Below are 72,089 nucleotides of genomic sequence, written 5' to 3' on the forward strand. Positions count from 1 at the left end.
TTGTGTATTCCCTAATTTGAACACTTACTATTTCTCCTCCTTCTCTAGCTCTTACATGAGTTACTTAATATATTGGTTTCCCTCTTTTTAAAGCATTGGCTTTCTTGGAGATTAAGACATGCCATTATGCTCAAGAGAGATTTTTTCAAGATCCTTCTAGAAGCTCTCCCATATGGTAAACACACACTTTTATGAAAGATTCCCGTCCAAAAAGGACTGCCCAACGTTTGACCTCATTTTTTACCTATTTAGGGACAGAATTAGGAAACGTCGTAAACTAGAAAGTTGTAGATCTTTTCGAGATTTTTCCAACAAGTACAACTGCAAAATTTTTAGACAAGTATGTAAAAGGGTATGGCCATTTTACTAAACTGACCATATTAGCCATTTATTTTATTTTTAGCAACCAAATTCAATCAAATCTCCTCCAAATTTTGGACTCCCAACATGTGTGGACCACATGTTTGGATGCCCAACCCATGTGGCAGAACCACAAATGTGGTTCTCACATGGGCTTTTAGTCCATGGGCTTTTTGGTTCATGGGCTCTTTAGGTTGATGGGCTTTTTAGGGTATATTTTATGGACTTTTTAAATAGAATCAACCATCTTTTCAATCAAATTCGAATTTTTTATTATTGGGCCTAGCCCATATGACATCCAAGGTGGGTCCCATGCACATGGCCGAACAACCCTCTCTTTGGAAAAAATATTTTTGGACTAAGATACCCCTATTTGATCAACACATACCAAAAATGACCAAAATGCCCTCAAACCGGATCGCCTTCAAAGGGAAAGTTAAAAATGTAAAGTCTTCAAGGAAAATCTTCAAAAAATAGCAAGTTTTGAAGTTCACTTCTTTTCGTGGATGATCTCAAACATGATCACTTGGTACCCCCTGAAAATACCCAAAATGCCCTTGACACACAAACATCTCAAGAAAAGTAAAACCCCTGAGAAATTCTAAATTTAGCAAGTTTCCCAAAATTTATGAAATTACTCATGATTTCTCAGACATATTTCGGAGATCAAATGAGACACACTGGAAATGAACCAAATACCCCTGAAGTGCAAAAATAAATGAAATTAGGGAAAACCCTGAGAAACTCCAAAAATAGTAGGTTTCCTAAAATACATGAAATGACTCATGATTTCTTAGACACACTCTGGGGATCAACTCAGACACACTGGAAATGACCAAAATACCCTTAGGTACAAAAATAAAGGAAACCCTGAGAAATTCCAAAAATAGCAGGTTTTCTCACTTGATTGGAAACTTGAATTCTCATATTCCGGAGATTAATTGAACCCCCTAGAGACCTTTAGGATTGCGAATCAAATTTAAAACGCCTAAAATGAGGTGAAATTCACCCTAAAATGCAAGAATACTTAATCTAATGCGGAAGACTGACTTGGGGACTTAACTGACCAACCAAACCTTTCGCCTTTTAAAGCGTAGCAAAATGGGGGTGTTTACATTGGTTCTCGCTCAATTTCCTCATGTATCTCTATTGGAATTTCAGGTTGCTTCTCTAAGCCAAGTGTCACGGACCTTTGGTTTGGGATTGAGGTCCATGCGGCACTTGCGTTGCCTCACAACAAGCAAGTAAGCCTAGCAAGGTTATGAGAATCAAATCTACAAAACAAACACAAATGGAGTGCTAAGTTTCCAAACATACACAAAGCAATAGGGCACGCAAGTAGGCAAATGGTAAGCTTTATTGATGATTCCAAAACAAGTTACAATAGGATCATGCCAAAAGGTCTACAACTCCTAAGGGTCCCCGATCACCCGTTGACTAGAATGGAATCCCTGCTAGGATATGCACTAGCAATGCACCACTCGATGGCCAACCAAGATCTCAGGGTAAAGAGCTTTAGCTACCAACCCCCTTAACCACCAGTGGCGACCAAAGGTGCTATAAACAACGACTTTTGAAGACGCAACGAGACAAGCACGTTTTGGATTTCAATACCAACCACGTCCTCACTACAACATGTACATAGGCATGAGTCTTACATATTACATTGATAGACCAAGTCACGGGCCATAGGCCATGCGAACAGCGCTGGACGAAATGGCCACGTGACACTCCCCCACCCAATCATGTCGACGCCCTCGTCGACATTGCGTCCGTGTAGGTACGTATTTCATCTTCAGTGAGGTGGAGCTTTTCCCTTGGTTCCCAGCTAGCTTCTGAGTCTGGTAGGCCTTTCCACTTGATGAGGTATTCTAGTGTTGGTCTTCGAGAAATTCCTCGCGGCTTGGTGCGTTCAGCCATGATACCCTCAACTTCAGGTGTGAAGGAAGTTGCGTGCGGTTCCTCTCGAACTGATGTGTTTATGGTGTTGTCTTCCTTATCGGCTCGATAGGGCTTCAAACAACTGGCATGAAAGACAGGATGGATTCTGAGCCATGAAGGGAGTTGGACCCGGAAGGAGACGTTACCAACACGCTCAAGGATGGGAAGGGGTCCTTCATATTTTCGAACCAAGCCTTTATGTACTTTGCGGGTAAACTTGAGCTGGCTAGAGTTCAATTTGACTAACACCAAGTCACCAACTTTGAAGTCATCTGGTCTTCTATCCTGATCCGCCCACTTCTTCATCCTCTTTGAAGCTTTCTCCAAATACGCTCTGGCGATGTTTACATTTGTGTGCCACTCTTTTGTCATATGATAAGCAGGGGGCTATTGCCGATATAACCAGCAGCGATGGAATGGGGGGTGGAAGGTTGCCGGCCAGTCGCTAGCTCGAAGGGGCTTTGATTAGATGCAGAGCTCTTTTGTAAGTTGTAGCAAAACTGCGCTACATCGAGTAGGTGAACCCAATTTTGTTGGTTGGCGCTGACAAAGTGTCTCAAGTATTCTTCAAGTAGGGCATTGACCCTTTCTGTCTGTCCGTCGGCTTAGGGGTGTAGGCTGGAGGAGAAGTTTAACTTTGTGCCCAACAACTTAAACAATTCGGTCCACAGGCGGCCTGTGAATCTTGGGTCCCTGTCACTGACAATATTCTGAGGAACGCCCCAATACTTCACAACATGGCGGAAGAATAGTCTAGCTGCCTCCTCTGCACTGCAATATAATGGCGCTGGTATGAAGGTTGCATACTTTGAAAACCTGTCCACGACCACTATGATAGAGCCAAACTCCCCAACTTTGGGTAAGCTCACAATAAAGTCTAGGGAGATACTCTCCCAAGGTCCTTTTGGCACTGGCAACGGGTCTAAGAGTCCCAAGGGCTTGTCCCTTTCCACCTTATCTTGCTGGCAAGTGAGGCACGTCCGAACATACTCTTCCACATCATCGCTCATTCGGGGCCAGTAGTAATTACGTTCGACCAAGGCGAGAGTGCGATGAATCCCAGGGTGCCCTGCCCACAGAGTATCATGGCATTCTCTCAAAAGTTCCTTCCTTAAGTCACCTGATCGCGGAATGTATATTCGACTCCGCTTGGTCAGTAGGAGGCCGTTTTGGGCCCAAAAACGCCGTGATTTCCCCGCCTTCACAAGCTGCATGATAGTTTGGGCAAATGGATCTTTCTCAAGCCCTTCACGAATACGGTCTTGTAGGTTGCTCTTTATTTGACACATGGAGGCATGTTCATCCAATTTCAAGGTGGCCAACTCAGCCTTTCGACTAAGTGCATCGGCTACATGGTTCGATCGGCTCGGCTTGTATTCTAGAACCATGTCAAATTCTGCAAGGAAATCTTGCCATCAAGCTTGTTTTGGTGACAACTTCCTCTGGGTTTGGAAATAGCTTGTGGCTACATTATCGGTCTTGACAACAAACCTGGAGCCAAGAAGGTAATGTCTCCAAACTCGCAAGCAGTGTACTATTGCGGTCATCTCCTTTTCTTGCACGGTGTACTTTCGTTCAGTGTCATTGAGTTTGCGGCTCTCATAAGCAATCGGGTGCCCTTCTTGCATAAGCACACCACCAATAGCATAGTCTGAGGCATCAGTCTGAACTTCAAATGGCAGCGAATGGTTTGGCAGCTGTAGCACTGGCTCCATCTGTAGACACCCCATTTTGACCGTACCTTAAACCTCCCATGTTTGATTGAAACCCCTTCAAATGAATGATTTAGGGTCCCAAACTTCGCCCTAAGCTAGGTTAGAGTTTCGTCTAGGTCCTTACAAAATTTCGTTGGAATCCGAGCTCGTTTGATCAGCAAACGGATTGAATCAATGTCGTAGTTTAAAGCTGTAAGGGGGGGTGGATTATCTGCAGAGGGGGTGTGCCTTTGAGGTGCAAAATTTCGAATTTGCCTTCTGCCAATAGGACAAAGCGGCGGGAGTGCGCTTAGCGAACCGCGCGCTTTATCCATAATTGGAGTGCCAATATCAAAATTTTTTTTTTATATATATAAAAATTTGAGGTTACTGTTAAGAAAAAAAAAATAAAAATCTGAGAAGAGAGAAATCGCAGAGAGAAGAAAAGAGAAGAAGAGAAAGAAGAAATTTGGGTTTTCCATTTTCGCTCAGATTTTCCGATCGAATCTCCCGCAGATCCGGTCATAACCTCCACCATTCCGATCACGTTCGGATCGCCACCTCCTTCTTCTTCTCCGATCTTGCCCCGGTCAAAATCCGGCAAGAATCCGATCGGATCTGTCTGAGATCCACCTTTTCTCCGATCCTCTTCTCCGGCAGCTTGCTGGTTTTGATTTCTTGCAGATCCGGTCATTCCTCTTCTCCTCCGATCAATCCTTCATCTCCGGCCCGGACTCCGGTGAAATTCCATCTTCTCTGGCGAGTTATGCCGGAATCTGGTCAAAAGCTTGGACAAGCTCACCTTCTCCGGCCTTAGCTCCGGTCGTTCCTTTAAACTCCAAGAGAGATCTGAGATCTGAAGAAAGAGTAAGAGATCGGAAAAGATTTAATTTCCAGATCTGAAAAATTCGCAGAGAGAGAGAGGAAGAAAGTTTGTGTTTCACATTTCTGATCATCTTCTCCGATGATATTGCCGTGCTCCGATCATCTCAGATCAATCTTAAGTTTGCAATTGTTTTTGTCTGTTTCTTCTCTTCCTTTTCTTCACCTAGTCTATTTTCATCAATACTCTCTTCTAGCTTTTGAAACCCTAACTCATTTTATGAGATTTATATCTTGATGCCTTAGATCTAAACCCTAGTTTCATTCTTGTAGCTCAAAATCTAATAGATCTGATTTTTCTGGTCAATTTGACCAATCCGAGAGAATCTCATTTTCTAAAAGCAGAGGGAGAGAGATTTGAGAGGGTTTAGAGAAGAAGAATTTGAGAAAAACTAAAAAGAAGAAAGAAATATCTAGAAAAGTAAAGAGAAAGATAGTCGTCTTCTCCTGAGAATCTCACCTAAATCCGGTAGCCATACTTCAAACCTTATCATCATCTACACCGTTCTAGATCTGAAGATCACAAGTAATTCTTGCAACTTGTCGTGCTAGGCTGAATACGAAGACAAGGTAAGTCATTTTATTCCTCTTTCTAGTTTCTTCATTTTGTTCCTTTCATTGCTTAAATTCTAGATTCCTTGTTATTTCCTAAAATTTCATATTTTATTTCTATTTCTCTTTTCATTAATTTCCTTGAGCTTTTCATGATTTCTGCTGTTTCTAATGTTGATATCCTCACTCTCCCTTCGTTTGATTTTTATTTTATTTTTCTCCTTTGATTTTTTTTTTATATATATGATGATTTGTGTAGAATTATCAAGACATTGTTGTACAAGGACATGTTTATGTCATTTAGACAACCTAAGGAATTTGTTTATGATAGGATCTGTGATTTCCCTTTCATAATGAAGATTTTAAATGATGTTGTTCTTTAAGGTTTAAACCAAAGTGCAAAAGTTTTATATTGTGGGTGTGATCCAAATCATTTGCTTTATCATTACAGAGTTATGAGAGAATTTTGTCTTAAAATTATTCATGATGCCCTAGTAGACATGAGCTATTGGCTGCTTTTGATCAAGTATATTCAAAATTTGTATTTTACATTGTGTTAGTTTATAAAGAATACTACTTGTTCATTTATTTACTTTAGCTTAATAGAAGCTTTTATTCAGGTTTAATTAGTTACACTAGTTTAACTTGTCTTTTCTTTTGGTCTACATATTTCACAAGGGTTATTTAAATTTTGCCAATTTGTACAACACTAAAGGATAAAATACGCCATGAAATGGTTTTTCATGAAGTTACCTAACAAATCTCATTTCCATCCTTTTTGCTGGAATTCTTTTACCATTCGGTATTCATTAGAATGAATTCTTCTTTGTCTTTTGAAACTCAAATTGTCCTCCTCTAAGGCAAAATTTACGAGCAAGTAAAAACAAAAATATGACAAATGAGAGCCTGTCTTTACATTTGGTAGAGAATTCTAGCAAAGTCTTAATAATTGCATTTCGATTGTAAATCCTTGAATTGTCATGTTTTGATGTCATAGAAACTGAATTTTTTTGGATGCCTATCTGTATGTGTATGGGATGAAGAAATACACTTATATTTCTATTCCAATTTTTCTAAATTATCTGCATTGACATGTTTTAATACTTGCATGAGCTGATCCTTCAATCCCTAAATTGCACGTAGAACCTTAAATTAGTATGGTATAGAAAGAGCTCATTGAAGGTGTTAGTTTATAAGAAAAGATTTTTAATTTGATTCATATTTGGATCTATATGAAGTTTATTTGTTCTATTTTCTGTGGATACATGTGAAGAAACATTAGTATGATCATTTTAAATGTCCTCAAGCCTGTATAATTTGTTTGGGAGTCATTTTATCTGGCTTATTTTTGGTTAGTATACATGGAATAGTTCCAGAACATCTACACTTTAATATGCATAGGGCTCATTTCATACATATTAAGGGACTTTAGCTTTAGTGTGACGTTTGTAGTAAACTATTTTCCTCTTAGTTGATATATGAGAAATGATATGCTGTTTTGTTCCTTCCCTAATAAAACTGTGATGAATTCTTGATAATCATATGGGAAATATATGATAAATTTGAGATGGCTGTAGTAAGATTATCTCTTGGTTAATTTGTAATGTTAATTCAAACAAACCTATTTAACTGCATGGCTTTACTTTATTTCTTTCTTTCTTTCATTGAATTCTCTGATTTCTTGGGGATTGTAATAGTCTTTAGAGCAGTTATTTGTTTCACATTTATAAAAACTAGAGGAATTGCACATGGGGTAATGTTGTTGTAGTACTAACCCAAATATTTTAAGTTTGCTTTATGTCATTTTATTATGCCAGTATAAATGGGAGTGATGTCTGAATGTGCAGAGATTGTATGAGCCGGATTTCCTTGATTTTGGCATTTGGTTGGAATTGTGTAGTTGTAGTTGATACTCTTGTAGGGTGTCTTATTAGCTGTAATTTGTAGAGATATGTAACAATTTTTATTTTTATTTTGCATTACAACTAGAATTTGTATGTCTAAAAATGCATAGATGCTGTCCATGTTGCTACCCCAGGTTTGCATCCAATCCTGCCCTGTTTTAGCGTAGATGCTGCCCCTGTTTGAGCCCAGCTTTTAGCCCCAAATCTGTCCCATGTTTTAGACCTGCTACTAACATTTCAGCTCAAAAATCTGTCTTTGTTCAGCGCAGTTCATGCATAAATCTGCCTTGTTTTGGCTCATGTTTGGTCAATTTTCTGTACAGATTTCATCTATAAATCTGTCCTCTGTTTAAGCACAGTTTTCCCCTACTTGAGCCCTTTTTGCTTGAGCACAGTTTTTCACCTCATTGCTACCCCTGTTTCAGGGCAAATTCTGTCCCCAGTTCAGTCCATGTGGCTGCCCAGTTTCGCACATATATTCATCCTTGTTGCAGCCCCTATGTTTAGCATAGATTTAGCCCTGTTGATTTCCCCAGTTTTCAACACAGTGTTTACCCACAAATCAGCTTTTATTGAGCCCAGTTTTCACCCATAGTTAGTCCCTGTTATAATCCCCCCTCAGTCAGTCAAGTTATCCCCTAATTCATCACTCTAGTATATGGCTATTCTCTCATGTAACAGGGCAGCAGCATGGTAAGTATGTTTATGTTTGTTTAGGTGTGCTTGATGTTGTTTAAATTGGATCTTTAGATTGAGCATGTTGTAATTATACATAGAGATGTCTTCGTATCTCTCGTTAATCTCATATGAATATATGTAAATCTATTGGCATAAATTATGGAATCCATGAGAAGTTGCTTCAATAGAAAAATTATCTTGAGAATTTAACTTTAAATCAAGGTTTAATTTGTTGCTTTAAGATCTAGAAGTTTATTATATTCGTTTCTCTTTTATTTAAATGAATTATTTAATTGAAGAAGGAAATCATATGACTACTCTATTCGATGTTATCGATATGAGTACTGTTTGATTTCAAGGCGGGATATAGAAATATTATCATGTGTATATGATATCAGATGATTACTTTGGCATCATCTGATTCCATTGGAGTCCCCTTATTGGGGTTTGTGGTTGGCATTGAAGTGTTTGATATTGTTTTTACTTTATTAGGCTATCCAGCGGCTGGTTTGGACTAATTAATGTTGTTTATCATTTTATGATTGCTATTCTTACAGATTGGGCACTCTTTAGTTGTAAATCATACTTTGCTAATACTTGATTTGTTTTTATAATAATTGAATGGAAATTTGAGATTACCTGGTAGCCTTTTTTTTCTCTCTTTGATAGACTAACACAGTCTTATAGATTTCTGTTAAATTTCTTTAGATATTAGGATCCCCCCTCATCGCCAGGGCGATGAAGGCGCTAGCCCAAGCCTATCCTTAGGGGACTTGCTCAGTCCGAGTAGCATACCCCTCCTTTGTATATAGGAGACTTGCCCAGTCTCATTCTCTTGCTAAACCTCCTCTTTGTGCGTCGTTTGGTTTTGGGAGAACACCCTACTCGGCTTGGCAGCATACCCCTACCCTTATGGGTATTGGGTTGCACATTTGTTGCACCCTAGGGCTAGGCAGCTGTCCGGCCCGGCTGGGTATTTTACCTTTGCCAAATATGCACAGGGTCTCTTATTCCTTTTTACGTCATTTGTGTTTCGGAGACAAGCCTTGTCTCATGTAAAGAGTTTCCCCTTTAGGAGGCTTACCTAGCCTCATATTAGAGTGGCCTCCTCTTTTAGAGTGAGTCTTTGACTCGGTAGTGTTATTAGAGAGTCTCTGACTCATTTATTCCCCCCCTTTAGTGTTAGTTCGGAGTTTCTCCTTTAAAGTTGTTGATTACTTCGCTTTGATTAGAGGCTAACTCAGTCTTATTAGAGCTTTGCTTGCTTGGGATCTTGGATCGTTTTCTCTCTTCTTGGGACGCTATCTTTCTTGTTGTGGTTCGTCTCTTTGAGACGCTAGTTGCTTATTCGGGGTTTCCCCTTTTGCTTTAGGGCTTTGCTCTAGTTTGTGGTTGTTCTTGCGTATTCCCTTTAAGATTGAAAACATTTAAAGGTTCAGAGCATTGGAAAAGCTTTAAAATCCAAAAACATTAGTAATTTGAAACTCAAAAATATTTGAAAAAACTCTAAAAATATCAAAAACATTTAAAAAAAAACATTAAAACCTTTAAATCATTTGGAGTGTTTAGTTTTATAGCATATTAGGAGAGTTCGATATTCGAACTACGTTGGCTTGATCCTCTTCCACGAGGTACGTAGTGCAGCTTGGGATCCATATCCCAAGTCCAGCCAAACTTTGTAAATAAATGTTTTACCCATTTTTCTTCAAAACCTTGTTTTCAACAAGATCTTCCTCTAGAGTTAGGACCTTGTCTTAGATGGAGGGTTTTAGAGTTAGGGTTTGTCTTTGATTTGTTGTGTGCTTGTTGTGTGTTTGTATTAGAGTTAGGAGTTTGTCCTAGCTAGGAGCGCCTCCGTCCGGTCAGTTGGCGATTCACATCGCCGACTGATGACTAGGTCTAGGATGTGTTAGTGATCCGATTGTTTTCCTTAGGATGCACAGCCTAGTTACACATAGGTTGTAGGAACCACCTGCATTAGCTTAGGGCTAACTAGCATTTAGTTAGGGCATATAGGGAGTCCTAAAATCTACAATTCACTGGAATTTAAATAATCGTTCAAGAAGCTTTAATAACTAGTCCGGTCTTTTAGATCGAGTCTAAGATAGAGGTCTAGGTGTCTTAGGCATCCTACCTTAGAATAGGCGCGAAGAACTACGTTGCCTTGATTCTCGTGGAGGCGGGGATACGTAGGCTTCTTTGGATGAACATCAGACCATCCGAAGACTCGGGCTAAATCGTTTAGAGTCTTAGGATTTGTTGTGTTGTGTTATATTGTATATTTTGTTGTGTTTTCTTACTTTCTTGTGCAGACCTATACCTTTAGCTGTAGCATGCATGTGTTCGTCCACCAGAACTTAGACCCCCTTTAGGCATGTCACTCATAACCTAGCTATGCTTAGGCAACACATCTTTCATTTTATTTTATGGGTGTTTATTATCTTTGTCCTCAGGAAATGCATGCTTAGGTAGACGACTCCTGAGGATTGTTCCCATTTCACATGATTTTTGCCCAAAACTCTTCGAGGTTAATAATAAATGGCATAAGAGACCAAGTGTTCGCACTCGGGCGAATTGGAGGCGCTCTTCGGACCTTCTCCATTCATCATCAGGCACGGACCTTCTGTATCTCTGGTTATCCATTGCAAACAGAGCATTTGTTTTGGTTCCATGGCGTGTCCATGGATGGCGACTCTGAGTTATTTTTAGGTACATCTTGGTTTCGAGCCCTGGCTCCTGATCAGGATGTATCTCATTCGTTTTGTATCGCCACTCATGCTATGCTGCGAGGGTGGCACCTGTTTCGAGAGTTCCTTGGCAGAGCTCTCCTTCACTTTGTGGAGATCCAGAGGGTGTTAGGGACCTGTTCCCTCACCGTCCTCGGATCGGGGTCCACAGGCTGGCGACTCTGCTGGGGACCTTTTGGAACATTGCCTAACTCTGTTAAAATGCCATTTATTACTAACTTTGAAGAATTTTGGGCTAAAATCATTATAAATGGGAATTTAATCGATTAGAATCCAGGGGTGCCAATTAAATGCGTAAATAAAACAAGGGTTCACACACCACTTTCATCCATGCATATATTATCTGTTTTGTGGTTATTTTCTGCTATGGTTTGCTTTGGATATACTATCAGATGACCTATTCGAGATACTATGAGTAGGAGCCGTGAGGGCTATACCCGCCTTCTAGTGCCACCGCACCAGTAGTATACTCAGCACCTGGACACTTCGTGTGTAAAACGGACATAGTTCGTACACTGGACTCTATGTCACAGTGTACAACTAACTATGCACCCGGCCAGGTGGACCTCGCATCGGTACCTCTTCTATATATTGCATTGTCCTCTTGTTTGCATATAAGGACGAACATGTGTTACTTACACTTGTAGAGCCTAGAGTTAGGGGCCTTATCCTATCTATAGATTAGGGTAGCTCACTTCATGTGGCTACAGACGCAGTTGTAGTACACTCATCAGTCTGTCAAGGGTCAAGATTTTCTTGACTCTGCTAAATTAGACTAGTGATGGTGCCCCTGGTTAGGGTGTATGCATGTATATATATTTATATTTATTGATTATTAGATTAGGGCCTACTTATTTAGTGAGGTTCCTTATTTAATCCAATCAATCATATCAATCATTTTTTTCAGATTTAGACCTAGCCATGTGGTTCTTTCTTTGTCGCCCTTATGACTATGGTCTATCTTTTGATTCTTTCATGGTAAAGTCGATCCTATTAGACTCGAGCCTACTCTTCTTGTGAGGTTTCCTTGTCTAAGTTTATCATTAGTATCAGTTCATCTTTCGGATTTGGACCTGGTCAGTGGATTCTATTTTGACACTATTATGGCCATGGCCTCCATCTTGTTTCGTTGATGATAAATTCAATCTTGGTATTTCTTGATTCTTAGACCAGGACCTACTTCTTAGTAAGAGCTTCTTATCTAAGTTGATCAAATATATCCATCCATCACGCAGATTTTAGATCTGGTCATTGACCTTACTTTGTCATTCTTATGACCATGATCTATCATCCAGTGACTATCCGTTTGATCCATATTTTACCCTTGGATCCTATCGAGATCATTGATGGAAAAGTTTGATCCTGTTTGTATCCTACCTGTATCCTTTGAGCATGTGATTTTTTGTCAATACCTTTCCTTTTGTATCTCAATATTTAGAGTCGACCTCATTCTCATTTTATTTACCTTCCTTGATTATCAGGTGATTTATCATGTCTAATGAAGTGTTGAAAGAGTGGATTTCTGATCGTAGAGGTGGTCGCCTTAGCTTCTCTGGTCATGACTTTTCCCATTTCTACCGTCTTGCTACCCATAAGATTGACTGGAACCTCCTTAAGGCAGCCGCCACTTTTTGGCAGCCGGATGTCCATGTGTTTCGATTCGGCATGCAAGAGGTCTGCCCCATTTTTGACGAGTGGTGTTATCTGATGGACCGTGATCGCTCTGGCCCCTTGGTCAAAATTGATACCAAGTTAGGTTATAATCATGTCTTTGAGCAGCTTATCTCCTCTCAGGTTGTTCCAGTTAAATCCATCTTAGGGGAGAAAGGTGTGTCCATTAAGCAATTGGTCAAATTTTTTGCTCAGCCTGGTAAGCTAACCAAGGAATTCCAAACCAGCCGTAGTCATGCCCTGGTTTTGTGTGTTTATGCCAAATGGTTACTTTCCCAAGATATCCATTATGCTTCCCCTAAACTTTTAGACTTTGTACATCAAATTTCCAAAGGGAGTAATCCGATCCCCACCATGCTTGCAGAAACCCTAAATGGATTGGATGACATTGTCAATGGAGTCCGTACCACTTTTGCTGGATCCCCAGTCCTTCTGTACATTTGGCTCTGTTTAAAACTCCAAATTTATGTACCTTTGCAAAACAAGGACTTTACCTTGTCCAAGTTTGACCAATGGGAACAGAAATTTTTTTCCTATTCTAAGGCTGAATGGATTGAGTGGTTAGCTTCCCGCCAAGCTGATCAAATTGCTTGGTGGTTCCCTGTTTATCATCAGTTCGTGACCCAGACCCGAGCTAGTAGAATTGTTCAATTTCTTGGTCTGGAGAAAACCTCATTCTATATCCCAGACCGTATCTTCCGTCAGTTCGGAGGATTTCAAACTGAATGTTCGCATGGGGATTTTCGAACTGAGTTTTATATCCCAGCACCTGATCGTCCTCTTGTACAATTCAATTGTCATATTGCCGAGGAAATCTGTAGAGATTGGGATCATAAAGTAATGCGATTATCGTGGGGCTTGCGAGGCAAGACTTATTGTGGAGTATCCGAGGGGTATTATCAGTGGTTATTGGAGAACATCGAAAATCGTAAACCTAAGAGGGCTAGGTTGGAAGAAAAAGACGATTGAGAATCTTCATCTATCTTGTCCTGAGCATCCTATTGTTCAGAATTTCACTGTTTTGGCCATGCTATCCTTTCTTTTACCAGTTCAACTGTTGTAATCGCAGTTCAAATTTTATCAATAAAAGTGTGTTTGTTTTCTCTTATCTTTATTTGCTCAAAATGTCTTATTTCACTCATCACTCATTTAATCTAATATGTTAATTTCCATTCAGGATTCTAAAAGAGAGCAACCATCGCTCCATCAAAAGAAAACCAGTCCAAACCTACCTGGTCTAGATCTTCCTCTGTTTCTAGACTTGTCCGTCATTTTGACTCACCTATATCATCCAGAGAATCTTTATCCCCTACCTTTGAGTTATCTAACTCATCTGAGTCTGACCAAATGGCTGATATAACTGATCCCATGATGGTCATTCAAGAAATGTTGAGAAACATGTCTCGAGATATCTCGGGATTGAAAGAAGAAATGGCCGTGCTGAAATCTCAGAATACTGACAAGACCTCTACTTCTAGAGCGCCTGTCATCCAGCCTACTCCTTCTGCATTTCCTGCTCCCAATAGACCTCATGTGCTTGCTGAGGAGATTGACCTCGACGAGGGCCAATATGCTGAAGAGTATTGTGCTCCGCAGACAAATAGGGAGAGTGAGTTATTCAATATGTGTCAGAAGATGGCCAAGGACATTGAAAACATGAAGTTCCAAGGGCCGAAAAGATTCGACATTTCCGAGTACTTTGAGACTCCTACTGTTACTTTGCCGCCGAAGTTCAAAGCGCCGGATTATGATAGGTACGATGGCACTGGATGCCCCAGAAACCATGTCAGATGGTTCATAACCCTCTCTCAGCAGCACGGGTTGAGCCGTGAACAAATGGCTCAGCTATTTCCCATGTCTTTCATAGGAATAGCTAAGAAGTGGTTTATGAGGTTAAAGCCGGAAGAAACAAGATCTTTGGATGATATATCGAACTTGTTTGTTGAACAATTTTCGATGGAGGAGGGGATCGAGATAACAAAGAGAGACCTGAAGCAGCTAAAGCAAGGTCCTCAGGAAACTTTCACGTTGTTTATCAGGCGCTGGAGGCGCAAGTCTGCTCAGTTGAGTCAGAGGATGCCAGAAGAAGATCAGATCAAATTGGTGATCAAAAGTCTGTCTCCACAATACTTCCATTTCATTGCACCCCAGCATTATCCCAGTTTTGATCATTTGATTAAAACTGGCACCCAGACGGAGGATGCTATAGCCAAGGGGCTTAGAGCAAAGGCACTGTCTGATGTGCGGGAAGGCAAGAGGCCTATGGCCCCTCCTAAAGAAGTTCATACAATGAACTATTTCAAGCCGGCTTTCAGACCAGAGGTCAAGGCTGTCGCTGAGGTGGCTAGACCAGTAAGAAAAAATGTTTTCAGACAATTCGATCCCCTCCCTTACCCTTTACCAATGATATTGAAAAAGCTGGTAAGAGACAAAAAGATAAAACTTCCGGATCTGAAACCTGTGCCGAATCCATTACCACCATACTGGAGACTGGATCAGCATTGTGAATATCACAGGAATTCTGGTCATCTAACTGAAAATTGCCTCGCCTTGAAGCATGCAATTCAAAATCTGATTGATAAAGATGAGCTCTCAGTTAAAGGGCGAATATTACTCAGAATCCTCTCCCGAATCATCGTGCTGCTCCTCCTCCTACAGCAAATGCCATCTTTCGTGATGAGCCCATTCTTGATCCATCTACCCTTATATGTGCTATCATGACAGATAACACATATGTTTTGGAGTTTGACGAGGAAGAACTTCAGGATGTGAAAGGGAAGCAGCCCTATATATTGTCATTCAGTGACATAGAAATTGCTGAGTCCTCTTCGTCTCAGTCGTGTACCTCTCATTATGGTGATATGGGGAAAGAAGGGAAAACTCCATATGTTTTGGAAATGGATGATTTCCAGCAAGAAGATGTCAGAATTCCTTACGTTTTGAGTATGGATGACGATGAGCTGTTGCTGCTGGATGATCAATGTGACGAGATGCGTCACATGACCAGAGGAGGGCGAGTCTTTAAACCTCCTGAGTTGAGCGCTGACAATCCGGCAGAGATTGCAAGAGCTGCTGATGGCCAGAGGCAGAATCGGTTCGTGGTGAATGAAGAAGATGATAATCTTCTGAAGCAGTTGAAGAAAACCCAAGCAAATATCTCTGTTTGGGGTCTATTGATGTCATCTTCGAAACACCGGAAAGTGGTGTTGAAAGAGTTGAATTCTGCCCAGGTGTCTGTTGAGATAACTCCTGACGAGCTTGTCAGCGTAGTTTCCGTGGCCAGAACAGCGAAGACTCTTTCGTTCACAGACAGTGATTTGCCCCCAGAAGGGAAGGACCATACAAAGCCGCTCCGAATTTCTGTTGTTTGCAACAAAAAGAAGGTGCCTGAAGTCCTTATCGATAATGGGTCTGCCCTGAACGTATGCCCATTAAGTACAGCAACTACTTTGGGTTTTGGACCTGAGAGCTTCATTCCTTCAGATCAGGGTATTTTGGCCTATGATGGGACTAGGCGTGATGTGATAGGGACCTTAATAACTGAAGTGCAAATAGGTGGAGAGGAATTCGATATTGAGTTCCAAGTTCTTGATATTAAGGCCTCCTTTCTGTTGTTGATCGGTCGCCCATGGTTACATAAGGTTGGAGCTGTCCCATCCACCTTACATCAGAAATTAAAATTCATTTTGAACCATAAGGTGATTACTGTTAAAGGAGACCCGGATTTTGAGGTGGGTCAGATTTCGCAGGAATTGATCCTGGGAAAAGAGGGAGATATTAGTTTGACTGGTTTCTCCTTGGAGGTGGCGACTATAACCGTTAAAGAAGCGATGAATGAAGAAATCTTTTTCTTAAGCAGTACAAATTCCAATGTTGTCAGAATGATCCGTCTGCAAGGTTATATCCCGGGTGCAGGACTGGGCAGATACCATCAGGGTATGACTGAATGCCCAGTATTCAAGACCTTTAATGGTTTGTTTGGGCTTGGGTATGAACCAACCAAGGCAGAGGTCAAAGAAATGAAGCGTTACATGATGAAATGGGCAGAATGTCGCCGCAGAGGTATGGACTTACCGATGGGACCATTTGATCTAAGAATGAATGGGCGTTTCCGTAAGGAAGGAGCAAATTTTCCTTTCTGTGGCTTTACTGAAACCTGGATAGACGAGTCTACTGGGCAGAGACTTCCTGGGTTAGAAATTTTCTTTGATTGTGATTTGGATGATGAGCCGATAAGTTTGTAGACCGCTGAATTAGACTGGGCAGATGCAGTGGGGCCAGATGCACTAAACTCCCTTTTCCATGAGAGTTCGCAGATTGTAGCCGTGATCAGCAAGAACCCTCTCATACTGAATCCCACTCATCTTATTACCCCGGCTGAGAGACCTTTGACTAATTGGACCTCTCAGGTTTTACCTCAGGTTACTTTCCAGTCCTGTCATTCTCCCTCAAAAGAGTCAGTTGTTTATAAGTATGTGTCTTTCTCTGAGTCTAATTCAGGGTCTTCCATTTCTAATGATTCTTTTAATGCAGGTACTGTAGAAGTCAAGTCTATTTCTGAAGTCGGTGATGAGTCCATTTCACCTAGTGAAGTCGAGTTGGAGGCTGTTTCTGCTGATGAGCCTGGCGTTTCTTCTTTACATTTGTTTGAATCGGTTGATACTGATGTCAACCTATCATTTGAGTCTGTAAATACATTTCATGAGTCCATTGTAAAGCCTGATGTGGGCCATTCGTCATTGGATGTATTCAATTCTACTTTCAATGAAATAAAGGAGTTTTCTTCTATGTATATTCCTGTTTCTGTTTCATCTACTGAATCTGCTTTAAAATCTGATAATAATAATGATAATCAAGATTCCCCCTCTGATGAGGATGCCGACGAAACTTCCCCTGAAATCAAACACATGATTCAACAGGAGGAGAGTCGCCGAGCAAAACCACTTGAAGAGGAGATTGAAATTGTGAATATTGGTGATGAAACCTTAATTCGGGAAATAAGGATTGGAAAAACTTTATCTCCTGAAGAGCGCAAAGAATTAATCTCTTTACTTAAAGAGTTCAAGGAGGTCTTTGCTTGGTCTTATGATGACATGCCGGGATTAAGTGAGGAGATTGTTCAGCACAAATTACCCTTAATCCCTGGCATTAATCCAAAGAAGCAAAAACTCCGAAAACTCAAAACTGAATGGGAGTTAAAAGTTTATGAAGAAGTCAAGAAGCTTCTAGAGGTGAAATTCATCCAAGTGGTTGAATACCCTGAATGGCTCGCTAATGTAGTACCAGTGCCCAAGAAGGATGGGAAGGTTCGAATGTGTGTTGATTTTCGAGACCTGAACAAAGCAAGTCCAAAGGACGATTTTCCATTGCCAAACATTGATCTCCTGGTGGATAATACGGCTGGACATGCACTCTTATCCTTTATGGATGGATTCTCCGGGTATAATCAGATTAAGATGGCACCCGAAGACATGATGAAAACAACGTTTATCACTCAGTGGGGTACTTACTGCTACAGAGTAATGCCATTTGGTTTAAAGAATGCTGGTGCGACTTATCAGAGGGCTGCAACTACTCTTCTTCATGATATGATTCACAAAGAAGTCGAAGTCTATGTAGATGATATGATTGTTAAAGCAAAGACTAGACCGGAGCATACAGTTGCCTTGAGAAAATTCTTTGAGAGAATCAAGAAATATCAGCTTCGTTTGAATCCTAACAAATGTGTATTTGGAGTTACATCAGGGAAACTCCTTGGATTTATGGTCAGTGAAAGAGGAATTGAGGTGGATCCTCAAAAGATCAAGGCAATCCAGGAAATGGAACCGCCAAGAACAGAAAGGCAGATCAGAGGTTTCCTTGGGAAAGTTCAATACTTGAGAAGGTTCATATCTCATTTAACTATGAAATGTGAACCAATTTTCAAGCTTTTAAAGAAGAGCTCCTCGAAGAAGTGGAATGATGAATGCCAGGAAGCGTTTGAAAAAGTTAAGCAATGTTTATCTTTGCCTCCTGTCTTATCACCCGTCATTCATGGCCAACCCTTGTTGATGTATTTGTCGATTACAAGTACTGCGATGGGTTGTATGCTTGCTCAGAAAGATCCAGAGTCTAAGCGAGAAAAGCCTATCTATTATATCAGTAAGAAGATGCTAGAATATGAGTTAAAGTACACTATTTTGGAAAAGACTTGTCTAGCATTAGTTTGGGCTACCCAAAGGCTTAGGCACTATCTGTTATCGAACAAGGTATTTTTATTATCACGGATGGATCCGTTAAAGTACTTGTTTGAAAAACCTGCCCTTACAGGAAGAACTGCAAGGTGGTTATTGTTATTGTCTGAGTTTGACATCACTTATGTCACTCAGAAGTCCATCAAAGGACGGGTTATAGCAGAGCAATTGGCTGATGCTCCTGTTGAGGAGAATGCTTTCTGAAGGCTGAGTTTCCTGATGAAGAGATCATGGATATTGAAGAAGAAACTCCGAGTACCAGATGGTCGATGTATTTTGATGGAGCGGTCAATAACCGAGGTCAAGGAGTGGGTGCTGTTTTGATATCTCCAAAGAAAGAGTATATCCCTATATCCATTAAACTGCAGTTTGAGTGCACAAACAACATGGCAGAGTATGAAGCTTGTATTGCAGGGCTTGAGGCAGCTTTAGCTCTTCAAATTCAGGACATAGATGTGTTTGGGGACTCAATGCTCATTATTTGTCAGATCAATGGGAAATGGAAAACTCGAGAGGATAAATTGATTCCTTATAATACATATTTGGAATTTCTGGTTAAAAAATTTAAGAATATCATTTTTACTCACCTGTCGAGAACCAGGAACCACTTTGCTGATGCTTTGGCTACTTTGGCTTCGATGCTTGACATCTCTGCAACTATGGAAGTTCAACCCTTAGCTGTGAGATTACAGTGGGCTCCTGCGCATGTGAATGCGATTGAAATATCAGCCAGGTGTCCAGATGGGAAGCCGTGGTTTATTGATATCAAGAATCTCATTTCTGGTAAAGGACATCCTCCTGAAGCTTCGAGCAAAGAGAGGAAGACTCTTCAAAGATTAGCTGCCAACTTCATCATTTGTGGTGAAGAGCTGTACCGGCGATCTTTTGATGGTATACAACTCCTGTGTGTGGATGAGGACAAAGCTGCAGAGCTTATTGAGCAGACCCATGAAGGAGTCTGTGGCCCTTATATGAATGGGAAGATGTTATCTAGAAAGATTTTGAGACTTGGTTTTTATTGGCCCACAATGGAAGCAGACTGCTTTGCCTTTGTGAAGAAATGTCACAAGTGCCAGGTCTATGCAAATCTCATTCATATTCCTCCTTCAGAGTTGCATTCTTTGTCTTCGCCATGGCCATTCTCAATATGGGGAATAGACATAATTGGGAAGATTTATCCGAAGTCCTCGAGCGGGCATGAGTACATTTTGGTAGCTATCGATTATTTTACAAAGTGGATCGAGGCTGCATCCTATGCTTCCATAACTTCGAACACAGTTGCGAAGTTCATTCGTGCGAATATTATCTGTAGATACGGAGTACCTCATGAGCTGATTTCAGATAATGGATCGCATTTCAAAAAGGAGGTTTTGCACCTGTGTGAAGAGTTCAAAATAAGACATCATAAGTCATCTCCTTACAGACCTCAAACAAACGGGGCTGTAGAGGCAGCGAATAAGAATATCAAAGTCATTATCAGTAAGATGACTGAGACTTATAAAGACTGGTCGAACAAACTTCCATATGCTTTGTGGGCTTATCGGACATCGATCAGATCTTCGACAGGTATGACTCCGTATTCTTTGGTGTACGGAATGGAAGCGGTTTTGCCGGTTGAGCTGAGAATTCCCTCTTTAAGAGTAATGATAGAGGCTAGCTTACCAGAGTCTGAGTGGGCAAGAGCCAGACATGATGAGCTGCAGATGATAGATGAGAAGAGGCTGAGAGCCTTATATCACATTCAGGGATATCAAAGGCGGATTGAGAGAGCTTTCAACAAGAAAGTTCGAGTCCGTGATCTGAAGCCAGGAGATTTGGTTTTGAAGTCCAATAGGGCACCGATATTTGATCCGAGGGGGAAATTCAGGCCAAACTGGTCTGGTCCTTACATTATTGATGAAGTCCTGCCTGGAAAAGCCGTAAGACTCCTAAATGAAAGCGGAGGAAAATTAAATGAACCTACAAACCTGGATCAACTAAAAAAATATTACGCCTGATACACCAGGAGGCCATTTTGATTGATTTGAGCTTTGAGCCAACAACCTATATGTTTAAAACCATTTGCAAACCCTTTGAGCCAATAAAAAATATATTTCCTTTCTTTGACAAACTCAAAACCAGGGGCATCTTTTATGAGTTGCGTCATAAAAGATATTGAACCTGAACTACGTTATGACCTGATCCCTTTTTACGGTACGTAGGTAGCCTGATTAATTCAGGTTTGGTCACATCTTTCGTAATATTTTGAAAATAGAAATTCTTGAAACCCCAAATGGGCGAACTACGCAGACCTGATTCCCATTTTCTTCAGGGATACGTAGGCAGTCTGGAAGGTCCAGATTCGGTTTAAAAACATTCAAACACGCCAATGTTTACCCTGCTTGAACCTAAGCCTACCTGAAAGTCCTTCTGGTGTATTTTAGGCCCAGGTTTGTAGAGAAACAAAAAGAAAAAAAAATGATGGAGTCTTAGACCCGCTAGACCGGAAACCCGCAAGGGCGGTCTAGTCAAAAGTTAGGGTCATTCACCCGCTAAGCTGAAAACCCGAAGGGGCGGCTTAGGCAAAAATTAGGGTGCAGAGCCTGCTGGATGGAAAATCTGCAAGGGCAGACAGTCCAGGCAAAAATTAAGGCATGCGGTCCGCTAAATCGAAAACCTGAAAAGGCGATTTGGTCTTGGCAATGACTTCATGCAGAAAGGGCAATTTCCAAGAGCCAGCTAAACTTTCTTTTTCTTTGGCATTACTTCAATGTCTGAATAAGCGCCAGCAAGGTTTTCTTTGATACTCTCTGAATTAAGGAGATTGAGACTAAGCAATCCAAAGGGATAATAACCATAACTGAAATACTGAAAAGAGGAATGAAACACCTTTAAACGCGGTATTCAAAAGATTCTAAGAGTGTTTGGCTTTTACCATTTTAAAACATTTATCAGTCTAAGAAGCGGATTCAGTTTCTCTTAGTGTAAAAGTCATGTATTGTTAAAGTCTTCGTTTGTTACTTGTCAAAGTCTTTCCTTTGTCGGGTCGAGTTCAAGTTCTGAGGTCTTGTTAGTCAAAGTTCTCCCAAAGCTGGGGTGATAAAAAACCCTCAGAGAAGTAAAGAATTCATGGTTCCCGTGGATAATGTGAGACTGAGCAAAGTTCAGAAAGTGGCAGACTCTTAAACTCTTTTGCAGTATCAGCAGGTGGCGGAAATAAAGAGAATTTTGAGCAGAACAAATTTCTTGTACCCTGTGAAAAGCCTTGTAAATTCAAGTGTTCATGAGAAGAATCTTTTGTAAAACCCAAGTGTTTGATAATGAAAAGCCTTTGGCCTGTTTTTCTTGTTTTGCTTTATAATGAATCTTGTTATGGAAATAATCATACTAGGGGCATCTTTTATAACTTACGTCATAAAAGATGTCAAGCAAGCGATGATGCTTGAGATGGATATTTTCGTCAGATATCGACTAGAGAAGTTCGAGCATGCTCTTTTGAGTCGAGCTCCTCAGTCTAGTTGATCTCCTTTGGAGTCAGGTCTTTTGGAAATTCTTTACCCCAATGGAGTCTAAAATTTATTCTAGCAATTTTCAAACTTCTGTTGAATATTTTTCATTTTTGATAAAGGATTGATACCTGAAAATTTCTTCAAGTTACTTGAGTTCGGTCTTTGATCAGAATCATGCTTTTTAGTCACTCTTTGTGAAAGATGACTAGTCCATCAATAAGAGTCGATCTTTTCCTTCAATTGTTTTTGAGTTTTGACTAGTAAGGAAGAAAGTTATCTGAATCTATGTTTCGTGGCCTGATCATTTTCTTTCATCAATTTGAAAGTTTATAATGTCTTCTCCTTCAATCATCTATTGTTTTGAGTTTCTAATAAGATTAGGCATTGATTGCTCCGTGTTTCACGGGCTGATTTAATTTCATCTTATTGAGGAGTTTCCAATAAAGTTGGAAATTACTGGAGTCTATACTGCGTGGTTTGATTTTTTTCTTTAGTGTTGAAATAAGATTTTTTTGGTTTTATACTCGTTTTGATGAAGTTCTTCATACAAGGATAAAAAAAAAAAAAAAAATCTTTGAGTGTTTGGTTTTGTATCTATATGGAGCTGGTTTATGCGGCAACATATAAATCAAGGTTGATCCGCAATGTGTCGCTACCTAACGAAGTTGGGAGTCAGGCATATCTGCGAAGAGATTCTTGTAGAGCTGGTTTATGCAGCGCTATATAAATCTTAGGTGATTCGCTACCTTGAAAGAGAGGAGTCAGAGTTACCTTGATAGCTAAACAGATGGATTTTCAGCAATGGTCTGTATAGCTATCGCCCCGTTTTTAAACTCTTTGAGTGTTTGGTTTTATGTTTAAGATTCGCATTGGAGCTGGTTTATGCAGCACCACATTTGTTTTGAAAAGTCACATGGAGTTGGTTTATGCAGCACCACATTTGTTTTGAAAAATCATATAGGGCTGGTTTATGCAGTACCGCATTTGTTTTGAAAAATCACATAGGGCTGGTTTATGCAGCACCACATTTGTTTTGAAAAATCATGGAGCTGGTTTATGCAGCACCGCATTTATTTTGAAAAATTGCATGGAGCTGGTTTATGCAACACCATGTTTTTGAAAAAGAAATCTTCGGATGTTTGGTTTTGAAATATCTGTAAAGGATTCATATGGATCTAGTTTTTGAAGAACCGTACGAATCTGGATTTTTATGAAGCTGGTTTATGCAGCATCCCATTTAAAAAAAAAAAAAAAAACTCTTTTAATGTTTGGTTTTATGCTTGTTTTTGAATATCTATGAAAGGTTCATATGGATCTGGTTTGTCCAGAACCATACGAATTTAGATTTTCATGTAGCTGGTTTATGCGACACCATATAAAGAAAAAAAATTCTTTTGTTTAGATTTTATATTTGTTTTGAGAAGGTTTTGATATAAAAATCTTAGAGTGTTTATGATTTGTGTTTGTTTGTTTAGTTGAGTCATGAGCGTTGGAGAGAGGCTATCTCTTTGAGATGTCATGGTTATTTTTTTGTTATAGGGTTAGCGAGAGATCACTTCCCTATTTGCTTTGAATCTTATAGTCTCTTTTTGTTGTTTTACTTTTGTGGATATCATCTTTGAACCGAAAAACTCAAAATTTACTTTGTTTTGTTTTCGGGTCGATCAAAATGAGTTGTCAGTTCGGCTTTGGCATTCACGCGACAAGCACGCTCTGCCAAAGAGGGGCATCTGTAGACACCCCATTTTGACCGTACCTTAAACCTCCCATGTTTGATTGAAACCCCTTCAAATGAATGATTTAGGGTCCCAAACTTCGCCCTAAGCTAGGTTAGAGTTTCGTCTAGGTCCTTACAAAATTTCGTTGGAATCCGAGCTCGTTTGATCAGCAAACGGATTGAATCAATGTCGTAGTTTAAAGCTGTAAGGGGGGGTGGATTATCTGCAGAGGGGGTGCGCCTTTGAGGTGCAAAATTTCGAATTTGCCTTCTGCCAATAGGACAAAGCGGCGGGAGTGCGCTTAGCGAACCGCGCGCTTTATCCATAATTGGAGTGCCAATATCAAAATTTTTTTTTTATATATATAAAAATTTGAGGTTACTGTTAAGAAAAAAAAAATAAAAATCTGAGAAGAGAGAAATCGCAGAGAGAAGAAAAGAGAAGAAGAGAAAGAAGAAATTTGGGTTTTCCATTTTCGCTCAGATTTTCCGATCGAATCTCCCGCAGATCCGGTCATAACCTCCACCATTCCGATCACGTTCGGATCGCCACCTCCTTCTTCTTCTCCGATCTTGCCCCGGTCAAAATCCGGCAAGAATCCGATCGGATCTGTCTGAGATCCACCTTTTCTCCGATCCTCTTCTCCGGCAGCTTGCTGGTTTTGATTTCTTGCAGATCCGGTCATTCCTCTTCTCCTCCGATCAATCCTTCATCTCCGGCCCGGACTCCGGTGAAATTCCATCTTCTCTGGCGAGTTATGCCGGAATCTGGTCAAAAGCTTGGACAAGCTCACCTTCTCCGGCCTTAGCTCCGGTCGTTCCTTTAAACTCCAAGAGAGATCTGCGATCTGAAGAAAGAGTAAGAGATCGGAAAAGATTTAATTTCCAGATCTGAAAAATTCGCAGAGAGAGAGAGGAAGAAAGTTTGTGTTTCACATTTCTGATCATCTTCTCCGATGATATTGCCGTGCTCCGATCATCTCAGATCAATCTTAAGTTTGCAATTGTTTTTGTCTGTTTCTTCTCTTCCTTTTCTTCACCTAGTCTATTTTCATCAATACTCTCTTCTAGCTTTTGAAACCCTAACTCATTTTATGAGATTTATATCTTGATGCCTTAGATCTAAACCCTAGTTTCATTCTTGTAGCTCAAAATCTAATAGATCTGATTTTTCTGGTCAATTTGACCAATCCGAGAGAATCTCATTTTCTAAAAGCAGAGGGAGAGAGATTTGAGAGGGTTTAGAGAAGAAGAATTTGAGAAAAACTAAAAAGAAGAAAGAAATATCTAGAAAAGTAAAGAGAAAGATAGTCGTCTTCTCCTGAGAATCTCACCTAAATCCGGTAGCCATACTTCAAACCTTATCATCATCTACACCGTTCTAGATCTGAAGATCACAAGTAATTCTTGCAACTTGTCGTGCTAGGCTGAATACGAAGACAAGGTAAGTCATTTTATTCCTCTTTCTAGTTTCTTCATTTTGTTCCTTTCATTGCTTAAATTCTAGATTCCTTGTTATTTCCTAAAATTTCATATTTTATTTCTATTTCTCTTTTCATTAATTTCCTTGAGCTTTTCATGATTTCTGCTGTTTCTAATGTTGATATCCTCACTCTCCCTTCGTTTGATTTTTATTTTATTTTTCTCCTTTGATTTTTTTTTTTTATATATATGATGATTTGTGTAGAATTATCAAGACATTGTTGTACAAGGACATGTTTATGTCATTTAGACAACCTAAGGAATTTGTTTATGATAGGATCTGTGATTTCCCTTTCATAATGAAGATTTTAAATGATGTTGTTCTTTAAGGTTTAAACCAAAATGCAAAAGTTTTATATTGTGGGTGTGATCCAAATCATTTGCTTTATCATTACAGAGTTATGAGAGAATTTTGTCTTAAAATTATTCATGATGCCCTAGTAGACATGAGCTATTGGCTGCTTTTGATCAAGTATATTCAAAATTTGTATTTTACATTGTGTTAGTTTATAAAGAATACTACTTGTTCATTTATTTACTTTAGCTTAATAGAAGCTTTTATTCAGGTTTAATTAGTTACACTAGTTTAACTTGTCTTTTCTTTTGGTCTACATATTTCACAAGGGTTATTTAAATTTTGCCAATTTGTACAACACTAAAGGATAAAATACGCCATGAAATGGTTTTTCATGAAGTTACCTAACAAATCTCATTTCCATCCTTTTTGCTGGAATTCTTTTACCATTCGGTATTCATTAGAATGAATTCTTCTTTGTCTTTTGAAACTCAAATTGTCCTCCTCTAAGGCAAAATTTACGAGCAAGTAAAAACAAAAATATGACAAATGAGAGCCTGTCTTTACATTTGGTAGAGAATTCTAGCAAAGTCTTAATAATTGCATTTCGATTGTAAATCCTTGAATTGTCATGTTTTGATGTCATAGAAACTGAATTTTTTTGGATGCCTATCTGTATGTGTATGGGATGAAGAAATACACTTATATTTCTATTCCAATTTTTCTAAATTATCTGCATTGACATGTTTTAATACTTGCATGAGCTGATCCTTCAATCCCTAAATTGCACGTAGAACCTTAAATTAGTATGGTATAGAAAGAGCTCATTGAAGGTGTTAGTTTATAAGAAAAGATTTTTAATTTGATTCATATTTGGATCTATATGAAGTTTATTTGTTCTATTTTCTGTGGATACATGTGAAGAAACATTAGTATGATCATTTTAAATGTCCTCAAGCCTGTATAATTTGTTTGGGAGTCATTTTATCTGGCTTATTTTTGGTTAGTATACATGGAATAGTTCCAGAACATCTACACTTTAATATGCATAGGGCTCATTTCATACATATTAAGGGACTTTAGCTTTAGTGTGACGTTTGTAGTAAACTATTTTCCTCTTAGTTGATATATGAGAAATGATATGCTGTTTTGTTCCTTCCCTAATAAAACTGTGATGAATTCTTGATAATCATATGGGAAATATATGATAAATTTGAGATGGCTGTAGTAAGATTATCTCTTGGTTAATTTGTAATGTTAATTCAAACAAACCTATTTAACTGCATGGCTTTACTTTATTTCTTTCTTTCTTTCATTGAATTCTCTGATTTCTTGGGGATTGTAATAGTCTTTAGAGCAGTTATTTGTTTCACATTTATAAAAACTAGAGGAATTGCACATGGGGTAATGTTGTTGTAGTACTAACCCAAATATTTTAAGTTTGCTTTATGTCATTTTATTATGCCAGTATAAATGGGAGTGATGTCTGAATGTGCAGAGATTGTATGAGCCGGATTTCCTTGATTTTGGCATTTGGTTGGAATTGTGTAGTTGTAGTTGATACTCTTGTAGGGTGTCTTATTAGCTGTAATTTGTAGAGATATGTAACAATTTTTATTTTTATTTTGCATTACAACTAGAATTTGTATGTCTAAAAATGCATAGATGCTGTCCATGTTGCTACCCCAGGTTTGCATCCAATCCTGCCCTGTTTTAGCGTAGATGCTGCCCCTGTTTGAGCCCAGCTTTTAGCCCCAAATCTGTCCCATGTTTTAGACCTGCTACTAACATTTCAGCTCAAAAATCTGTCTTTGTTCAGCGCAGTTCATGCATAAATCTGCCTTGTTTTGGCTCATGTTTGGTCAATTTTCTGTACAGATTTCATCTATAAATCTGTCCTCTGTTTAAGCACAGTTTTCCCCTACTTGAGCCCTTTTTGCTTGAGCACAGTTTTTCACCTCATTGCTACCCCTGTTTCAGGGCAAATTCTGTCCCCAGTTCAGTCCATGTGGCTGCCCAGTTTCGCACATATATTCATCCTTGTTGCAGCCCCTATGTTTAGCATAGATTTAGCCCTGTTGATTTCCCCAGTTTTCAACACAGTGTTTACCCACAAATCAGCTTTTATTGAGCCCAGTTTTCACCCATAGTTAGTCCCTGTTATAATCCCCCCTCAGTCAGTCAAGTTATCCCCTAATTCATCACTCTAGTATATGGCTATTCTCTCATGTAACAGGGCAGCAGCATGGTAAGTATGTTTATGTTTGTTTAGGTGTGCTTGATGTTGTTTAAATTGGATCTTTAGATTGAGCATGTTGTAATTATACATAGAGATGTCTTCGTATCTCTCGTTAATCTCATATGAATATATGTAAATCTATTGGCATAAATTATGGAATCCATGAGAAGTTGCTTCAATAGAAAAATTATCTTGAGAATTTAACTTTAAATCAAGGTTTAATTTGTTGCTTTAAGATCTAGAAGTTTATTATATTCGTTTCTCTTTTATTTAAATGAATTATTTAATTGAAGAAGGAAATCATATGACTACTCTATTCGATGTTATCGATATGAGTACTGTTTGATTTCAAGGCGGGATATAGAAATATTATCATGTGTATATGATATCAGATGATTACTTTGGCATCATCTGATTCCATTGGAGTCCCCTTATTGGGGTTTGTGGTTGGCATTGAAGTGTTTGATATTGTTTTTACTTTATTAGGCTATCCAGCGGCTGGTTTGGACTAATTAATGTTGTTTATCATTTTATGATTGCTATTCTTACAGATTGGGCACTCTTTAGTTGTAAATCATACTTTGCTAATACTTGATTTGTTTTTATAATAATTGAATGGAAATTTGAGATTACCTGGTAGCCTTTTTTTTCTCTCTTTGATAGACTAACACAGTCTTATAGATTTCTGTTAAATTTCTTTAGATATTAGGATCCCCCCTCATCGCCAGGGCGATGAAGGCGCTAGCCCAAGCCTATCCTTAGGGGACTTGCTCAGTCCGAGTAGCATACCCCTCCTTTGTATATAGGAGACTTGCCCAGTCTCATTCTCTTGCTAAACCTCCTCTTTGTGCGTCGTTTGGTTTTGGGAGAACACCCTACTCGGCTTGGCAGCATACCCCTACCCTTATGGGTATTGGGTTGCACATTTGTTGCACCCTAGGGCTAGGCAGCTGTCCGGCCCGGCTGGGTATTTTACCTTTGCCAAATATGCACAGGGTCTCTTATTCCTTTTTACGTCATTTGTGTTTCGGAGACAAGCCTTGTCTCATGTAAAGAGTTTCCCCTTTAGGAGGCTTACCTAGCCTCATATTAGAGTGGCCTCCTCTTTTAGAGTGAGTCTTTGACTCGGTAGTGTTATTAGAGAGTCTCTGACTCATTTATTCCCCCCCTTTAGTGTTAGTTCGGAGTTTCTCCTTTAAAGTTGTTGATTACTTCGCTTTGATTAGAGGCTAACTCAGTCTTATTAGAGCTTTGCTTGCTTGGGATCTTGGATCGTTTTCTCTCTTCTTGGGACGCTATCTTTCTTGTTGTGGTTCGTCTCTTTGAGACGCTAGTTGCTTATTCGGGGTTTCCCCTTTTGCTTTAGGGCTTTGCTCTAGTTTGTGGTTGTTCTTGCGTATTCCCTTTAAGATTGAAAACATTTAAAGGTTCAGAGCATTGGAAAAGCTTTAAAATCCAAAAACATTAGTAATTTGAAACTCAAAAATATTTGAAAAAACTCTAAAAATATCAAAAACATTTAAAAAAAAACATTAAAACCTTTAAATCATTTGGAGTGTTTAGTTTTATAGCATATTAGGAGAGTTCGATATTCGAACTACGTTGGCTTGATCCTCTTCCACGAGGTACGTAGTGCAGCTTGGGATCCATATCCCAAGTCCAGCCAAACTTTGTAAATAAATGTTTTACCCATTTTTCTTCAAAACCTTGTTTTCAACAAGATCTTCCTCTAGAGTTAGGACCTTGTCTTAGATGGAGGGTTTTAGAGTTAGGGTTTGTCTTTGATTTGTTGTGTGCTTGTTGTGTGTTTGTATTAGAGTTAGGAGTTTGTCCTAGCTAGGAGCGCCTCCGTCCGGTCAGTTGGCGATTCACATCGCCGACTGATGACTAGGTCTAGGATGTGTTAGTGATCCGATTGTTTTCCTTAGGATGCACAGCCTAGTTACACATAGGTTGTAGGAACCACCTGCATTAGCTTAGGGCTAACTAGCATTTAGTTAGGGCATATAGGGAGTCCTAAAATCTACAATTCACTGGAATTTAAATAATCGTTCAAGAAGCTTTAATAACTAGTCCGGTCTTTTAGATCGAGTCTAAGATAGAGGTCTAGGTGTCTTAGGCATCCTACCTTAGAATAGGCGCGAAGAACTACGTTGCCTTGATTCTCGTGGAGGCGGGGATACGTAGGCTTCTTTGGATGAACATCAGACCATCCGAAGACTCGGGCTAAATCGTTTAGAGTCTTAGGATTTGTTGTGTTGTGTTATATTGTATATTTTGTTGTGTTTTCTTACTTTCTTGTGCAGACCTATACCTTTAGCTGTAGCATGCATGTGTTCGTCCACCAGAACTTAGACCCCCTTTAGGCATGTCACTCATAACCTAGCTATGCTTAGGCAACACATCTTTCATTTTATTTTATGGGTGTTTATTATCTTTGTCCTCAGGAAATGCATGCTTAGGTAGACGACTCCTGAGGATTGTTCCCATTTCACATGATTTTTGCCCAAAACTCTTCGAGGTTAATAATAAATGGCATAAGAGACCAAGTGTTCGCACTCGGGCGAATTGGAGGCGCTCTTCGGACCTTCTCCATTCATCATCAGGCACGGACCTTCTGTATCTCTGGTTATCCATTGCAAACAGAGCATTTGTTTTGGTTCCATGGCGTGTCCATGGATGGCGACTCTGAGTTATTTTTAGGTACATCTTGGTTTCGAGCCCTGGCTCCTGATCAGGATGTATCTCATTCGTTTTGTATCGCCACTCATGCTATGCTGCGAGGGTGGCACCTGTTTCGAGAGTTCCTTGGCAGAGCTCTCCTTCACTTTGTGGAGATCCAGAGGGTGTTAGGGACCTGTTCCCTCACCGTCCTCGGATCGGGGTCCACACCATCATAACAATATCCTTGAGATTCTGAAAGGCAGTATTACATTTTTCGGACCATGACCACGGGCGATCTTTCTTCAACAAGTCTATCAAGGGAGCCGCTCGATTTGAGTATCCTGATATGAACCGCCAATAGTAGTTAACAAGCCCGAGGAATGACCGGAGTTCTCCCACCTTGGTTGGAATTTGCCACTCTTGGATGGCACGGACCTTCTCATTGTCCATGCGGATTTCTCCTCCACCCACTTCGTGACCCAAGAACATAATACGCTCCTGAGCAAAAGAGCACTTCTCTAGCTTCACATAGAGTTGGTTGTTTCTGAGTACCCCAAGGACCTTCTTTAAATGGTCGCCGTGCTCTTCGAGAGTGTTGCTATATACTACAATGTCATCGAGGTAGACCACTACAAACTTATCTAGAAACTCATGAAACAAACCATTCATCAAAGTACAAAAGGTTGCAGGGGCATTAGTAAGGCCAAATGGCATCACCAAGAATTCAAAGGCACCATACCTTGTTACACAGGTTGTCTTGGCCTCATCTCCTTCTGCAATTCGCACTTGGTAATAGCCTGATCACAAATCCAGCTTGGAGAAGTATCTGGCTCCTCCCAGTTGGTCAAACAAGTCGGCAATTAGGGGGATAGGATACTTATTCTTCACAGTCAGCTTGTTGAGGGCCCTGTAGTCAATACACAATCGTAGACTCCCATCATGCTTCTTTTGGAATAGAACTGGGGCACCAAAGGGGGCCTTTGAAGGCCTAAGAAATCCTGCTTCTAGTACCTCGTTGAGTTGTCTCCTAAGCTCTGCTAACTCTGGAGGGGCCATTCTGTAGGGGGCACGGGCTGGGGGTATGCTGCCAGGCTCTAGCTCAATTTTATGGTCCACTGCCCTCCTTGGCGGCAGCTTCTTGGGTAGCTTCTCAGGCATGACATCTTTAAATTCTTCTATAACATCTTTGATGCTCGGGGGAATGAGGATCTCCCCCACCAGTGCCTCTCCCATTTTTAAGGTTGCCACGAAGGTGGGTTCCCCTTTCTTTAAACCCTTCTTCAGCTGAAGGGCCGTTAAGTGTTCGACGTCTTTCCTCTCTTGTCTAGTGGCAGGAATCATACAAGGTGCTTTTTCTCCAAATATGCATAAGGAGTTTAAGTAGGGCATTGGGACAGCTTTGGCTTGGTTCAAGAATTCTATCCCCAAGATGATATGAAAATCATCTAAGGGTACTGCCATGAGATTGGTTGTTCCAGACCATGCCCCAATCTTGATTGGTACACTCCTTGCTTTTCCAGTGACGGGGCGGGCCTCTGAGTTTACTGCCTTCATTTTCCAGTCATCTTTTTCGAGCTTCAACGCCAAACGTTTTGCCTCTTGTTCCGAGACAAAGTTGTGTGTAGCACCTGTATCGATCATAGCTCGAGTCATCTTTCCATTGATGCATGCTTCAATGTACATCAAGCCTTTGGATGGGACTCCTTTAGAAAGAATTTTCTTGGCACCTTGCCCCTTGATAGCACTGCACAGGCTTAGAGCTGTCATCTTTGGTTCCTCCTCATCTTCTTCCTCTTCGCTCTGAGCGTGGGGTGAGGAAGTTGAACCTAGCAAAGCATTGACAGTCCCTTTTTTTGGGCAAAACCGAGTATAATGTGGACCGGTGCATAGGAAGCACGACCCCTGTGATGCAGAAGTTGGTGCCTCATTGTATTGTCTGGACCCCTCTCTGTGATAGGTTCTCCTATCGCCCCCTGAACCCTAGATTCTTCCTCTTGTGCTACTAAAAGACCGACTAGAGGTATTCATGTTGCTGGGAGGCCTGTTGAAGCTGCTAGATGGCTTGTTGTTGAAGTCTTTCTTCCTGTTTGTTGCGTCATCCCCCACATGATCAAATAACTTTTCTGCTTCGATCATTGCCGTGGCAAGGTTCCGAACTCCTCTTCTTCGGAGCTCTGTCTGAGACCAAGGCTTTAGTCCCTCCATAAATTGAAATAGCTTGTCCTCCTCTGACATGCTCTTTATATCAAGCATGAGAGTCGAAAATTTCTTCACATATTCTCGAATCGACCCGGTTTGTTGAAGGCACCGTAGGTTCTTTCGAGCAATAAACTCTACATTCTCAGGCATGAATTGTGCCTTAAGTTCTCGCTTCATGTCTTCCCAACTATCAATAATACATCGTCCCGCTTCAATCTCTTCATAACGGGTTCGCCACCACAATTTGGCATAATCACTGAGGTACATGCTGGCCGTAGTGACTTTGGCCTCCTCATTAAGATGTGTTGCACGGAAAAATTGTTCTATATCGAACAAGAAGTTTTGTAACTCCTTAGCATCACGGGCACTGGCGTAGCATCGTGGTTCAGGCACTCGAACCCTGCTACCCTGTCCATCTCCGTGACCACCTATGCCATTACCGATGGTCCTCATGAGTAAATTCACCTGGCCAGTGAGGGTCTCAACTTGCTTTCGAAGATCCTCCATCGCGGCCTGATTCAACAACTCAGCAAGAGCATGGACTCGCTCTTCTACCTCTTCTATCATGCCCTTGGTCTCCACACCAAGGCCTTCTGTCAATTCGGCAAGATTGAACTGTGGTTGCTCTACCGCTGTCACCCTTTCCTCAACACCAGCAATCCGTTCTCTTGTACTTCGCACCGGTATTGGGTCTTGCTCATCATGGACCTGACTAGACTCCGGAGGAAGTGTTTGGGTAGCATTCTTCTTCGCCATTTCTGAATGTAGGTAGGAACTTCTGCTCTGATACCAGCTGTCACGGACCTTTGGTTTGGGATTGAGGTCGGTGCGGCACTTGCGTTGCCTCACAACAAGCAAGTAAGCCTAGCAAGGTTATGAGAATCAAACCTACAAAACAAACACAAATAGAGTGCTAAGTTTCCAAACACACACAAAGCAATAGGGCACGCAAGTAGGCAAATGGTAAGCTTTATTGATGATTCCAAAACAAGTTACAATAGGATCATGCCAAAAGGTCTACAACTCCTAAGGGTCCCCGATCACCCGTTAACTAGAATGGAATTCTTGCTAGGATATGCACTAGCAATGCACCACTCGATGGCCAACCAAGATCTCAGGGTAAAGAGCTTTAGCTACCAACCCCCTTAACCACCAGTGGCGACCAAAGGTGCTATAAACAACGACTTTTGAAGACGCAACGAGACAAGCACGTTTTGGATTTTAATACCAACCACGTCCTCACTACAACATGTACATAGGCATGAGTCTTACATATTACATTGATAGACCAAGTCACGGGCCATAGGCCATGCGAACAGCGCTGGACGAAATGGCCACGTGACACAAGCCTCTCCTTGTCACTTGCATTTTGGATGAACTCTTCTTCAGAAAATACGGCATTCCGGCTTTCAAAAACAATTTTGTTCGCCAGGGTTGTAAAACCATTAACCCTTCGTTTCCTTAGGATACCCAATAAAGAGACACCTTTTGGTTCGTTTCTCCAACTTATCAGCACTTATCTTTTTAACATGGGTAGGACAACCCCATATCCCCATGTGATTCGATGAGGGTTTTCTGCTCATCCATAAATCATATGGAGTCCTTGGTACTGACTTTGTTGGGACTCTTTTAAGGATACAAAACGTTGTTTCTAAGGCATACCCCCAAAGAAACAGTGACGCTTGGGCAAAACTCATCATAGATCGAATCATATCTAACAGAGTTCGATTTCTCATTTCTGACACACCATTCAACTCTAGCGCGGCAGGTGGAGTCCATTGAGACGTTATTCCATGTTCTTTTAAGTAGTCCTTAAACTCATCCGAGAGATACTCTCCTCCCCTATCTGAGCGAAGAGTTTTAATTTTATTATTCAACTGGTTTTCTACTTCATTCATGAACTCTTTAAACTTTTCAAAAGTCTTAGACTTATGTCGCATTAGGTACATGTAACCGTACCTTGAATGGTCATATGTAAAAGTCACGAAGTAGACAAACCCTCCTCTCGCAGGATGAGAAAGAGGTCCACAAACATCTGTATGTATCAATTCCAATACATTTTCGCTTCTTACACTCTTGCTCTTAAAGGGAATTTTAGTCATTTTTGCCTTGGAGACATGGTTCACAAGTTGGAAAAGGCTCCACATGGATAGAATCCAATAGACCATCTTTCACTAACCTTGTAATCCTCTCTTGGCCAATATGAGTATATGACCTAATCAAAGATGCTAAAGGTGTGTTGGAATTACCGTGTCTCTTGCCCTTTTGAGGTTTGGAACATCAACACTTGGAACACTCTCAATATTACTTACATTCTCTTTGGTGTTAATTAGATACAAACCATTTATCAATGCACCTTCCACAATCAAAGAATTTCCCTTTTTAATAAAAACTGATCTTTTATTGAATTCTACCAAATATCCATTAGAAATAAGTTTGGAAACTGAAATCAAATTCCTTCTTATAGAAGGTACATAGAGACATTCTTTTAAATGCAAGTATCACCTAGAATTGTAATCACCCACAGCTTGGACTACAACAGTTGCATCAGTTTACACTTGTAGGCAGAGCTCACCCACAGTCACCCTTCTGCTTATCCTGAACCCATGCAAAACATTGCAGATATGTGAAGTCACACCAGTATCAACACACCAGGAAAAAGCATGACCAATCATATTGGTTTCGGCAACAAACACTTGCAACATACCTTGAGAAGGCTTGTCGCCCTGCTTGCTAGCTAAGTAGTCCTGTAGTTCCGCTTCCAATGTCCAGGCTTGCACAATAGAAGCATGCATCATTGCTTTTGGTTGACTGTTTCTTGAAGGCTTTCTTGTTCTTAACCTCTGGAGCCTTTTTCTTGGAGACTTGGCCTTATCCATTTCTTTTTCCCTTGGCTTTAGGTTTAGAGTTTGAAGGTACATTAATACCTTCTACTAAGAAAGCACTTTTCTTATTTGTTTTTTGTAAATCGTCTGTTGACTAAATTGGTTTAACAACTCAGTTAACGTCATCGATAACTTGTTCATATGATAGGTCATCACAAATTCTTTGAATGACCCAGGGAGGGAAGATAGAACAATGTCAATTTGCGTCTCTGCATCTATGATGTCCCCCAAGATATCAAGTTCATTTAGAAAATCCATCATCTTTAGCATATGGTCCCTGACCGGGGTTCCTTCAATCATCTTAGTAGATACAAGGCCCTTAATCGCAATCAGTCTAGCTGTGCGATTATTCTCTTCAAATAATTCTTTTAAATTCAGCATTATTTCCGCAGCTGTCACCATTCCAATATGTTGTTGCAGCACATTGGACATAGAGCGAAGGATATAACACCTAGCCACTTCATTATCCTCAGTTCAGTTCTGCCTTCTGTCCCTTTCAGCCTGTGGGGCATTGGTAGCAGGCTCTTTAGCTTAATTTGTGGTTAGAACCCAATAAACTTTCACAGCCGTCAGAACCAGTATCAAGTTTCTTTTTCAGTATATGTATTTGGGCCAGTTAACTTATTATCATCTAGGAGTCTAGCTAGTGAGTTGAAAGAAGCCATTAATCTACATGAAATGAGAAAAAAGAAAACATTAGCAACATTAACCATATTAATTTTATGACATATGTCCATCAGATTCGGGTTTTCGATCTACGATGGTCTCACCCATTGTACGTCTCATTCACGGGTCCCTTTACCTCGTGAATCAAGAGAAATCAATGATTCTCCAATGGGTATCAGAAACTTATCCAAAAATAATAAGTGAATTCTTCTAATCCATCATATCTAACATACTTTTTGATTTGCTTTTTGGCTTCCAAGCATCGTGGTATATTTATCCCTTGGGCATCAATACGCTTTGCTTGGTTAAGTTAGACCCATTGCCTGAGAAACTTATGCAAATCTACAAAGGCTTCTGCTTTGGCATGTGACCTTTGCATTTTTACACATGACTCTTATCCTCATGGGAATCTAACGGTTACTCTAATCAAGAAAATAGAGTAGGCTTTTGCTTTGGCATGTGACCTTTCTATTCTCTTAACTAGCCAACCACTAGATGGCTATGGAAGGCCTTGAAGTTCAAGTTCTTTCAACTGGAACTCCAATTAACAAATTAATATTATTAAGAGGGAATTTACATTATGGGAGTATCCAATTATAGCTAGCATGTTTTACATCAGGATCCATAACATGGGACAAAAAGATACATAAAAGCTATATTAAGATGCATCCATCACATGAGCACATTCAACCAAAACATGGAAATAAACCATACACATATCCATAGACTCAATTTGATATCTTGGATTGTAGGAATCCTCCGACTAACTTTATTTAAATAAGGGATCCTCACAACACCATATTATCAAATCGAGGGTGAATTTTGGGAAACTTTGTGTTTTCGTGCTAGCTAAAACACAAAGTTTTGATGCTAGCAAAGGGTTCCCATGGGTTCAATCATTCACCTTTACCTTCTTGTTTTGATGCTAGCAAAGCTAAATTGATTAGTTTTTATGGATTAATGTGTTGTCTTTGAGTGTTGTGTCTTAGACAGGAAAGTCATATGTCATATCGCCATTACACAACTCATCACAACACATGGCTTGAGGATCAACATGCACAATGGACCAAAGAGCTTGCACCTACATTGGAGACATCATCCTTGGAAGATGTTCAAGTCGAAGAGCTCAAGTTGAAGATCCCACAAGTTGCCTAGCAAGTGCCAGTAGAAGCTCGGAGTTGAACAAGCATTGGTAACACCTCATGTACCTCAACATGATTTGAAGAATGGAGGAAGTCACATGACCTGAAGCAAGTTGAAGCGTTCACTCACAAGTCAGAGTTGTCCAAGAAAGTGAGGAGGAGCCAAGCAATCCAAGAAGACTCAAGGGTATACATTTTTAGATTGTATTTGGAGTTCTCTTGTTATTTGTATATGCACTTTCAAAAAGGTTTTCAAATAGTTTTTATAAATAAATTTAACATCTTTAAAAAACCATCCACACTCCCCAAAATATCCTTGAAAACCTTGGACAAAAGCCCAAAGACCATGGCCCAAGTCCCTGAATTTTATTAGTTATGAAATTTGAAGCAGGGCCTGTCGACCGGGGTTCCTCGAAAAACCGCGGTAAGGTGGCTGGAAATCCAGTAGCTACCGGATTTTAGCGGCCCGGTAAACTTGGGATTCCCGGGCGACCGCGGATGTGTTTCTGAAAACTCAGAATCCAGCATGGTTGGGCCGGTTGACCGCCATAGGGCCGGGCGACCACGGATAGGGAACTGGACAAAAATATAAAAGTCCAGGTTGCTCATGCCGGGCGACCGCGCCGGTTTGAAATTTGAAAATAAAAAGAGAGCGCCTGATAGGGTGGGCGACCGCGACGGTATCGAAAAGTAGCGGTTGGGGCTTGCGCAGTTTAACTTTTTCAACTCCGTTTTTTACGGTTTTGCCCTCAAATGGTCATATTTCCTCATAGGCTATTTAAGCCCTATCCTAGACCAACTAATCAACCTTTTTGGAGCATAACTTTCAAATCTCTTTGAACTTACACCTTCAAATCTAAGGTTTTTAGTTTTCCTCTTCATGCTTTGATTTGTGAATCTACATTCAACAAGAGGATCTCCATAGGGTTTTTATTTACATTATCTTTTGGAGAGATTGTAAGCTTCTATTATTGTAATATGCCTATCAAGAGGCTTGCGAGTTCTTCATTTTACTTCTTTATTGTAAAGAGGGTTCTATGCTTCAACCCTATAGAAGAAGAAGCTTGATTGGGGAGAGGGATTTTCGCTTCGGCCTTAAGGAGAAGCTTGATTGTAGAGGGTCTCCGATTCAGCCCGTTAAGAAAGGAGAATCCGGAGCAAAGAGGGTTTGTTCCCTCGGAGGTGGAGAAGGCGTTTGTAACCGAGGGCTCATTGATCCGGCCGGTTAAGAGTGGATGATCGCTTAGTGAAGCTTCAAAAAGGTCTTGAAGAGTGGACGTAGGGCTTAGTCCCGAACCACTATAAAATTATTGTGTACCTTCTATTGTCTCTTCCTCACTCTATCTCTCTCTCCATTGGTGCTTGGTAAATTCTAACCCTCTTGTGAGTTTGCGTTTAATTGAACAAGGGTTAGTAAATACATGATAGTAATATCCAAACCCTAAATTGATTGTCTTACTTATTTAAACAATGGTTAGATTAATTAGTGTTTAATTAATAAATTGATTTTTAATAATCCACCTAATTAAGCCAAAAGTTTTAATTGATCAATTCATGCCCCCTCTTGGGTTGCCACACTTGAATTTCAATTCGAACCATCTGTCGGTCTCCAAGTGAGCGATCTCATCCTCAATTTGTCTTGTACAAATATGAAATAAACTACCCTGGTGTCCTACACTAGCCTAGGTAATTTATATATCATGATAAAATCTCCATGGGAAACCAGTTGTTTGCCCAACTGCTTGGAGGGAGTACAACCATCAAATGAATTTTTAAAAAATACACTGTGGACATTAAGTGGGAAAAATCATGTATGATAAAATTAGTAACATACATATCAGCCCATCCACATAAAAATTAACCGATGCTTTAATTGCACAAGTTGAGGTCCAATATCCCTTTTTGCCTAATATTCACCAACAACGATTATTTTGCACAAATAATGAGTTGATTAATTTTTTATTTAACCAACCAAGGATCTGATATCTTTGAAAACATGTTAGAAAATATTTTTAGCATAAGAGAAATCACCACAAAAAATTTCGTGTGAAACAGATTTCGTTTGGTTGAGAAAATCATAAAACAGTCCTTATCCGGGAACATTGTCCAGGAAGCATGACCTTACGAGCGAATTTGAGTGGGATTTGACCGCTCGGATGAACTTTGAAAGTTCTGATCATCCTGAGATCTACCCAAAACAATGTTTGAAAGATCTACACCTGGGTTATAGACTTTCCTAACTTGTTTGGGTCCCACAGGAAAAACCCGTTTCAATTTTCGTACTGAAAAATCAGCAACTCAGCATTAACTTCAAAAAATCATATCTCTCAATCCGTCAATCAGATTTTGATGACTCTTGATGTGTTGGATTCATATTCGAGTCTACTTTCCAACGATATATAGAAACCATCATAAAAAATCCAGCAAGCAGATCGATTCTGCTGATCTTTACACAAAGGTATCTATGTCTATTAAACATGCAAATAGCTAGGAAGATAGCCGAGATGAACATCCGGACTCACCGCGGGTAACCGATGTTGGAATGGTTTTCACCACAAGGTGAAATCGCTATGCCAGCGGAACTAGAAATGGCATAAAACAAAAATTTGCTCATCGATTTCGCCTGCTAACCCAGGCACCTAGAGACTAGATGATTTGATGGTGATTCAAATAAAAATATAAGACATGAAAATACCTTTGTGACTGACTGTAATATCAGCCTCTGCTTGATCTACTCCTCGAACGATGTAGACACCCCAATTTTTCTATGCCTTAATTGATAATATTACAAGAATTATTCGTGTAAAATTCATTAGTTTTACTCAAGAAATGACGAAAAATGACGTTTGATAACTCAAGTGTACTAAATCGTGTGAGAGATCCTCGAACATGATTTTGTACACTTATTGTGGTCAAAACACTAATCCAACTGCACCAATCTTCAATCGGGTCAAAATTAGCTAGGGTTGCTTTTCGGTCGAACATCCGAAAACCTACGAAATTCTGTTTTCGAAAGGACCTTAAATCAAACGCTAAAATAATTGAGAAATTTCCATCGGTTTCCAAGGTTGTTAGGTTAGTACCAAGGACACTAGAATCATGGTTGGGACTCAATTAAAGGCTAGTCCGATCGAATCGGATGTTCATTGCATGGATTGATCAAGGCCACTCAAAAGAGATCAAATCATGGTGGCTTGATCTAAGCCATTCAATTCAAACAAAAAAGGTGTTGTGTGGCAAGCTCATCCAAAGAGCGCCAACCACAAAGCAACACCACCTCCTTGATCGAATCTTCTCCTCAACCACCCAAGATCAACCCTTGGATCATAACCAAATCAATCATAGCCCTATAACCCAACCCTTTTAGCTTATCCCAAAAATCCCTCTCCTAAGCCTATAAAAAGCCACCCTTGCCTCTCATTTAAACACAAAAACAAAAAAAAGCTACAGCCCCTCACTAAAATTCGTCCCCCTAGCTCCTTTCCCAAGCCACACGGCCAATAAGGCTCAACCATTAGCTCTCCTTCTCCTATTTGCAGCCCACACACCCACTACCTCCACCAAACAGCAACATTCCATCAACTTTCCAGCTTTTCTGCAACCAAACAACATCTTTTCATCCCTTTTCCAGGCTCCCTACAACTAAACAGTACCTTCCTAGGTTTCCCTACGACCAAACAGTACCTTCCGAGGCTTCTCAGTAACCAAACAACAACTTTCCATCATTTTCCTAGGCTCTCTGCAACCAAACATCACCTTTCCAGCAACTTCCGGAGCTTCCCTGCAACCAATCAAACTTATTTTTTGGGGATTTCAGCAGCCAAACACCCTTTTCAGGCCTTGTAAAAGGTTGCATCATATTAGATCTCGCAATTGGGAGAATTCAATGGGTAGTCGAATATGGGTTTCTTGGAGTTTTTTATAATTTTGCATAAACCTGTTCCAAAGTTGAACAAAAGAATAGCCATAGCAACTCTAATGTTGGTTTGCCTTCCAAACTAAAATCATAGACGGGCATCTCATTGAATGTCAAAAATGGCAAGTACACTTGGCCAACTACTGAGTTATTTCCTATGGAAATTAAGCTACCTCACAACATGATGTCATGCCCATCTAAGCACACATGCAACATATCAATATTAATGTAATTAATTGGGCCTTTGTCTCCTCTAGTAGACCCCACAAATGGTGAACGAATTTGGGAGTTTTCTTCAAGTGACCGAAACGTCATACCATCTGATGAGGCATAAATACGGCGCCACTCCCAAATCTCGCCACGTGTCGCCCATGCACCAATAAAGCCCCATCATCATGTAGGAAGGCGCGGGGAAACGGCAAGGCCGTGCGATTACGACACGTATCACCTTCTCGCCGTCCAAACCTCATCATCACGAATTATGGAAGGGATTATCCGGCGAAACTACGCGCGCTGTCCAGGCAGAGGGACGGCCCAATCCCGCCAAGGAAGATTTTCTCTGGCGAAACCACGCGCGCCGTCTAGACAGAGGGACGGCCCAATCCCGCCAAGGAAGATTTTCTCTCCATAATGATGAAAAGGTCCGCGCGCCATCCTTTAAAAAGGAGGAGAGGGGAAGAAGAAGAGGATCGATCCTTTTTCTCAGCTCCCGCAAAGCAACCGGAAAAAGAGGCAAGACAGCAACAGAGGAGACTAGGAGCTTAATCCCACTCTCCCTGTTAGTCCCTTCCGACCTATCCACCCACACGCTCAGAAAAGAATCTGCGCCTTGGTCCTGGTAAACTTGATCGAACCATCTCCTCTTCTCGCTGTCCTTTATATTGATTGGTCGAAGGATCTGACTTGGGTATCGAAGTGGTCGTCCGGGACCCACCCTGAACCCCCTGACTCCCTGATCTCCTTCTGTTTATGATTGCAGACCCCGCGGAGGCCCTCTACCGACCGCGCGATCGCAGACCCGGATTCAGACGCCATCATATTGGCGCCATCCGCGGGACTCGTCGAGTACTGAACGCCTCATGGTGATGAGAAACCACACCCAACAGCAAGAAATAGGAAAACTTTCACTTAGATTGAATTCAAACAAATTAAGAAAATCAAGATACACATTTAGGAATTACACTGAAATTAGATCTTAGGATGCATGTCATGTAGTTCGCACATTAATATAGAGTTAAATGAGCCATTTAAAATAAATTCAAAAGAGTTAAGTTTTGGAATTGAAGACCGATTATCGGGCAGGAATGGTGCATGTGGTGGTAACTCCCCATACCTTCCATTCTCGCAACCAGGTAACGAGTCTAGATTTCTGGTCAATTATGGGTCCTAGATCCCTCATCTAGGTGGCGACTCTGTCACTCTCTTTTGTGTGGAATTCGGATTGCCTTAGTGATCCCAAGTTCACGGAAAAGATGAATTAAATCACACCTTACTAGGCTCGGCGGCTTACCCCTGCCGTTATGGGTACTGGGTTGCACGTTTATTTGCACCCTATGGCTTGGTTGGGTAATTAAAATCAATAATAAAAAGTACATGCCATTCGCGTGGGTACGAGAGACTAAGAGAGAGTGTAGAGCCTCGCGCGCTCGCGACCCTATCGCGGGATCGGGTCCCACAAAATCCAATGGCATGAATAATTGGGAATCCAATATTATAAAGCCCTATATATGATGTTATTTCATACCATTGATTTTAATCAACAATCTTTCTCCTTCCCCATGGTTTCATTTAAACCCTAACTAAATAGGATTTAGTTACTCATGGAGAAAGGAAAAGAAACAAAGAAAATAAAGAAAAACAAGGCCATCTAAAAACTTAAAAAGGGAAAAGAAACAAAAATAACTCTTCTTTAATTGGAATTATAACAAAAGTACATCGAATTGGAATTGAAATAAAGAGCAAAATAAGAAAAACATAGTCTTTTTCTCCTCCGTCAATGGTTGAATCCTTGTCCTTCAAATCTTGATGTCACCTTGGATTGAATCTTAGACTGTCGGATCAAGCCTCTTGATGGAAGATGAGAGCGGGTACGATGAGATGATGAGATGAGATTAAAGATTGAATAAGAAATAGTGTAAGAAAAGTATGTAGGTGTAGTAAGAGAACAAATGATAAAATTTTGCACGAAAATTAGGGAAGAGAAGAGTGTTGGACGAAAATTAGGGAAGAGAAAGAGAGAAAAAAAAAACTTAACCCTAAAGACGCGACGAGATGAGATGAACACTTTCGAAAATTCAAGAAAGATAAAGAGTTATATAGGATTTAGGTGAGAAGGGTTGCTAAATTTCTTAATGTTAAAAATATGTAGGGTGGAGATTGTTTGAATAGATTAGGTAATAAAGGGATGGATGAGATTAAAGCTTGAATGAGCTTTCTTCTAAAAAGAACGTGGGTTACTTTCCCTATTTATTCTCTTTCCAAAGTTGTGTACAAAACCTTCCAATTATATCCTCAAGCAACTTTCTCAATGTTAGAAAGAAAATAATAGAAAGTTTCCAAGTTAAGGGATATGTGCATGTGATTGCATCTCAACCATTCAAAATAAGAAATTAATTTCCAACGAAAAGAGGAAGAGAGGGACGAATTAGGGTGTGAGAGAAAATTAGAAATATTGCTATTTTGGTGGAAAAGGGGAGACGAAATAGGGAGTGGAAAGAGAGAGAGAGGCTTTTTATACGTGGGCCCACTATTAAAAAACGTGTAATAAAATAACGTCCAAGGGAGAGAGAGCTAAAACATTTGGGTTTTTCTCTTCCTTGCATTATGAAACGACTAAGTTATCCCTACCCTTTGAATGAATTGCAATCATGCCACAATTATTTGCAAATGGCTAATCTACCCCTCCATGTATTATACATAAACAATTATATTTGCCTCTCTTTTATATCATTTTCGTGAAACCATCCGAGCCATCCAATTGACGGTCCATCATGTAAATTAATTGCACCCTGAACTATTCCAATCAGATGATCTGAACCGTTCAATTAATTGACTGATGTGAATATTTGGGCTTTACCAATGATCACACCCCTTGAATCAATTTTGTGGGCTGATCTTAACCATTCAATCAATGGGCCAAAATACAAATTGGTTGCACTCCGTAAAAATTATTTCCCAAGGCTTATCTGAGCCAACCAATTGGTGGACCATAAGATGATCTAACCGTCCAATTGATGGAAAATTCTTTAGTCTTCAACCTTCTTAGCTCCATTTTTCATGAAAATTCAAGAATAACCCTGAAACACAAAAAACAAACAAAATACCTTAGTAGTACCGCTCTAGACATAAAATATGCATGCTTTTCCTACCTACAATTCACACATAAATGTGCTCATTACTGGGAAATAAATGTAAATTTACCAGAAGAGCGCTTGTCGGGAAACTGACGGCGTAACGACGCTGATTGGACGGAAGGGCTTTTGGTTTACTGAGATTTCGGCAGAACAATGGCGCTATGTGGACAATAGAGCCTTGTGTTCCTTGAAAATTTGGTAGAGTAACGGCGTTGTTTGGACGAAGGGGCTTCGAGTTTGCCAAGATTTTGGCAGAACAATGTTGCTATTATTGAAAAATAACCAAATAGTTCTCCGAAATTCGGCAGAACAACGACGCTATTTGGAGGATGTTGCTCTGAGTCTTCGAAAATTCGATAGAGTGCAGACGCCTGATGAGCACATTTATGTGTGAATTGTAGGTAGGAAAAGCATTCATTTTTCTCATTTAAAGCGGTACTACTAAGGTATTTTGTGTTTTTTGTGTTTCAGGGTTCTAATTAGAGTTTTGAAGGAATTGAAGCTAAAAGATGAAGTATTGAAGAGAAACAACCAATTTTTAATGTTGGCCGAATTTCATAACAGACCAAGAGGGTGGAAATTTTGAATATATATGATGATCCAGACCATTCGTTCGGTAACCCAAACGTTGGATTTGTTGTTATATCCGGACAAGGAAAGCTCCCACTAATATTTTTGCACTGCTCATTGTGGCTTATCAATTGTAGAGTTTGGATTGTCTCACAGCTGTGATGTTGTCATATGGAAGCAATGTTTTAGGCTACGACCAATTTACATTGCCACTCATCAATTGGATGATTCAGATCATATTATTGGAATTGTTCAAAGGGTGCAATCAACATTTATATTGTGGCCCATTGAAGTGAACGGTTTGGATCGGCCTTGGGAGATGATTTGAGGGGCATTATTAATTTACATTCATCAAAAATAGAACGTCGGATAGTGTAATGGAGATGAATTAGAAGGGCAACTCATTTATGTTGATAGTCCATCATTTGAATGGTTTGGATTACTCTATGGAGGAGTACAATTAATTTAATTGTGGCCCATTGAATGGATGGTTGGGATTACAGCAAGGTGCCAACTCTCTCTTGTTAAAAATGCATTAACGTCCAACCATTTTTTTTTTTCAATGGAAACAAAATACTATTTTTTTATACTATTGCTTTGGATGGATCTGATTATAAAAAGGCATACATCCATGTGCATGGGAAGGTGACAACAAGGACTTTTGTTTTGATAGAAACTTGCCTTTTATGGTAGCTTGATGGGGCCTACTATATATATACATGCCAAGTGACAGCAAACAATATTGGCATCTCATTATTCACGCCCACATGCATGCCTCCCTCTCGTCGGTTTAAATTGTAATATGTAAATGATTGAAATATAAAATAACCGCAAGTGCACGGATCGTGTAAATACGGGTCAAACTCAGGGAAGAGAAATCTGGTTGTCAATCCTATTCTTGTACCGATTAGAATACTAGCTATGATATAATGTTGCCTAGCAAAATCTCAGGATTTCAATGGACTTGACCTCGGAGCCAACACTATATATAAGCGTATATTCTATTCAATCTAAGAATCGAATTCAACTAAGATCTTTTCGATTTAAAATCCTAATTTAGGCAAAGTGTACCAAATTTTAAGAGAATTGATTAATTATCTAAAATCTAAAATCTAATTAGAAAAGCTAAACTAAACTAACTTGCAAAAGAAAATTGATTAGAAAGGGACTTGATTCAAATTGGAAAACTACTTGGGATCAAGAATCCACCATGGGTTGTGGGTTAGATTGTTGATTAAATTTGAAAATATTGCTTTGGCTTGTTATATAACCAATAAACATGGTCTATGGAGGATAAGATGCAAAGATGTCATTATCCATGAGAGTTCATCGATTATATAATCAAGTTGTATCTTATATATATATGATATATAATTTACCCATCAACAATCAATCATACGAAAGGGGAAAGCCGATGGCATGATTGATTGGGACCGAGCAAATATATATATATATATATATATATATATATATATATATATATATATATATATATATATATATATATATATATATATATATATATAGAGGAAACTGTTGGTGAGCTTAAGCTCACCAAACTTATGGTGAGCTAGCTTGCCCAATCACATGGGGGCCCACTTTGTTAGGATGACCCAAAGCATTCATTTGAAAGTCCCTTACATAGATGGGGGGTGTACCAAAAATCAGCTCCATAGGATCATCCTAACCCCTCCATTTGTGGAGGACAAAAATGGACAGACACAAATCTGCCCCATTTTTGTCCTCCACAAATGGAGGGGTTAGGATGATCCTACGGAGCTGATTTTTGGTACACCCCCTATCTATGATAAAGCCTTGCAAATGAATGGTTTGGATCACTCCCCAAAATGTGGGACCCATGTGATTGGGCAAGCTAGCTCACCAACAGTTTCCTCATATGTATATATATAACAAGCCAAAGCAATATTTTCAATGTACATTATATTTGCGAAAAAATATTTTTTAATCAATATCCTTCCCCTTTCCCATGGGTTCATCTAAACCCTAAGTAATTAGAATTTAGTTATGCATAGAAAATGAGAGAAAAAAAAAAAAGAGGGGAAAAGAAAGGCTATATAGAATTTGAACAACCAAAAGAAAAAATATTCTCTTTAATATTGAAATTGAAAATAAGAGTACATCAAATTTTAACTTAGAATTAAATTGAAAATAAAGAACAAAAATAAAATAAACTTATTCTTTTTCTCCTCCGAATAATGGTTGAATCCTTGATTGCCCTCCTTCTTTCCTTGGTGTCGCCTTGGATTAGGATCTCGGACGGTTGGATCGTTCCTTGATTGCCCGCCTTCTTTCCTTGGTGTCGCCTTGGATTAGGATCTCGGACGGTTGGATCGGTTCTTGATTGAGAGAAAGAAAAGAAAAAGAGCTTGAAAAGAGAGCAAGAAAGAATAAGAAAGAGTAGAAAAAAAGAGAGAACAAGCAAAATCATAGAGAGAGAGCAAGAGTTTGGTAGAGAAGTAGAGAGAGGAGAGAATGGGAGAGAAAAGAACTTTTAGAGAGAAGAGGGCATAGGGAGAGAGTGAGAGAGAGTAAGGTAGTAAAAAGAGAGAGTAGAGAGTATATCACAAAAAGCTTATAAAAGAAAAACAAAGGGACGAATTTTCCAAGAAGAAGCCAATTGCCGATTTTCTCTTCCATTTAAATTGTTTTTTTTTTTTTTTTGTGTTGCCCAAAAACGTGACCTGCTTACCTTGGATTTCCAACCATCATATTAAGAAACCTCTTATTCCAATTAAGATTATTGCCGTTGTCACAAATTGGAACATGGCTCAATGGCAACTACGCCGTGGTCAATCAAAGATAGAATTTCCATACTGGAAATAAGCCAACACCATATTGAATAAACTCCAAAATCATCAAGGTTTCTATTCATATGGGCACTTGCAAATGTCCATTTAAAACCTTCTATTTCTGCCATTATATGCTTCAAAACAACAAGTTCAAATCTCCTTATGGCAATTTCCAATTGAGCTTAAGTTGACCGAACCAACTTTTGGAAAGAGAACTCAAAATTCCTAATAAAATCATGGGTCCCACTTGCATGTGCCGAGTAGGTATTTTTTTCCCAAACTAATAGCTTGTACTGAATATATATCTTTTCACCTCAAGTTGGTAACTCCACCCTCACGTGAGAATAACTGCTGTAAATATAATGTTATTGCATTGATTGGTAGTCCAAGTGGGTCCCACATTCATTGCATGTGTTTGCAATACATTTAAGTAGAAATTACTATTTCCAGGAGAAAGCATGCATGCTTTGACGTGAATAGGCAAGATGCAAAAGCTTCCAAAAGTAATGCAAATGGGTCCCACGTTTTGCTCCTTGTTGCCACCTTTACGTTTATGCATGCCGTTTCCTGTAGGTGATCAAAACCGTTCATTTGAAAACCCATTGTGTAAGTTAAAGCATGAGCATATGATTTTGTAATATTGCCAACTTCCTAGTTTCATTTCGTAAGAGCCCAAATTGCCAATTCAATAAAAAACGATACTTGCCTCTCTCTTTTTTTTCTTTTTCTTTTTCTTTTTTATTTATTTTTATTTTTATGGCAACTCCACACTTGACTTGGTCAATTTTCCAAATAAATATGCCCACATCCAATAAATTCCAAAAAAAAAACACTAAGGCAGCCCTCTACTTTAGCAATGACCGAACCAAATTTTGGAATAGGCGTCATAATGTTTTAAACATGGGGCCCGCATTTGTTGGACACATAGTGATGCAAAATTTTGGATTATCCCAGCCGTCCAATTAATAGCCCATTATGTAAATTGAGTGCACTCCAAAACTATTTCAATAATATGATCTGGACCATTGAAATTGTGGATCTCAATGTGACTTGGTCGTGGCCCCGATCATTTCCATGGTCTGATCTGAACTACCCAATTAGTGGGCTGCAATATAGATAATATGCGTCTTCTTATTAACTCCATGGAATATTCCAAACTATTCAAATGATGGGCCCACCAATGTAAATTAATTGTGTCTCCAAATCATTCAATGAGATGATCTGAACCTTTCAAAATTATGAGCCTTGATGGAATTGGATGTACCCCTCGAATAATTTTCCAAGGTTATTCCGAGCCAACCAATTAGTGAACCATAGATGATCTAAACCCAATGATGGGCTACAAAGGTGGTGTTCTTGTATTTAATATTTTCTTCGGAATTTCATCTCTTTAGCTTCATTTTCCATGAAAACCCATAAATAACCCTGAAACACCAAAAACAAGGAAAATACATTAGTAGCACCACTTTAAATGAGAGAATTACATGATTTTCCTACCTACAATTCACACATAAATGTGCTCATCAGTAAACATGTGGGATCCACTTGGACATGGGAGAAAAATAGCATGCAAGCAGCCACGTTTTTGGATATGTAAAACGATAGCAATTTCCTATATGCAATGGTGGGACCCACTTGGAATTATAAACTTTATGCCTGATTCTATAATCAGCAACTATTCCCACATATTTTTTAGGAAAGATATATATATATATATATATATATATATATATATATATAGCTTAAAATAGAGTGGGGGCCCACATTGTTTGGGTGATCCAAACCATTCATTTGAATGGTCCTCACATAGATAGGGTGTCCACAAAAAATCAGATCCATAGGATCATCCTAACCATTCAAACTATGGAGGCAAAAAATGGACTAATTTGTGAAGGTTTATACACGTCCATTTTACCTCCACAAATCGTAGGGTTGGGATGATCCTATGGATCCGATTTTTTGTGGACACCCTATCTCTGTGAGGACCATTCAAATGAATGGTTTGGATCACCCAAACAATGTGGGCCCCCACTGTATTTTAAGCTAGTGTGTAGGTAACTTATCTACACAAGTGTGTAGGAAACCTTTTCTCTCTCACTGTGTGTAGGTAACTTATCTACACAAGTGTGTAGGAAACCTTTTCTCTCTCACTATATATATATATATATATATATATATATATATATATATATATATATATATATATATATATAGAGAGAGAGAGAGAGAGAGAGAGAGAGAGAGAGAACGGTTCCTACACACATGTGTAGATAAGTTATCTACACACTAGCCTAAAATACAGTGGGGGCCACATTATTTGGGTGATCCAAACCATTCATTTTTAAGGCCCTCACATAGATAGGGTGTTCACAAAAAATCAGATCCAGAGGATGATTGTAACCATTCGAACTGTGGAGGCAAAAATTGGACTAATTTGTGAAGGTTTAAAGACATCCATTTTACCTCCACAAATGATAGGGTTGGGATGATCCTATGGATCTGATTTTTTGTAGACACCCTATCTATGTGAGGACCTTTAAAATGGATGGCTTGGATCACCCAAACAATGTGGGCCCCACTGTATTTTAAGCTAGTGTGTAAAGAACTCTCTACACATGTGTATGAACCGTTTTCTCATATATATATATATATATATATATATATATATATATATATATATATATATATATATATGTATATATTAACATATTTTTTGTCTTGTTGCCAAATCAAATTCATGCCCACATAAGGACGAGAAGAAAAGGTTACCCGAAAGTGAGTCAAAGTTACCAACAAAAGGTTTAAAGTTGGTGAAATTGTGAGAAAAGAAAGGACGAAGTTTGCCAAACCAACAAGTACTGGAAGTTCATAAATTGCCAACTACAGGTGCTGGTTTCCAAAAATACAAGACACTTGCCAAGTTTGTGTCTTTTCTTGGGTTTTAAAAATAGAAGGGGATGTCTTCTATAGATTGAAGTGAAGAATATGATTCAAGGCTCTCACTCTCTAGTCTTTACATGCTCTCTTTTCTCTCTACCACTATCTTTTCTCTCTACCACTCTCTCAAGCTCTCTCACTCTCTCTGGGTAATTTCGGTCCTCTCTCTTCTCTTGCTTTTGTTTGTTCTCTTTTGATCTCTCTAAAAATTTTTAGTTTTTATTTGCAGCCCATTGTTTTGCTATTTCTTCACTTTCTTACAAATTCTATGCTCTCTTGCTTTTATCTTTCAACTCTCTTGTTCTCTTTTTCTTTACCAATTGTGTGAGGTGTTTGGTGCACTCTTTCCTTCAAGCTAATAGTCAAGGTTCAAACCAAGGGTGAAAAGCAAAGCATTAAAGAAGGGGACCAAGATAATCAACAGTAGGAAGGAGAGCGATCAAAGCTTCAACCATTGTTTGAAGGAGAAGAAAAAGAATAAGTTTTCATTTTATTTTGTTATATTTTCTAGTTCCAAAGTGATGTATTTTTGGTTTAATTTAAACTAGTGGAGAGTTTATTTTTCTTTTAGTTTTTCTTTTCAAGTAATTATATGGCATCTCCTTTATTTTCTATCCCTTTTATGTTTTCCTTCGTCATGAACAACTAAACCCACTTACTTGGGGTTTAGATGAAACCATGGGGAAGGGGAAAGAATTCTGATTAAAATTCTTTTATGTTGCAAATATAACGTACGTATATATAGGTTGTATAAGTGCTCTATCCCAATCATTCATGCCATCGGATTTCCTCGTTCGTATGATTGATTGTTTGAGTCTTCTCGAACGTTCTCTACCCGTCTTGTATTCCGGTATTGATAGTTTGGGTCTTCTCAAACATTCTCTACCCGTCTTGTATTCCGGTATTGATAGTTTGAGTCTTCTCAAACCTTCTCTACCCGTCTTGTATTCCGGTATTGATAGTTTGAGTCTCCTCAAACGTTCTCTACCCGTCCTGTATTCCGGTATTGATAGTTTGAGTCTCCTCAAACGTTCTCTACCCGTCTTGTATTCCGTATTGATAATTTGAGTCTTTTCAAATATTTTCCACCCGTCTTGTATTCCGGTATTGATAGTTTGAGTTTTCTCAAACGTTCTTTGCCCGTCTTGTAGTCCGGTATTGAAAGTGTGAGTTTTCTCAAATACTTCTTTACCCGTTTTGGTAATTTCATAATCCGGTTTTGAGTATTCTCAAGTATTCTTTACTCGTTGTAGCACCCGATGATTAGCCAAGTGATTCTTGGTTTAAATTGTCAATCAAAATCTTCATTCTTCACTGCAAGCACCGAGTTAAGAGTCGGTGAGAGGTTATCTCCCTTTTGTTTTCAGTCTTTGAGTCTCGTAGTGTTATTCTGTTGTTTCACCCTTGTGAATACCATTTTAAAATCAAAACCCAAAAATTTGCTTTTTCTTATTTTCGGGCCGGCCAAAATGTGTTGTCTTGTCAGCTTTGCCATTCGTGTGACAAGCACACTCTGCCAAAGAGGGGCATCTGTAGACACCCCATTTTGACCGTGCCCTGCACCTCCTTGTTTTGTGCATAACCTTTTTCAAATCAGTGTGTATGGACCCCAAATTACACCCTAGGCTAGCTTAGGGTCTCACCAAGGTCCCTACGAAATTTCATCAAGGTTCGTACACGTCTGCCTAGCGAACGAGTTAGGGCAGTGTCATGGTGCAAGTTCAGAGGGGCAGAGGTGAAATATGTCATTTCCCGTATACAAGAGGGCATTCTTGGAAATTCCTATTGCTTCCTCTACAAGCAATGAGTGAGGGCCATTAGATCAAATTAGAGGCCTAGGATTAGAGGAGAAAAAGAAATATTTGCCCCCTGTTTTCTGTTTGCCCCCCTGCTTGTATGAAAAATTATTGAAATCCATTAGAAGAGGGGCTGTCCTTTGGAAAAGAGGGGGGTCGAATTTATCTTTCCCCTTATAAAAAAAAAAAAGCTGATCGATTAGGGCTAGAGGGGGGAGGGGATTTCGGGATTTTTTCTTCGCTCAGCAAGAGGAGCCGGATTGAGGGCAGCCACCAAGGGAGACAACAGAGGGGAGGAGGTTGGGAGGGCTGCAACTTCTCCAGCCATCACCCTCCACCTTCGACCCATCTTCCCCATCACCGGCCCCACCTCGCCGCCACCATCTGCACCTTGGCACCACCACCTCCATTAACAGCCACCTCCGTCCATCACCATCAGTTTTCATCTCCACCTCCACCTCAAAACCCCTACCCATTAAACCCCTGAATCACCTCCATCTACCCCATCCACCATCTCATCTTCTTCTCTCCTCATCCGCTGATCCGCTGGCCATCTCCATTGCCGCTCGACCCCCACCTTGTCTCCGGCCTCTATAACCTATCATCTCCGGTAACCCCATCGGAAATCCCTCCACCATCCAACTCCTTTCGTTTGCAGAGAGAGGATTAGAAGAAGAAGAAGAAATTAGAAGAGGGTTTGGTGTCTTCATCCCCATTTGCGGCTTGCGGCTCCCAACAGGGAGAGCGGAAGGAAAAGAGAAAGAGAGGAGGTAGGAATCCGATCGAATCCTTCCCACCGGTTGACCCCACCACCGCCATCAGCCTCCATTTTCGTCCCTTTCATAAACCCAAACCCACCTCCATCTCCTCTGCCATCTCTTTCTCAGCCCAAACCCATTTTCATTTTCATCTTCCCCAATCACCACCACCATGCTCCGGCCGATACCCCATTAACTCCGGCCGGCCATCTCCATTCAAACCCACTCTCCCATCCTCTCTACTTGCCTCAATCTCAGCCATTGTTTCCACCTTCTACCTCCATCTCCACCGTAAGCCACCACCATCTCTATCAAACCCACTTCAAAATCCATCAAACCCACTTCGATTTTTCTCCCATTTACAGCCATCACCACCTCTACACCATATTTGCCCCTCATCTTCTCTAACAATTGCCATCGCCTCCACCGTTTCCCACCATCACATACCCTAGAACATATCCCCTGTTGTGTTCTAAAATCTAAACTCCATCTCTACAGCCATCCCTGAAATTTCCGACCATTACCCCAATCATCTTCATCAGCTAGCTATCATGGAAGCTCTCCATATCTTAAGGGTTTGGTAGAAAAAGGCAAAGATCAGAGAATCCTCTTGGGGTCGGTAGGTTGTGAAGAGTAGAAAGAAGGAAAAAGATAAGGGTTTGAATAGTCCGACCACAAGCGTCATCGTCGGCAAATTCACCGGTAGCCCCGTCAAATCCCTGCCCCATCTACTATGAATTTCAGAAATTCCAAAATCCGAAAGAGAGAAGTAGAAATCAGAAATTGACTTGGGTCTTCTCTCATTTGGAGCTAAATTGAAGGAATAGGGGAGGAGATAAGTTGTTGGATTAGTGTGGAGAAGGAGCTGGAGATTTATTAAATTTTGGATTCGGAGATAAAAGAAGGAATTCAACCTGAAGTGCTGTTATAGGAGACTCGCAAGGTTGGTCGTCCTCTCTTCAAATGCAACTCGATAGTAAGCCTGCTCTTTTATGCTTGATTTGAATGATTCTAGATTTCCAGAGCTATTTCTTTCGCTTTTATTTTTGATGTTTTGGCGATGCTTGCATTTTACTTGGATTAGTGTCAATGTGACTATAGTGGTTAGCATGATCAATGTGAGACAAGCTGAGCTTGTTCATTTTCTAAGGATTAGGGAGCCCCCTGTTGCTATTCCCTTTGTATCATTTTTACATGGCATGGTTCCAATAATACATTAGATCAGTTCTATTAGGTTGATCATTTCTTATCACTTTGGGTCTGTTCTTTAAGTTTTGTGGATGGCATTGAGATACCCATATATGTTTTTAGGCTTAGAAGTTCATGAAGTTTAAGTTGGTTTTGTTTAGCCGGTCCCCTGGTCTCCACTCCTTGGTTCATCGATTTCGGATTATTGAGGTTCATTCCCTGCTTTCTTTCTCTATTCACATCTTTTCCCCAACATTTATAATGTGATTGTGATTGTGATTTTCATTTTAGCGCCTGGGTTCAAGCCATTGGGGTATTTTGAAAATTAAATGAAGCTTTCTATTTGGAAATTGTCTGAGATTCTTCCTTTTGTGTTCTCGGGTAGATAGCTTAGGGAGTATTTCTTCCTGGTGTTTGACAAGTTCAAGTGGCTCAGAACTCTTACAAGGTTGCCATATTGTTGTTGTCAAAAAAATAAAATTAAAAAAAAAATATATACTCGGGTTGTGCCAATACCCCTTGCCCTTTTCCCCCTTCATTTCGAGTCCTCTAGAGGGTTAAGGGCTTCCTTTTATGATCGAGGTTTCCTTTCATTTCAAGTTTTCTTTCGAAATTCCATCGATTTTTTGGAGCTTTCTGTCAGGTTGGGCGATGAAGGCGCTAGCCCAAGCCCATCCTTAGGGGACTTGCTCAGTCCAAGTAGCATACCCCTCCTTTGTATATAGGAGACTTGCCCAGTCTCATCAGATGTTTACATCATTTGCGTCTCGGAGACAAGCATTGTCTCATATAGAGAATTTCCCCTTTAGGAGGCTTACCTAGCCTCATGTTAGAGCGGCCTCCTCTTTTAGAGCGAGTCCGCCTTTAGAGTTGTTGTCATTCATCCTCGTTCAAGACTAAATCAGTCATATAGAGCCTTCCCTGCTTAGGATCTTAGATTGTTTTCTCTGTTCTTGGGGCACTATCTTTCTTGTTGTGGTTTGTCTCTTTGAGACGCCAGTTTCCTGTTGTGGATCGTCTCTTTGAGACCTTTGTTGCTTGTTTGGGGTTTCCCCTTTTTACTTTAAGGCTTTGCCCTAGTTTGTGGTCTTACTTGCGTGTTCCCTTTAAGATTGAAAACATTTAAAGGTTCAGAGCATTGGAAAAACTTTAAAATCCAAAAACATTAGAAATTTGAAACTCAAAAACATTTGAAAACTTTAAAAATATCAAAAACATTTGAAAAACATTAAAAAACCTTAAAAAAATCTAAAGTGTTGAGTGTTTTTAGTAGCGTAGTTGGAAAGTTCGTTTCGAACTACGTTGGCTTGATCCTCTCTCACGAGGTACGTAGTGCAGCTTGGGATTCTTATCCCAGGTCCAACCAAACCTTTGTAAATAAATCATTCAAACTCTTTAGAAAAGTACAGCAATATTTCATAAACCTGTTTTCGAAAAATCTTCCTCTAGAGTTAGGACTTTGTCATAGAAGGAAAGTTTTAGAGTTAGGGGTTTGTGTTTGTTTTAGTATTTGATTTGTTATGTGCTTGTTTACGTTTGTTTTAGGGTTAAGAGTTTCGTCCTTGGTGTGTTGTTTGATTGTTGTGTGTTTTGTTTGTGTTTGTGTCATAGTTAGGAGTCTGTTACGCCTCCGTCCGGTCAGTTGGCGATTCACATCGCCGACTGATGACTAGGTCTTGGATACGTTAGCAATCCTATTGTTTTCCTTAGGGCACAGCCTAGTTACACATAGGTTGTAGGAACCACCTGCATTAGCTTAGGGCTAACCTGCATTTAGTTAGGGCATATAGGGTGTCCTAAAATCTACAATTCACTGGAATTTAAATAATCGTTCAAGAAGCTTTAATAATTAGTCCGGTCTTTTAGATCGAGTCTAAGACAGAGGTCTAGGTGTCTTAGGCATCCTAGCTTAGAATAGGTGCGAAGAACTACGTTGCCTTGATTCTCGTGGAGGCGGGGATACGTAGGCTTCTTTGGATGAATACCAGACCATCCGAGGACTCGGGCTTAATCATTTAGAGTCTTAGGATTTGTTGTGTTATATTGTATATTTTGTTGTGTTTTCTTACTTTCTTGTGCAGACCTATACCTTTAGCTGTAGCATGCATGTGTTCGTCCATCAGAACTTAGGCACCAGTTAGGTATGTCACTCATAACCTAGTTGTCATTAGGTGACACATCTTTCATTTTATTTTATGGGTGTTTATTGTCTTTATCCTCAGGAAATGCATGCTTAGGTAGACGACTCCTGAGGATTGTTCCCATTTCACATGATTTTTGCCCAAAATTCTTCGAAGTTAATAAATAAATGGCATAAGAGACCAAGTGTTCGCACTCGGGCGAATTGGGGGCGCTCTTCGGACCTTCTCCATTCGTCATCAGGCACGGACCTTTTGTATCTCTGGTTATCCATTGCAAACAGAGCATTTGTTTTTGGTTCCATGGCGTGTCCATGGATGGCGACTCTGAGTTATTTTCAGATATATCTCGGTTTCGAGCCCTGGCTCCGGATCAGGATGTATCTCTTTCTTTTTATATCGCCACTCATGCTATGCTGTGAGGGTGGCATCCGTTTCGAGAGTTCCTTGGCAGAGCTCTCCTTCACGTTGTGGAGATCTTTGAGGATTGCAGGTGGGATCTCGCGTCCCTCGGCACCGTCCTCGGATCGGGTTCCACAGACCCCTATAACTTTCTGGTTTTTCCAATTTTGGTCTCGAAAAATGTGATTTCCGTCTCTTTTTACGGATTTTCGATGAGTTTTGGCGAACCGTAACTCCTCTGTTTGGACTCCGAATCACACGCGGTCAAAGCTATTGGATTCCTCGTTCTGAGGAGATTCCAACGAACCTAATATCGATGGTTTTTGGAACACGAAGTGTTTTTGGGTAAAAACAAATGTTTTTTACTCAAAGCTAACTTCTTGGTTGAAACACCGTGTGAAAAAGGGTTTTTTGGTTGTACCGTAAAAGGCAGGATGCCGTGTAAAGACAGGCTTTTGTTACAACTTTGTGGTAAAGTTCATTTTTGAGGAATTCCATTAGTTTCATAACCTAGAGAGAGACTAAGAGAAAGCCAACAGGTGCTTTGGGACTCATCATGAGACTCTTCCTCGCGACAACTTATCATTCGTTCCACCTTGACAAAATTGGGTGTCTTCAGATGCCCCACTTTAGTAGAGGGTGCAAAGTGCCTGAATCCCAAAGTAAGGAGACAATAAAATTTTGTCATTGGGGACTAATGATAGGTTTGCAAGATTCACATCTGGTCCTTAGGTGTATAGTCTTTACCAAGGAATCGTGTTGTCACATCCTTGAGTGGAAACCTCTCGCTGATGGTTTTTGAGTTTTGAAAAATACGACTGTTGGAACAAGTCTTGGGTGAACGTCGTTTCCAATAGCCAGGTGGGTCATCTAAAGTCAGGTCTGGCACCTGACTTGGGGAGGGACCTCGAGGGACGTCTTTCTGACATCCAGTGTTGACACTGATAAAGGAGATGCCGAAGTGGCATCTGGTGATTGGTACAACAGATTGTACGCAAGATTTGATTTGAGTAGAGCAGATGCATGACTGTCATTTGTTCTTTGGTTTGGTTAAGTGATTTCATGTGATGTAATACTGTATTTAAATAGTCTTGATCTTGAGAAGATGCTTCTTTGACATCTAGAGTTGATTTGTCTTAAGAGTTGGCCAATAGACTAGCGCTGGTACGGATATGAACACTTACAAGGGTGAGACATTTTTATAACACCTCATCCATGGTTTTTGAAGGGTTATTAATTTTAGGGAGCTACCGCGTAGAAACGGATTTACTCTGGAAGAGCTACTGTGTGGTAACGGGTTTACTCTGAGGTGCTACCGTGTCGTAATGGTTTTGCCATGATTTGGAGGGTTACCACATAGTAACGGACTTACCATGAAGAGCTACCATGTGGTAATGGATTTGCTCTGATTTGGAGGGCTACCGTGTAGAAACTGACTAACCCTGAAGAGCTACCGTGTGATAATGGTTTCACTCTGATTTGGAGGGTTACAGCGTAGAAAAAGACTTACCCTGAAGAGCTACCGCGTGGTGACACGTTTGCTCTAATTTGGAGGGCTACCTCATAGAAAGAAACTTACCCTGAAAGCTACCGCGTGGTGACAGGTTTGCTCTGATTTGGAGGGTTACCGCGTAGAAACGGACTTACCCTGAAGAGCTACCGCGTGGTGATGGGTTTGTTCTACTTTGGAGGGTTGCCTCGTAGAAACAGACTTACCCTGAAGAGCTACCGTGTGGTCACGGGTTTTGCTTTGATTTGGATTGCTTAAGTGAGCTTCCATAGTTTGAAAGACTCTGGGCAGATGCTCTCATGGAGACTTTTGGGTGTTTGCTCAAGGCAGGTGCTCTGAGGGAGACTTTGGTTGTTTAGAATGCCTCAGGGAACTCACATTGAATTAGATAATTCAAGGGATTCACACTGGTCGGATGCCTCGAGGGACTCACACCAATTTAGATGCCTCAGAGGACTCACACTGGTTTAGATACCTCAGGGGACTCACACTGGTTGGATGCCTCAGGGGACTCACACAGATTTAGATGCCTCATGGGACTCACACTGGTTGGATGCCTCAGGGGACTCATACTGGTTTAGATGCCTAAGGGAACTCACACTAGTTGGAGGCCTCAGGGGACTCACACCGATTTAGATGCCTCAAGGGACTCACACTGGTTGGATGCCTCAGGGGACTCACACCGATATAGATGCCTCAGGGGACACACTGGATGGATGCCTCAGGGGACTCACACTAATTGGATGCCTCAGGGGACTAACACCGACTTAGATGTTATGAAAGTAATTTCTGAATGACTCCACCGGGGATTGGTTATACTATGTTAGAGGTTTTGGGAGCGCGCATTCTCTGGTGAGAATTGGACGCGGACGACTCTCTGAAAACATGAATATTTGAAATGATGGGATCTGTGATGTCATGTCCTGGTTTGTTGATGGAAGATGGATCCTTGACATGGGATCCGAGGGATTTCCTGATTTGATTGACGAGGTATCTTTGCTGGCGATCTGGTCTTGATGACCAGGCTCTCAACAAAGTATTTAGGAAGTGGGGGCGAGTCCCCTGACTCTCTTCGAGAGATACTCGGTTGTCTGGCAACCTTTTGGAGACATCATGTTGTCTTGACTCTCGTGGGGAAGACCGTAAGAGCTAACACAGCTGGTAGGGTCCTTTGACTGCCTCAAATCCGCTTAGAGCCAATCAGAGTTGATTCTGTTAGAGGGGGTCCGACAATGCCTGGGAGTCGATGTTCTATCGATAGTGTGGAGAATTGACTTTGAAGGGGATAGTGGACGTCCGCCTATTGGTTTGAGCAATTATTAGAATGATAAGTTTGTTGACTGCAGGATTGTACAGACAAGGGTCCTTATCAAGGAATGATTGAGAGGAATTTGCCCACCTTGACTCTACTGGGGAGAAAAGATCAACCATTTGATTTTGCGAAACATAAAATGGAGTTTACCAATCTTTTGGGTGCATGTTATGATGACAAGGACTCTTTCGAGAGTCTCGGAGTAACTTTGGAGACTATTTTTGGGCTCTGCTGGAGAGGCTTAAGGTGGCACTAAGTTGCCTTGAAGTAGACCCATTGGTGAGTGAATGCTGATACACTCAGCTGGGGAAATGTTGAGGCGATCATGTGCCTTGGGTTAACTTTCCCATGATAGGAGACTCCTTTGGAGTAATTGAGCTTTACCGGGGATGACTGACAAGGCCTTGTGTTACCCCAAAGATCCTATTGGAAAAGCTTCATTGAAAGGCATTGGCTTCCTTTGATGTTGGTAAGGATAAACAATCCTTGACAATCCTTGACTTTGAAGAGTTTTGACTTTGCAGAGAGGGGACCAAAGAGTTGCGCAGGGAAGCTTTGGGAAGTGCCCAAAGAGCCACTTGATCCAATGTTTGAAGATTTCGAGAATCCGCGGAAGGAATGACGGTGAAACGGGACAAAAATAGCGAGAAAATGACGGCAATGAGGTTGAAAGCCCAAAATTTCGCGGTCTGCAAAATTTTCGAACGGATATATATATCCGCACGACATTATTTTTATTCATTCTCATCTTTCTTCGTCCGTTTTTGCTCTGAGATTTTGAGTTCTTATTTGCGCCTTTTCCGCTTTTTTCAGTTTTCTTCTACTCTTAGTCATTATGGTACAACCCCACCTACGAAAGGAGGAGGGATGCTGGGCGGGAGTCCTCTGGGGACGAGGGGCATGATCGCGCCCCTTGGTATCGAGGGACGCTTCTCACGCGTGCCACGGTACATATCTCGTAGCACTTCCGCGACAGAGAGGTATGTCCTTTGGACTTCGTTTATGATTCTTAGATTTTAGGATTGCTTTTAGTTTTGAATTTTTCTCCCATTCGGAAAATGTTTTGATTGTTTTCTTGGATGTTTTTTGCACAGGGTCTTCCTGCTATGACCACGAGAGGGTCACTGAGAGATCTTCAGGCGAGGTGGAGGACTTTGCCTGCAAGAGTGAATCCCAATAAGGGCAACCAAGAGAAGGGGGGGGGGTGAATTGGTTGGCTATTAAAAAATTTATCCTTTTAAAAACTTTTGCAAGATTAGTTTTCAAAAGTTTAAATGAATATCCTCTTTTAGACCTTTTGACAAACACTTATTAAGTGACTTTTGAATACCCTAGTTGATTATTTCCTTTTAATCTTTTTATCAAAACACTTAGTGGATGATTGAAGATTACAAATAATGGCCGGCCGGAGTTTGGCTAGATTCCGATGAGATCTCACCGGAGAAGATGAACAACAACCCTCTTTTATCTCTCTAGCTCTCTCTCTCTCTCTAAAAGAGATTAAAAACCCTTATCTTCCATAAAATGAGCTCAAATCATCTATTTATAGAGTTTCTTGGAATAATTTTTAGCCCCTGACACCCCTCATAGATGTATTGAAGCTATTGTTTTGTATAAAAGGGTGGTCCCGAAAAAACAAATAAGTGAATACTTAAAAAGAACTTTGCTTTTCTTTAATTCCACATTACACCTCCTATTGTTCTAATTCATCCCTCTTTTCCCTTTTTAAGCAACCATTTTTCCTCCTGGGCCACCTCTTATCGGATAATTTGCTCCCCTTCTACCTAATGCAAAGATATGACAATGGGGCAAACTTGGCTCGTCTTATTAGGTAATTTTTATCCGATTTTTCTGAAATTTTGCAGGGACCTACTTGAGATCTTAAACTATCATAGGATTTATTTTAAGACTCTAATTCACTAATTTGAGGGATTTGTATTCACACAAGCTCATTTAGGGTTCGGTCAAAATGGGGTGTCTACATCTTCGAAATTGAAAAATTCAATTGACATGACAATGACATGTCAGTGTCAGGTAGGCAACATTTTGAAAAATGTGATTTTTCATCTTTTTTGGTCTCGAAAAAATGTGATCTTTCGTCTCTTTTGACGGGTTTTTGGGAATTTTGGCAGACCGTAACTCCTCTGTTTGGATTCCGAATCGCACGCGGTTGGATCCGTTGGATTCCTCGTTCCGAGGAGATTCTAGCGAACCTAATATCGATGGGTTTTGGAACATGAAGTGTCTTTGGGTAAAAACGAATGTTTTTTACTCAAAGCTAACTTCTCGGTTGAAACACCGTGTGAAAATGAGTTTTTTAGTTGTGCCGTACAAGGAAGGATGCTGTGTAAAGACAGGCTTTTGTTACACCTTTGGGGTAAAGTTCATTTTTGAGAAATTCCCTTAGTTTCATAACCTAGAGAGATTGAGAGAAAGACAACAGGTGCTCTGGCACTCGTCATGAGACTCTTTCTCGCGACAACCTACCATTAGTTCCACCTTGATAAAATTAGGTGTCTACAAAAGTACACATGTCCGACCTACATGATTGTGTGGGGTAACGCACTGGATAAGGCTAAAGGTTCCCTTAGCACGAATCTACGACATACTCCACCAGTGCCTGGGTAGAAGTACATCAACAGATCCGTTTTGCACCACAAAGGTACTAGGCTAAGAGTGGGATGTTTCTCCGACACAGTACGACTGGCCCTACTATGGCCCAGAAAATACGTACCCCTAGGACAAATAGGTATGTGTGTGCAAGTGACATGCAATGGTATAGTTGCAAGTGATGTAAGTGTGTGCAATTTGGGAATCCGCATCTATTGCCCTCAAGTCCTTTAATTACTCTTTTAATAATTTGGGTGATTACATTTTATGAGCATGCATTATTGTTTCCACTTTGCCATTTTTTTCTCATGCAGTCAAACATTTGTCCTTTAGCAAGCAACATCTTTTGGTCCTTTACATCTTATGGATATGCAAGATTGATTCTTTTGATTATCTTCAAATTTAGTTCAAGCAAGCAAAATATTCTTGTTATTTAAGTTTCAACCTTAGAGTTATGTGTTTTAAGATTTGCAATAATATTAAGAATAAACTGCATAAAAGTAAATCATCAAGCAAGAGCATTCACAAGAAGAGAATCCAACTAGCAAGTAAATCATGAACCAAATTTTACAATCCTTTTGATTAATATATAAATAAATAAGACCATTGAAATTTAATAAAGCTAGGTGGTCCCCAGCAGAGTCGCCAAACTGTGATACAGTATCAGGAGGGTATCCCTACGAGCCCACGACTAGTGGTGTCGGGTTTGATATTTCTGAGAGTAAGCCTTCTTTTCCGTGAACTTGGGACTACGGAATAATCTGAATTTCACGCAAAAGAACGATGACCAGAGTCGCCACCTAGGTAAGGGACCTAGGACCCATAAATGACATTGTAAAGTAATCTATGATCCCAGAGAGTTAGGTCCGTTACCTGATTACGAGAAGGGATAGTGTTAGGCGCCCTTCTCGCCCGGTAAAACTGGTCTTTAATTCCAAGAGTCTTCTTTATTTAAATTTAATCAAAAGGATTAGGAAATTCTTTGAGAGGTGTGATCTACGAGATATGCAACCTAAATGATATAATTAGATGCAAGGCCTAGTATTTTGTTTGGTTTATTTTATTTACACAAAAGAAAGCAATCAATAATATATGCAAACGAGCAAGAAACTAGAGGGGACAAAAAAGAAAAGAAATGAGTGCGTCTGAACTTAGAGGCCACCCAAGTTGCCTACGTACCCGAACCACTGAGGATCAAGTCGCTCGTAGTTCAACGTCCTATGGTGTCTAAACTACATGCTTAAATGCCTAACTTATGGGTCTGGGACTGTGATTGGTGATTGACTTTGTGTGCTTAAGGGTTCCATCTAGGATCTCTACATGCAACTAATGCAAAGGACCTAACCTTCTATGTGCGACTAGGCTTGACCTGAGGAATTGAAGGTTCACTAAGGTTCAACTAGCTTAATGACTAAGATTTTCTAAGAGGCTCTAAGGGTTCCTAAAGGGATTTCGAATCCAAGAGCTCTTAGGAATTTCGGATTTCTTTTGGGTTTGTTGAGTCTTTATTGTTTTCTTGAAGTTTTTAATTATCTTGGAGTATTTAATGTGTTTGGTATTTTTTAATTGTTTTGACCTTTTTTTTATTCATGAAATTTTCTCAGAGCCTTTTGCTGATTTTGTTATTATAGGCTTTTGAATTATTTTAGTCTTTTCGGTTAGTTTCAAAATTTTGATTATTGGGAGTTTTTAGTTAATCGGTAATTTTATTTGTTGTTGTTGTCCTTTACTTATTATTTTATTTGCTATTTTATTTATTGTTTTGTTTATCCATTGTTTCTACCTTTTATTTTGTTAGTTTTTGTTTAGGGTTAGGTGTTTTATACAATCAGAATTGGTATTGAATTTATACCATCAGAACGCACATTTTGTACATGTGGGTTTGTAAGTGCCCTGAATTTGGGATTCTTGAAATTTGAGTAACTTGTATTGTTTCCAACAATCGAGTGCCCTGTGTAGTGGAGGCATCAAATGGTATATCGAGGTAGGTTTTGTTGGAAAATTTGTTGAGGGTACTGTTGATGATAGAAAACAGAAACTTGTTGCTTCAAGGCGTGATATCACTTTCCTTAAGACAAGATTCGCCCCCACTAGTAGTGTGCAAAGGGGATCCGCGAATTGCCTCCAAGATACAATGAAGCCTAGTAGGGAAGCCCTACTAATGTTTGATGACGCGTAGCACTAGCGGAATCAAACCCGAAATGCCCTTCCGAAATTTCAAGCCTTAGAGAAATCTCTAGATTCTGTTTCTGCAGAAAAACAGTATCTAGAACAGTAAATAAAAGAAAAAACAGTATGTAGAAATACTTGGGGATTTTTGTAGGAGTGTAGAAGAGAGTGTAAAATCAGTCAGAATTGCCAATTCGATTTCTGTCTGAAATGACTGAAGTTTGCACAATTTTTATAGACCATCTGGTGTCTTTTCAGTGTGAAAAACACCTCTACAGGGCACCTTTCCAGAATGTTTGAAATCTGACCGTTAGATCGCACCCATTGATATTGAACGGTCTTGATCGATCCTAGATGTGACTGTTGGCTTGAGTAAAACCTCTCTCCAACCCAGTCATCGTTAGATCAACCATCTATGGTGTGGATCGCACCCCCTTGGCACATGACCGTTGGGGAAAGGGACACAACCCATTTGATCACACCCTTTGACCGTTGGAGTCATGGGCCCGTTGGGCCGACCGTTAGGCCCGAACCGAAGCCCAACCCAACTGAACCATTCGGCTTGATGGGCCTGCGAACCATTTGACCCACCCATCCGACCGGTCCACCTTCATCTTGATCCAACGGTGCAGATCAAATCTGGAAAAATTAAAGGCTCCAATCGCTCCTCGCGACGTTGCGTACGTGCGAAGTGCACTCCCCCCTAAAAAAGCGCCAATAAAGCGCCACTATGCGCCCTATAGCCCATTGCCCACGCCGCGCGCGCGCGTGCGCGTGCGCGTGTGCGAACGGTGCGTTGCACCGTCCCGCGGGTCCAACCATGGGTTCAACCCAATGTGCAATCAACAAGAGTTAGAAAAGGTAGTGCTTTATAAGCCCTTCTCTTTCTTTTCTCTCATCCTATGTGGAACTATCTTTTCAACTACACTTCTACATCCTTTTGTAAAAGCAAATATTTCCAAGAAAACATTTTCTTTTTCCCAAACGCTTTTGATAAAACATTTTCCAAAACACTAAAACATGTAATATACATGATTTTGAAAATGCAAAATCACTAACAGGTTTGATGAATATGTGCGAAGATGAAGTGGGTTTGAAAAATCCGAGTGAAGTGTGTTTTGGTAATTAAAGTGGGCTATGTTTCTCTTTTTTTTATGATTCAAATCATTAATACTTCTATCCTCGACAATTTCTTCAATGAAAACTTGTCTTTTATGATTCTCATATATCAAGAACACCCATTCTTCACAACAATTTTCACCATTAAAATAAGTTTTCAATGGTTTTAAAAGATCAAAATCATTTGTTTTTATGTTAACCCAGCAGGAAACAACTACTCTTGACGCTTTCACTCAAATAAATTTTTTTGATGTTTTTCAAATATTAAAACATCTTCCTTCATTGATTCTTTAAACAATTAATACTTTATTATAATAAGAATTCAGCTTTTAGGATTTTTTATTTATATTAGGATTTTTTTTTTACCAAAAGAATCCAAAGTTTCCATAAGGACTAGCATCCGAAACCCCAAAGAAGAACCTATACCTAAATTTTAACTAGTTGAACGAAATTATAAACATGATATATGAAATTAACATTATTACTAGAACAATAAAACTGTGCAAAGCCAGAATTAAAAAAACGACAAACATACCCTATAGAGGAACCCAACCAAACTTAAATCAAAAGACATTCAGCGCTAAAAAAGTCCAGCGATAAGGAAAACCCCTCCAAGGAGTCTTAGTTTTGTATGCGGGGAAAAGACGGCCAAATTGTGAAAGATCCCAGTTGAAAGAATGGATCAAAATCCAATATCAGATAGAGAGGGAGTGTTGTTTTTGTTAGCAGTGGAATGAAAGAGATTGCCAAACAGTGTAGTGAGAAAAATTGTCGAAACCGAAGCCGCAACCCGAGAGAGAGAAATATCAAATCTTTATTAAAAAGATAATAAGAGGGTGGTTCTAATGAAAGAGAGAGGGGGGCTTGGTTTCTTTCCTCGGGAGTGGTGAGAGAGGGTGATGAAAACCAAAGTTGATAGAGAATGGGCTGCACGAGTGAAAGGATGATATCTTGAAGTGTGGTGAAGCAGTTGTCGATCCATCTAGTGAGGAGTCTTATGGAGAGGCTTACATGGGTTTAAATAAAGAACTCTCACGGCAATTCTTGGGAAGGAGAGAGAAAAAGAGTAGCAAGTTTCATCAAATAGGAAGCCTTGCTTTTCTTTTTTACCAAACGTGATGATAGGGTCCGGACTCAGCACTGAGGGAATCCGGACTCAGCAATCCGGACTCAGCACTGAGGGGTCCGAACTCAGCATCCAATTAGCTTCTGGCACGTGGCCCTCACAAGGACCGTTGGAAGGCCAACACCTGTCTCCACTAGGTGTGACACCTGGACCAATCAGGGACCTCCACCTGCCCTCCTTAGGTATGAAACCTGGTCCATACAGAGGCCACCACCTGGCTCAAAACTACCACCTGTCCTAGACAGGTGGCTCAGAATCACTATAAATAGCCTTCACTTGTGCTAAGGTGAGGGTCCTGAAAATCTGAGAACCAAAACTCTAAGCTTTTTGCTCTGACATTGCTCTACACTCCTGCTCATACTGACTTGAGTGTCGAAGCGCCCGTCCGGAGTATCACTCCGGGTTGGTCCTCTGACCCTTTTCTTTCTTGTCTGTACTCTGTGCAGCGCAGGACTCAACCAGCCATTCAGCCGTGGCTCGTTAGCCCGGACCACCCAGCCCTACCATAACCTGTTACCGATTTTTGGCCTAACAGATTTGGCGCCATCCGTGGGACCGCGCAACAAAAAGCTGTTCGAAATCTCACCCAGATAAAAATGGTAGGACAGACCGGCAAGCGAGCACCTCCGACTTCTCGGGCTACTCGGGCTACAGCCCCCCGTGAAGGACGAAGTGAGCGTCTGGCCTCACAGGTGGAGGTCGGGGCGGCCGTGGAGCGGACTTCGCCCCACTCGGACCGTTCAGATCCCACCCCGACCCCGAGGGAAATGAGGGCTCTCTTTCAGGAAATGACCGCGGTAGTTGCGCAGTTCAGGAATGCGGCTCCCGCACTCCAGCACCACCCCGTCGAGGTTTCTCGACCTGTTCAGAGGGGAGAAAGCTCCCGCAGAGAACGCGCGTCTCCACCCCGCGACCAAACTCGTCACTCCACCCGAAGAGACCACCAGTCGCGGGACAGGAGCGTGCGTCCTGAGCCTCGTCGACAGCATCACCGGTCACGATCTCCCTCCGTGCAGAAGCGGGGCAGCAAGAGAGACCCTATGCACGGAGAGGGATCGCGGCACCGGCGAAGGAGTCCCCTCAGCCAGTCCGGATCCGCAAGGAGCCCATCAGCCGTAAGGAGTAGACCTGCCCGCCTGGCCGAACAGAGGGATGATCCGATGTTGCTAAGAATCCAGAAGATCGATAACAGAATCGAGGAGCTGGCTAGAGATCATGGCCGCCCTGCTTCAAGGATCTTTAGTAGCAATCCCCCTTTCACAGATCGTGTACTCGGTGCGGCAGTCCCCTTGGGCTTCAAGATGCCGCAGATCCCGCAGTATGATGGGACCACCGATCCCGTGGATCATCTGCAGACCTTCAGGACCACGATGCTTCTCCACGGGGCGTCGGACGGGTTCCTTTGCAGGGCACTCCCCACCACATTAACCGGAGCCGCAAGAGACTGGTACTCACGGCTCAAGCCCAAGTCCGTTGACAATTTCGACGACTTCGGGGACGACTTGGCCCGGCATTTCATGAGCAGCAGAAGGCCTCGAAAGACGACGGCTTCACTGATGGCCCTGAGGCAGGAAGACGGTGAGGCCTTAAAAGCGTTCGTTGGCCGGTTCAATAGGGAGGCCCTTCAGGTACCCAACCTGGATCCCTCCGCGGCAACGAATGCTCTTCTGGCCGGAGCTCGGTCCACCGACTTCCGAAGAGCAGTCGCCCGGCGAAATCCGCAGTCCTTGGCAGATCTGATGACCGGGGCGGAAGAGTACATCTCCGTCGAGGAGACTCTCGCTGCCCTGGATTCCGTCAGCAAGAGAAGACCAGAGGAGAAGAACCCCGCCAAGCAGCGTAGGGATGACAGACCTCAGAGGAAGGAGAGCAGTCCGTCCCGGAAGGAAAGGAGCTCCCCCCGGCCTCGAAAGGAGAGTAGCCCCCCGACGAGGGAGCGCTACACGCCCCTCACCGCGTCTAGGGCTCAAATTTTGGCAGCCATCCGGAAAGAAGACTTCATCCGGTGGCCGAAGAAGCAGACGTCGGAGGCAGGCACCCAAGACATGTCCAGGTATTGCCGGTTCCATAAGAGCCACGGCCACGACACCAACGCCTGCATTCATCTCAAGGAGGAAATCGAGCAGCTGATAAGCAGAGGGTACCTCGGGAGGTACTTAAAAAATAACGACAACAGAAGGGAGCGCCAGGACAACCCGAGACCCAGAGACAGAAGTCCTCGAGACGCCCAACCCCTGGGCGACCGCATCCAGGCTCCAGCCCCGGCCGTTCTCCCTCCTCAGGTACCTCAACCTCAACTCCAACCTCATGGTGTTATTGGTACCATTTCAGGAGGGCCGACCGCGGGAGGGACCTCTTCATCGGCCCGCAGAACCTATGCCCGGCAGGTCAACGCCGTCCATGCCTGCAGCAAGAGGGCCGAGCCAGAAAATGAGATATCCTTTTCGGAGGCAGATCTGGACGGTCTGATCCTCCCGCACGATGATGCCCTGGTCGTCACAATGCTAGTGGCGAACTGGGAAATGAAGAAGATCCTGGTCGACAACGGGAGCTCCGCCGACATCCTCTACTACCACGCCTTCGAACAGATGATGATCGGAGCTGACCGTCTGAAGCCGGCCAACTCAGATCTGTTCGGATTCTCGGGAGAAGTTGTCAAGGTCGAAGGGCAGATTGAGCTTCCAGTTCTGATCGGGGAGCCGCCCTGCCAGTCCTTCGCAATGGTGACCTTCCTGGTGGTTAAGGCCAAGTCGGCCTATAACGCCATTCTAGGACGCCCCGGCCAGAACCTCCTCCGAGCGATTCCCTCCGCTTATCACCAGAAGATGAAGTTCATTACGCCAGGAGGCGTAGGTGAAGTCAGAGGGGATCAGCCCCAATCAAGACAATGCTATGCGGCAGCACTGAGAGGGAAGAATGCGTCTGAGTCTCTTCCAATCGAGCTGTACGATCTGAGAGACGAAGCGCAGGTCACAGTCCACCAGCCCGCGGAGGACCTCATCTCTATTCAATTGAACATCGATGATGAACAGAGGGTTGTCCAGATCGGCTCTGCCCTGCCAGAGGCCGCGCAGCAGGATCTCGCTCAGTTCCTCAGGGCCAATGCAGATGTCTTTGCCTGGACCCCTTCAGACATGCCCGGCATTGACCCGTCGATTAGCACCCACGAGCTCGGTGTCGATCAGACCTGCAAGCCCGTGAAGCAGAAGCGTAGACACTTTGCACCGGAGAGACGGAGAGCCATCAGAGAAGAGGTGGAGAGGCTTTTGAAGGCCGATTTCATTCGTGAGATCCAGTATCCGGACTGGCTCGCGAATGTGGTAATGGTAAAAAAGTCCAACGGGAAGTGGAGGACCTGTATAGACTTCACAGACCTAAACAAGGCTTGCCCAAAAGACAGCTACCCACTTCCAAAAATAGACCAGCTCATTGACGCTACAGCAGGTCACGAGCTGCTCAGTTTCATGGATGCCTTCTCGGGATACAATCAAATCAGAATGTACGAGTCAGACATCCCGAAGACATCATTCGTTACCGACCAGGGGACTTATTGCTATCGGGTGATGCCTTTCGGACTGAAGAATGCGGGAGCCACTTACCAGCGTCTCGTCAACAAGCTGTTCAGAAATCAGATCGGCCGGAACATGGAGGTCTACGTTGATGATATGCTAGTGAAGAGTAGAAGCGCTTCCAACCACGTCTCCGACCTCGAAGAGGCCTTCCAAGTCTTGAGGGAACACAACATGAAGCTTAATCCGACCAAATGTACGTTTGGTGTCGGAGCAGGCAAGTTCCTGGGCTTCATGGTAAGCCAGAGAGGAATAGAGGCGAATCCGGAGAAGATCAAGGCGGTAATGGAGCTGACTCCTCCCAGCACTATCAGAGAAGTACAGCGACTGACCGGACTGGTGGCAGCTCTGGGGCGGTTTATTTCTAAATCCGCCGAGAGATGCCTCCCGTTCTTCAATGCAATCAAAGGTATAAAAACCGCGCCCTGGACTCCGGAATGTCAAGCAGCGTTCGAGGAGCTGAAGCAGTACTTGTCCTCCCCTCCCTTGTTGTCCACGCCGGAGCCAGGAGAAGAGCTGATTCTATACCTCTCAGCGGGACCCTTGGCAGTTGCAGCAGTACTGATCAAAGAAGAGTCTAACCAGCAAAAGCCGATCTACTATGTGAGCAAGGTCCTCCATGATGCAGAGACCAGATATCAGCGAGTAGAGAAGCTCGTGTGCGCCCTCATTATGGCGGCCCGGAAGCTAAGGCCGTACTTCCAGGCGCACACAATCAAGGTCTTGACAGGGCAGCCCCTCAGACAGATCCTCCACCGGCCAGACACTTCGGGCCGACTTGTCAAGTGGGCCGTGGAGCTCAGTGACGACCCCTGCGGGAGTGAGGGCTGCGAGCTCGCCACCCTCCACCGAGGAGACGGCGGCCACAGTCACCTCCGCATCCCCCTCAATAGGCCGGGAGGAGTCCGGTTCGTCTTCCTCCTCATCTTCCTCATCCTCTGGAGGTGCATACGGGACGGATAGCCCGTCCAAGGAGATGTCGGGGTGAATCTTCTTCACCTGCTCGGAGCAGAGAAGGAAACCCGCCCTGTAGGCCTGGAGGCCTAAGTCGAAGTGCTGGGCCTCCTTCCTCTCCTCAGTTTCCTTCACGGCCTTCTCCACGGCCGCCTTCTCCTTCCTTCCGGCCCTCTCTGCCGCACTTAGGAGATCCTGCACGGCCTGGTTTTTGACCCTCTGCAGTTCGTCCTGTAAACTGTTGAGTTCGGCCTCTTTGATCTGGACGGCTTCAGTGAGCTCGCCGTTCTCCTTCTGGAGCTGGGCCTTTTCGGACTCGATCCTTGTGATCGTCTCAGAGAAGAGATATCGCTTCTTGGCCATATCCCTTGAGTACACCTGGAGTTGATAGAGGGCGGAGCTGATTGCCGCTT

General features: G+C 41.2%; 2 protein-coding genes and 1 pseudogene across 2 annotated transcripts; all 3 read right to left on the bottom strand.

Annotated features, from left to right (window-relative positions):
- Positions 1 to 2,103: 2,103 nt before the first annotated feature.
- On the bottom strand, positions 2,104 to 2,673 carry LOC143888955 (uncharacterized). Its single transcript, XM_077393335.1, has one exon. It carries the CDS (start codon positions 2,671 to 2,673, stop codon positions 2,104 to 2,106), a length of 570 nt encoding a protein of 189 aa, XP_077249450.1.
- A 233-nt stretch (positions 2,674 to 2,906) lies between these two features.
- Positions 2,907 to 35,625, bottom strand: LOC143888956 (uncharacterized; annotated as a pseudogene).
- Positions 35,626 to 35,679: 54 nt separating this feature from the next.
- Positions 35,680 to 36,063, bottom strand: LOC143888957 (uncharacterized). Its single transcript, XM_077393336.1, has one exon. It carries the CDS (start codon positions 36,061 to 36,063, stop codon positions 35,680 to 35,682), a length of 384 nt encoding a protein of 127 aa, XP_077249451.1.
- Positions 36,064 to 72,089: the final 36,026 nt, after the last annotated feature.

Source organism: Tasmannia lanceolata, unplaced genomic scaffold (genome assembly GCF_043159265.1).
Source record: "Tasmannia lanceolata isolate RefF3 unplaced genomic scaffold, GAP_Taslan_0.1 ptg000012l, whole genome shotgun sequence".
In the NCBI taxonomy this organism is placed as follows: domain Eukaryota; kingdom Viridiplantae; phylum Streptophyta; class Magnoliopsida; order Canellales; family Winteraceae; genus Tasmannia; species Tasmannia lanceolata.

What these genes read in the sequence shown, in the direction of transcription:
- LOC143888955 (XM_077393335.1), bottom strand. Translation starts at nt 2,673, where the DNA reads ATGACAAAAGAGTGGCACACAAATGTAAACATCGCCAGAGCGTATTTG.
- LOC143888957 (XM_077393336.1), bottom strand. Translation starts at nt 36,063, where the DNA reads ATGTCCAATGTGCTGCAACAACATATTGGAATGGTGACAGCTGCGGAA.